This window comes from Hetaerina americana, unplaced genomic scaffold (assembly GCF_022747635.1).
Source record: "Hetaerina americana unplaced genomic scaffold, ioHetAmer1.1.p SCAF_2, whole genome shotgun sequence".
Taxonomy (NCBI): Eukaryota; Metazoa; Arthropoda; class Insecta; order Odonata; family Calopterygidae; genus Hetaerina; species Hetaerina americana.
In genome coordinates this window covers 45,891,301-45,963,389 of record NW_027286763.1, presented here as the reverse complement: position 1 = coordinate 45,963,389, position 72,089 = coordinate 45,891,301, and the positions used below count along the sequence as shown (strand labels likewise).

The 72,089-nt window shown below is 38.5% G+C and overlaps 1 protein-coding gene across 1 annotated transcript; it reads left to right on the top strand.

Annotated features, from left to right (window-relative positions):
* The first annotated feature begins 31,045 nt into the window (after positions 1 to 31,045).
* Dr (muscle segmentation homeobox protein Drop) lies at positions 31,046 to 69,676 on the top strand. The gene is made up of 2 exons (XM_071585191.1): positions 31,046 to 31,108; positions 68,331 to 69,676. The coding sequence occupies exons 1-2, from the start codon at positions 31,069 to 31,071 to the stop codon at positions 68,957 to 68,959; spliced, it is 669 nt and encodes a 222-aa protein (XP_071441292.1). The 5' UTR covers positions 31,046 to 31,068; the 3' UTR covers positions 68,960 to 69,676.
* The last annotated feature ends 2,413 nt before the right edge of the window (positions 69,677 to 72,089 follow it).

Genomic DNA, 72,089 nt, shown 5'->3' with positions numbered 1-72,089 from the left:
GTAGATTAGTGTCTAATCTAGACAGGATGCTGTAATTAATGGTTGTTTTCTATTCACCGTTCCCACCTTTATTTACTGTTTTCTCCCCTCCCTTCTTTCCGATTTACTTCTCATAAGGGGCAGAAATGAACAATTTGTCCGAGGGAATGAACAGATTAGATCGGGGACGGGTAAAAACTTCATCGTTACACTTGAAGCAGAAACCGGACAACTAAAACCTTACTGCATAACCACTTCGAAAGACTTCAGCAGAAACTATTGATGGATAGTTTAAACTAATAATTGAAAATATAAAATCATTGAACGTCACAACAGTTGAAGGATTCTACATTCTCGGGTTTCACCGCGTCGTTGTTTGAAGCTGACAACAGTTTCGCCGAAGTTGCATTCGGCGAAACTATTGTCAGCTTCAAACAACGACGCGGTGAAACCCGAGCATGCAGAATCCTTCAAACCACCGCCGCGAAAACCCACGCAGCCATATACGTAACAACAGTTATAAAATGTATTAGGCCAGCTCTTTGGCGTCTCCACATTGCTATTGGGTCTTACCACCTACTTTTCTTCTCCTCTGTCGATAACTTCTCCATGTTAATACAATAAGTAATTACGGGCTTCCATAAAACTGTTTTCCTAGATGAGGTAAATCAAAATCGGTACTGGAATTTTTTTCAAAAGTAATATCCGCAATCACGAGTTGTCTAATCTCGCTGTCTTTGGACAATTTAAAATTTTGGTTTATTTAAAATTTTTAAACTCTCTGGAATCGATGTTCCTGGGCCGTAATACTATTTAGCACTTTCCTGTCACCGATGTCTAAGTGCAATCTCCTGTGAAATACTGGGTGATTGCTTGCAATCAACCTATTGCAACCAGCGCCTGCTCCATAGTTGCCTAGACGTGTATTCATCGTAGGAAAAAGAAAATGATGATTATAGTACATGTTTGACGGAAATATTGTCGTATTGTCATAAAAATATCACAATAGATGTTCACGGTGTGATTAGCAATGGCCTAGCGTTGCAAGATTACTTCGGATGGTAGGCGGTTGATGGAAGAGTTGAATGATAAGTCATTAGTATTTTACCTATTAATATTAATCACTGATATAGAAAGTGGCTAACGATTTTACTGCAACTTATTCAACTTGATGGATAATTAACTATTTAATAAATAATTAACTTGATCAACTAGTTAAAGGTAGTTAGTGCTAGAAAGTTATAATTTTTTAACTATAATTAAACCAACGGCTCAAAGAATAACGAGAAATGCAAGGCAAACGACACCAATCATTCATGGCGGATGATTTTTCAAAAGGATATTCCTGCATTTTGTGCGTGTGAGGGGAAGGTCCAATTCTAATAACAATAAAAACATTCCATTGCCATTCAAAACAGCCGCCGCGGAAGAGTAATCGTAATATATACAAAAGCTACATCCATGGAACGTGAGTTTTCACTAGGCCTGTTACGCATAAATATACCATTCGCGCTGTTCCCTTTCAGTGTAGGTAAATTCAAAAAAGCCTAATTTCCAGTTAATTCAAGGGGACGTATTCCCGAGGAAATGTACTCCCTAAACTTTCCTCATGTTGCCCTGGCCTTGAATAAATCATTCTCCTCTATCACGATTGCACAGGGTACTAAACAAGCAAAACTTTCTCTGAGAATGAGGTTCTTGGCCAAATTGCTGAGAAATATTTTATTTAAAAAAAAAATCATCTAGTTTCAGAGAATTCTCTGCGCAGGTTCGAAAAATATAATGTATACTTAAGGACAAAAAAATAATCAGAATGAAAATAAATGCAATAGTATTTCCCCCACCAATACGTTCATCGAGAGATTCTTTCACTTTAAACATTAATGATTTTCTTACCTATAGGCCCACAAACCTCTTTTCTGGATGCTCATAAATTTCGCCATCCTTTTCTCTTTAAGTGACCGACTCACGACCCAGTAATATAGGTACTCCAACCCCTGGCAATTTTATCTCTCCCCCCCACCACATCCCTTACACCACCACGCGATGTTAGTTGTTAGTCTTTCAATCCTTTACATCAACTTAATAATAAACTAGGTATGTACCATAAATCTCAGCGCGCCACATTCTAAAGTAGAAAAATTTCCCATTTCTCCCCCTTACGCCATCTCACTTCCTGAAACCCATGTTCCCGCTTCTTTTCTCTTTACTCATACCCCCTTCCAATTTTCCTAAAGCTCCTTTGAGGCGTGTTACCACTTACCCTCAAGTGTAAACCTTTCGAAGACTGGCCTTCGGCCAACCACAACCAAATCCTCCTCTCCTTTACGCCCCCCCATCCCACATCCTTCCACCCTTCATCTCTTACCCCACTCCCTATCCATCTCACTTCCCAGTCTTTCTCACTCCTTTCATCCCTTCCTCTTCCCTGTTTCCCTCCCTCCTCACGCTCCTTGTTTCTCCACCATCTCCCTTGAAAATTCATTGCCCACCGCCGCTAATTTTTCTCGTGAACTCGTATTATAACGACCGCAATCACTTTTATATCGAATGAACAGCTTTATGATCTCTTCCCAAGGTTGGGAGGGACTCATTTAATTTTATTACTTTAATAATCTTCTTTGCGCGAAAGTCGCAAAAATTAGATACACATGGGAGATATTGATGTGGCGACTGGCCGCGAAGGATTATTTTGTCTCAATCTGCGTTGCGGAGGGAAGAATGGGCGTCGCACAAAGAAAAGCCACGATAAGTCCCGAGAGAGGAAAATGAATTCCAAATTCCTAGCTAGATTTTGGTTTTTAATCTCATTCAGTGATGCTTGGCAAATGATAAAACCATATAGGTAGCTACACATAATTATTTGATTACGAAAAGAAGGATTATTATATTTCATCCTAAATTTATCAGCCGTTGATAGGCTTTAGAGCTTACAAATTAATGCATATGTTTACCTATTTCCTGGTGGATATATTATAAAATATAATGGAAACAAATTTAAAGATAATAAATTTAAGAATTCGACCAAAATTTATTAGGTGTTGTGAAAATTATTTTACAAATATTATTTTATGCTTTAACAAAGTGTGGTCCACGATTGTTCTTTAAATAACGAGATAAGTTCCCGTTTAAAGTATTTGTTAACGTTTAAAACCCCGTTTACTAGAATCCCTACATTGATAACACAAAAATATGGGCGCACAATGAACCAAAATCAGCTTCTAATGGAATGTGCGTGTTTTTATCATTCAGCGAAATTAATAGATACAATCATTCCTGAAGAACTCATTTCCTTTCCCTTACATAAAATCATGAACAATAATTCGACTCAAAGCAACAAACAACGAAGAGAACTGGCAAATTAAATTTCAATTAAAATTTTTATCACAAACATTGTCCATAATATCCATGAAAGCTATAATTGCCGGCAATATCTCCCCAAAGGATATCATCCACAGTTTACTGATCGTTAAAAACTAATTTTAAAACATTTTAGCCGACTTTTAACAGCGCAGTTGATGGATAATAAAAACTCTTTACAATGGCGCCGATTAAATATTGAAATTGGAGCAGAACCTAAACGGCGGACGGGACGCTGGGCTGAGATTCGCACTAAAAAGTAACAGTGCCATTCGGGGAACCATAAACACAGGAGTAATACGCTCCTCGTTTTAAACGTATCATCACTCCCCAAATGAAACAAAGAAATTGCCTATTCGGCGCAAAAACCGTTCTCGGAATTAGTTCACATTTCCTCGGAAAATTAGAAATAGCGAAGGAGGGCAAGACAATAATTACGGCGAGGAGAGATTGGAGACTGAGACTGCAGCAGGGGAAACGGGAGTTGACGCAGCGTAATGGCCGGGAGCGAGGAAATGGGAGGATGGCCTGGGGAAGGGAAATAGAAGAGGGGGGGGGCAGCTGAGTGGAATGGGGGTGGATGCTCTTATGCAGGAAGGGAGGGAGACGGAGTAGGGAAAGAGGCGACGAGGGACGGGGGAGGGTGGGGGAGATAGAGAGAGAGAGTTCACGGGGGGAAAAGAGATGGAGGAGAGAGATAAGAGCAGGAGTGGTCTGGAGGAGAATAATTGCGGAGCGAGAAATAAATGCAGAGGTGGGGTGAGAGAGATAGAGAGAGAGAAGGGTGGAGATGAGGGGCAGGGTTTTGCATGATGGCAGGAAGGGGAGGGAAAAGAGTGCACGATTGGATTTGAGGGGGGTGATACGTTTCCTGAGGTAGGAATAGGTTCCCTTGAGTGTGAGACCAGAAATCTTTTTTCACGGTAACTACCGTTGATGCGCCTGATTGTCGCAACCGAAGAGTCATGCGATGGAGCCGAATGGTGGGAAGGCGAAGGACAACATTATTAGTAGCTTGAAAGGAAAGGTCTCGAAATCGATCGAGTCCAGACATGGTGTGGGTGCTGTGGAAGTAGAGATACGGGTGCAGTAATAAGCCAAAAAGAAATATGGCAACTTTACAATGACGCGGAGACTAACCGACTTTCTCTTATGTTTTCTGAAGCACTCCCGATTCTATATCATTATCAATCGTCGAAGAAGTCCAACTTGAGTTTTCATTGAAAACATTTTAGATTCCCCCAAACAATCAGCGAGATATTTCATTTATACACGAAGAGTATTTCACGGAGATATTAGGCAAATAATGTTTATCGAGTAAAATTAGCGAAATATTCTCATATTAAAAATGCAAATGCAAGTAAAATAATATGCATTAAAATTTAAATAAAATAATAAGTAAATAAGTGTAAATACCAAAATAATCCAGGATATAATGCAGAAACTGTTGGTCAGATACTTCAGAAATTATTCTCTCTTTATTAGAAAATTGCTAAAATATCGAACAGATACAATTCGAGTCGTAGTTCTAGCGTAGTACTTCCTTAACATTAATCACGTGGTGATAAATTTTAAAAAGTTAATCACTACTATGACCGCTATTCAATTTTATCATTTATAAAATTATTCCTGGTACATACGATTTGTGGTAGAGTAAAATTATGCTATCAAATAATTGAAAAGTTTCATAAATACTCTTCCTGAATGTATAGTATATGCTTGAATTTGTACCAATGTCACACAGTCTATTAATAATGTATCCTAACGTAAAATGGATTCCATAGTACTCAAGTATTCAGAAGGCAGTATGATATCTTAGATAATAACAATATTCGGTTGTGTAATGACTTATTTGTTTGGTGACACACAAATTTCCTTTAAAAAATTGTAAGACGTCTAATCTTCAACTAAAATGTTACGAATAGTAGTCAGTTTAAACAAAAAATATACGCATTATTATAATTATATGCAATTCTAGAGCATGCAGTCAATGGGAGCATGGATATGCGTTGCAAGTCAATACTAGTTGAGCGAAGGAGGAGTTGAACCAACACAACTAAATTAGCTTTTTTCCAAACTAAACAAATCCAACTCTTTAAATATACCGAGATAATCAATCGGGTTTAATTGTTCGTGCCCAAATTTGCATCGCATGGTGCAACTTAGCTGAGTTTCTCATTCGTCAGCCTATGGTTTAGTTCGATATAATGACGGTTAAGCAATAAAAGAAAAACTTTTTTGTCTGCTTTCTCCTGGATCCTTCTTCTGACGTCTCAAAAGTTTAAAATAAACACGATCACAATGCAAAGAAAAGTAATGAGATAAAAAATACCGAGAACCTCTAAGATGATAATGAATCAAATATATTTCAAAAACATTTAATTTTCATCCTCTAAGATAAAATTCCCTCCATTGAGCAACGCGACGTTAGAGACTGGAAAGAATACGTAAATACATGTATATTCACATCGAATGGGAGTAGTTTTATGTTCCTAAAACCTTTTACTCCACCGTGGATTTGATCCTATGCATAATAAAGAACATGCAAGTGGTTGCGGAAGACAGTATATATATGGATTAATGAAATATAAACAGAGGGCGGAAGACCATGGCAGTGGGCAACCAGGTTTGCATAGAAAGATGAAGATTGGGAGCCAACGGAAGTGAGCGAAGGATGGATTCAGCTAAGGAACAAGGGATGGCGTTATGAAATGAGGGAACGCTTTTTCGGAAAGGCTAAAGTAAAACGGAAAAAAATATATTTTGCATTTGGAAAGGATGATTAAGAACAGCGAGACTGAGAGCACCGAGCTCCAAGCTGAACGTTTAAATACCGTGTAGAGATTGATAAGGATGACCATAGGTAAATTGGATATTTGTCAAAATACTGAACATTTAGATACCAATACCAGCCCCGCTGCGTTGCACGTCCTTTCCATTCTCTAATGCCAATGTTATTTACCCTTTATGATATCCCACAATCATGCTTATTTTATCCGTCATAACCCTTCATGGTAGCATCATTAAATTCCATTCATGGATTATTTCCTTCCTAATATAACAGTTACTCCCGCTTAGTTCCTGATTTCTAATATGTGAAAATAAAATCAACTTAAATATATTTACAACTTCATTAATTGGTGAATTGGTATTCTCCGATTAAGGTAGGTTTTGGATAAACACTCGTGAATGCTGCTAGTATTCTTATACAGGTACACACCCTGTATCCTGTACAGTATACACCCTGACACCCCTAACTAAGTTAAACCGTACGGCAATTCCGCATACTTTCTACCTCCCTTCTTTCGATCCTATGCCTATACTTTTTCTCCCACTACCCCCTCTTTCTAATGTTCTCCCGTCTACACGACTTTATGATACGAATAAATCCATTGCATGACGTACGTTTATTTTGCGGCGTAAAAATAATATTTTTTCATCGGTAAGAACAAGGAACTACTCTAAAAAGAATGCTATTAAAGAAGTAAGAAAGATTTTATTGCCCGAAATCAGTCTCAGAAGGGTTTATGGAAAAGTAGAAATTCACTTACATACAGATGAGCCAATTGATTGAACTTGCAATTCGTGCATTTATGTTCAAATCTTTGTTCGACTATAGGTTCAAATCCATTACAGGACATTTGATGAGAAAGATGCGACACAATATGCATCTCGTAACTATTACAGTTAAAAAATTCTTAATATTAATTAAACATCCCTCCCTTTTTTTGCTCGAGCGCTATTTGAGTAGAGAGAAAAAAAGACGCCTTTATACCTTTGAACGTAAGATTGATTTGAGGTTAAATTAGGAGGAAAAGGGATAGGAGACGATGGAAGTAAAGATTGGGTATTGCCCGGGAGTATAAGGTCGAGGGAAGAGGTCTAGAGGGTAAAAGGAGCGGAATGCTGGGAAGAGTATGGGTGAAAAACAGGGAAGGGATGGAAAAGGAAGGAATTTGGAAGAGGCTGGGGTAGTAGAGCTAACGTGGGCGGGTTAGGTTAAGAGATAAGCCATGTTTTATGGAAACCAGTAACGGGAGGGGTAGGCTAGGAGACGGGTGAAGAAGGTAGCAGAGACGCTTTGGTGGTGTTGGAAATAGGAGTTGATTAAGGGAAAATTCTTGGTTAGCGGGACGAGTAAAGCGGTATGAAGACAATTTGCATAATGGTGATATTAAAATGACAAATTGCAAAGATCGTGTTTGGCGACGCCTAGTTACCACAAATTGATTAAGAATGAAAGGAATATTCGTAATCGGTGTCAGTAATCAAGTCATTATTCTCTGCTCCAAGGTATACTCGTATAAAAGTAAATAAAAACGCAAAACATTGTGATGATAAATAATATTATAAACAATCAGAAAAATACAAAAACTCTGGCACAGGAAATTTGAATCACTCAATCATCAAAATCCTAATTCAAGATTAAATTGTTCTCCCCTAAAAATTCCATCTATTTAGGAAATAAAATAATATTAATTAAACCAGTTTGAATTAACTGCTTTTAATTCATACGATTTTATTTAGAGGATGACAAATTGTTCGGAAACATGCAGTTGAAGTTTAAAAGAATGTTCATAGAACGTACTTATTATTTAAAAGAGTTTAAGTTAATAAATGGATGTATATAAGAGTAAGAATTAATGAGATTTATCACTACTTATAATTCAGATCCGCATAAATGTATATCCATAGATTCTTCTGTACAGTTAAATAAATCCAAATCCAGGAACTAAAGGACGGTATACGGAAATGGTAATATTTAAATTAATTTCAATCAAGGATTATTTTGAACCTAACATAGGTCCTATATTTAAAAATTTAAATTTAGGACCTATATTAAATTTAAATTAAATTTAACCTAAATTTAAAATCCCTCTTTATTATATGATTAACGAGCTTGAAATCACATATCATGCAAACGTCTGTATATATATTTGAACAAATGTGATAGTTGTAGTCAATAACTAACTTTTGCCAGAAAGTCAAAAATATACCCAAAACGGAGTAATAATGGTACCACAAATATGTAAATCACCAAGAGCTGTCAGTAATGCGATCTGACGTTAAGTTGCATAGAGTAAACCAGTACATATGATAATCAGGTTGCAATTGACTAAGTAATATAAATACCATTAGACATTGATATCATTATTTATCATGAGTTATTGCAACAACAAAGTATTTCATGCAACTAGAAAAGATTTACAAACATTTGAAGGCAGATACAGAGAAGAGCCAAGATATTTCAGAGACTGATAATGTATTGGCCGATTTAGAACTGCGTCATGATAATTTTAACCTATATAATAATAAATCAATATTATGCCATAATATTCATTTAGTTTCTGTGCATACTTTGAATATTTAGCATATTAAATCACAACTAAAAAGAGAATTCAGTCCCTATATGTCCCTAATTAACACCTAAAAAACATCATGATTTAAACAGTGGCAATCTATACGACGTGAACATAATATAATCAACAAAGCTAAAAATACATTTTCATTGGAGAACGCAGTTTTTTGTGAAAATTGGAAATCAGAAGCCAAAATCCTCCATAAATGAAGAGCAACTGGGTAGTTATGCGATACAAGTTATTATGGATGAATCAATTTAGTGCGATAAGTTCGGCATTAAATTTTTATCCTCCGGCACATAAGAATTCTGAGGCGTGAATCCGCGATATAAAGCAGCAGTTATATGAAACATTGCGCACTCTCCAATCAGAACACATACTCTCACGCCGCTGATATTAGAAAAATTTGGAAACTGTGAAACAGCGCATTCCCGCATCTCCCTTTCGGCGACTTCCCTCCTCCTCTGCATTTACCACGACTTGTTTTCCCCAGAGCCCAGGCCACTGCTCAACTGTGTATTCACTCCTCGCCCACCCCCGATGAGGAACTTTACCCCTCCCCCCTTCAGGCCACTCCCACATCGGAGACCAAACGGCCGCCCCCGTACCCCTGATGATGATTCGATGAAATTAATGAGGCTATAAAAGAGAACCATAAAGGCGGCGGGAAAGAGGAAATTATTTTTTTCTCCCTCCACCCTCTCCCGCCGCCCCGCTCTCGTATAAAGCAAAGATAAAAATGGGAATAAGCGAGCGTTTATGGAAGGACTTGCGCGCGCGGACGAGGGTTTTGGTGGGGGGGAAGCAGGGGAGTTGAGGGGGAGAGTGCAGAGAGAACGTTAGGATTTCAGAGGGATGCAGAGCGGGAGGGGGGGAGGTGAGGGAAGGGCGGAGATCTGCTTGGAAGGGGGCAATGGGAGTGAAGGAGAGGAGAACGGGGGTAGACAGGGAGCGGTGAGGATAAGGGTGTGGGGAAGGTGGAGGTTGGTTAGGAAGTGGGAAGAGGAAGACAAGAGGGTGCCGCGGGTTTTAGTTCCTCGTGGACCGAAAAGTGCGTTTCATTGCGTGGAAAAAAGAACGCGGAATGGATTCATCGCTGTGTGAAACGGACGCTTTTGCGAGGCGATAATGAACTCAGGAGAGGGAACTAGGGGGGGGGGAAGGGAGGGAAGAGCCTCCTCTTGGAGGGGGAAGAGGGAAGAGGGAAAGGGGATTGGAAAAAAAGGGTGCACTTTTGCTCGAAAACAAAAAAAAGATATACTTCAGATGTGAAATCTATGAAAACTAACCGAAATAAAAAAAATACGATTCGGGGTTTTTTTTCCGATTTAATAACAAGTGATCCCACTGTGCGAATGAAAAATGAAATCTGAATACTGTGAGGTCCGTCCCATATTGCTTAAAATGATTCCTTCTCTTTTTTTTTGGAATTCATCGTTGATATGGGTGATTTCCCCACATCACACAGTTCCCATAGGGAGTTGATAGAAATGAATGTTTTCAACTACTTCCATGCAATTCGAAATGAAAATATTGAATTTAGGATTTACAGAGCGTTTCGCAATTAATATACGTGAAAACTCTCGTTTAGGAGTGATACGCGCAAATTGTCTTTGCAAATTAATCCTTGATGGCAGAGCCAATTTCTTAATGCAGACATTCGTATGATGAATTTAGTTTTATTTTTTAATAAAAAATATAATATTTTATTATATATATAGAAATGCATATATATAAATATATATAAATATAAATATATATACATATATATATAATATATATAAATATATATATACGAGGGTCATCCGGAAAGTAGTACCCGTCCGTGAAATAAAGACACAAAAGTAAATATTAACAAACATAAAAAATTTTATTTGAAAGAGGATACTTTAAACTACTTATCAACATAATCTCCAAGCAAATTAAGGCATTTGTCATAACGTGTGACAAGTTTCTGTATTCCTGCTGCATAGTCCTTCGCCGCCAGCTCATTGAGATACGCGAGGGACCCATCTTGCACAAATTTTTGCATAATGCAGATGGTGTTTAACAATTTCATGAACAATTGTTCGAGAAACATTGGGAAAATGCTCACAGATGTCATCAATTGTGACGCGCCGATCGTTCCTCACGAATTCGTCAACTGAGCTCACCAGTTGGTCTGTAATGACATACGGTCTCTCCGAACGCTCATCGTCGTGTGTGTTCCCCCTCCCCATGTTGAAGTTGCGACACCACCGCCGAACAGACGACTCGTCCATTACATTGTCTCCATACACCTCCTTTAATTGGCGATGAATATCACATGGGCGAACGTTTCTTGCATTGAGGAATTTAATCACTGCCCTCACTTCACAACTGGCGGCGTTCTCAATTTTTTTAAACATTGTAAACAATCACAGAAACAACACAGGCAATGCTAGCGTCACGCAACTTGGCTCAGAGAAGGCAGACAAGCCACTGAAGCTATCTGACCTCGTCCAGCGGCTACTCGCGTCGTCAGCACTTCATGCGGCACGAACGGGTACTACTTTCCGGATGACCCTCGTATGTATATATATATATATTTATAATAATAATAATAAATATATATATATCTATAACACTTTTTGAAAGTCTCACGGACGTGAATAATAATGTGTAACACTTAGCACTAGTGGACACAGACAAAAACGCAGAAACACACAAAAAATAGTGAGTCTCTTTTTTGTGTTTTTCTGTTATGTGTTAAGTGTTATCATTATATATATATATATATATTATATATATATATATATATATATATATATATATATATATATATATATATATATATATATATATATATATACTAAATATACACACACACATTCAGAACTACTTAAAATACTGTGTTTAAAACTTTAATTAATTATTACCTAAAATTATTACAAATACACTATAACTGTTAAAAATCATATTTCGGTGATAAGAACATGAGTTCAAAATATTGACAATGGATATGGTAAACGAAATAATATTTTACATTGTGTTGGACAGTTGCTTGTCATAAAGTAACCACTTTCTTCTGAAGAAAGAGAATAAGTATTTATGGGTATACATTATGCGTTTGCACAGTTGTAATTTACTTTTAAATATAATTTTTAGAATAAACTTCTCCTGAGGTAGATACTATTTACTCAAGAAACAAGTCATTAAAGGCAAACTATATGAAGTCGAAGGACCGAAAAAACGGAAATTAAAAACCAATAAGAAGGCGTTTTGACATTTTCCACGATAAAGGAACACAAAATTAAAGAGAAAAAACATAAAAACGTAGATATCTCGCATTTCCCTCTCCCGGGAGTCAAACTTTAAAACCTATTAAATGAGAGAAGGGAGCGAAGAAAAACACTGATAAAGCCGTCAAGGGAGTGGTGTGTTTGTCGATGCCTTTCGCATTTTTCCCCGAAATTTTCGAATCACAATTATAATAAGCCACGGCGAGAGGGGAAAAAATGAAGACCATTCCCGTCGGTCGTTTCTCCTTCCTGTTTGGTATCTGGAAACCCCTAACGACCCTGGCGAAGGAACGAGTTGAGGGAGGGGAGGGAGTAATTACGAGGGTATGTAGAGTTGATGTAGGAATGGGTGAGGGAAAGAGAGAAAGGGTCGTAGAAGAGTGGGCTTGGGAAGGCGGTTGCAAACAGTGTCGGGTTCAATGAAGTCCGCTTCGAGTCGTAAATGTTTTTTCAATTTTATATCGCGACGATCAACAAGCTCGCTTGATGTGCCGTCAAAGCTACGTCCGTGGGTACAACTTCCAATCATCGATCCTCCTGCTCCTCCCTCCTCACCCAACCCAGCATCCCTCCTCGCTCGCTCCCACCCCTTGCACATTGTACCTCACTTGTCAATTCCCCATTTCCCTGCCCGCTATTCCCCACTATTTTTGTTCGACTGTTATTGTCCTGCGCACAAAGTACCATTTCCTTTTATTTTCCACTCTTTCCATCTATCAAGTTCTCGGAATTCACTTGGGGTCATTGTTTCATGCGTGGAAAAATTCTTAGATCTTGTTCGTATTCATTTGGTTTCCAAATTCAATGCACTATACCTCTCCGGCGAACGCTTCGAAGTCACTTCGTGCCACAATAAATATTCGTTATTAAATGGGGCTTAGGTCAGTCTCTACTAACAATCGTTCAACTCTATTACCAATAGTTTGTCCAATACTTCCAAATGATGCAAAAAATTGTTTATTAAAAATTATCGCGGCAAAAAATTTGCCAACACCTATTTAGGGGAACCATTGTGTGTATTCATTTCTCCATATCCTTGATCAATTACCGAAAACTGCATCTCCAATTCTTTCGTTCCCATCAAGTTTCTCTCTCAACTAATTCTCAAATATTCCTGCCACCTTCGCATATGATTCCAACCAACCTCCCCTCCCTATCCATATTAATACTTCTAACTATCTCTTTCTATTTTAATGAGAACCTCCTCACCAGGCCAATGCCGCGGTAGAAGAATTCGTTCGACTGTATCATGTTTATAAAGAGAGGCGTCTTTTCCCGGCAGATAGAAGTTGGAAGTGGATGTGGAAATTATTTTCTCATTTCTTTCGAACGAGTATTAAGGACCGCTGCTTTTTTTCCTCGTATTCTGGTATTTTTTCATCTTGCAGGACGGTTGGAAGCTACAGCTCTTATAACTCGGCGCATAACAAAACGTCTCCTTTTCCCCGCCCACTCCCAGGAGCCTTTCCTCACACCCACCCCACGAGCCAATTTCCCATATGGCATTGATTGCGACGGAGAGACCTACAGCCGAGATATCTCCCAGGGCTGCGGTTGAAGTGGGCCGGACTGAATCTCCCCTGATACGAAGGTGCCAAAATTACGATCGACTTTTTCAGGAAATGAATGAAGAGCCATAATCTTGGCTAACGCCCCCTCGTAACTCCACCCTTTCTCCCTTCTCCCTGCTTCCTTTCCTGTTAATGTCATTTCCATTTCACGTACCACCCCCTTCTCGTACCATCACCTTCGTTCGCAGGCAACGAAATATTTTGTGGAGTAAACACAAGTTGATACCTGACTTTTGTCATCTAATATACTTAATCGGAATTACTGAGATAAAAATCACTAACCTCAAATTAAACAGAAGTATGTGTGTCATGCATTCGGTGTCATGATTTAGAATGAAATCAAACGTCAATTTCCATATTAAATAAATTTTTTCCTTGTGATAAATCTAAGTTGTACCTTAAATAAGGAAATTCAAATAATATTGCCTATATTTTCACGTCCATCCTAATGCCTAATTGGTTATAACTGCGAAGTGCCTTCCGATTCTCTCAAGTATGTTTCATGCATCTAATCAAGAGTTCAACGGAGTGATATTGATCGTTTAAATCTAAATTAGATTCAAAAGGAGGTATATGAAGCTGAATAGCCTTATAGGCGAAGAAAATGTACTGCACTAATACTGAAATACTGTGCTTGTTCTAAAATATTAAATATTTTCTTATAAAAAATGACCAGTCTATTCTTTACTCAATATTAATTGATAATATTGAATTCATGCGTGGGCATATTTTTTTCATTTCAAATTAATCTTTTAGAATAGTGTCCCATGGCATGAAGAATTTTATCAGGCAGAGTACAAGTCAATTTAAGACATTTATTTAGATGACTATTAAATCCCTCGAAAGAAGACCGAGCAGTTGAGATCCAGAGAATGAAGGCATTTAGCAAAAGAGAAAATTATACGAGAAAGAGTAGGTGTGTACACCCATATTTGACTGAAATGGAACAAAAGATAAAGAGTTCTAGGAATTCTAGAAGAACAATAACCATATTAATGTCAGTGGGGTCTTCCGGTCACCGAAAATTATGGATTTTTTTTACATTTGAATACATAAGAAATGTGACCAATACAAATGTCAGTATTCTACCGTCACCAATGATGAGACACTTAATGATCCTTTGGCTCAATTTTGATGTTGCAATATTGACATTAACTTGCGAGCGTTATTTTAAATGATTTCTGTTAGTTTTACTGAATAAATTAAGCTCAATTTTGCCCGTGCACTGCTATGCTTACTAGGATTTGCGCATCAATATACTCATATTTGATATGGTATCGGGCACTATATGGACTTATAGAGCATTTTACATGCCATTGTGAAGTGAAGTAAATCTGGCACGTTAGTGATGACAGCAAAAATTTGAATAAACATTCTTAACTTTGAAGAAATTACATAATCATGTAACAAATCAATCCTTTAAAAGTGAAACCTTTGCCATGATAACACGATAAATTGTAAATAAGTCGTAGTTATTGAATCACATCTTCAATTATTTCATTTTTTACTCAAAATCTTATCTATTCTCATCAATTTCTCAAAATATTTTTTAACGAATCGTTTGCTTCGCGGAATCATTAATTTCTTGTCAAATAATAAATTAAACTACGTGTATCTTATTAGAAGTCCGTTTTAAATGTTAACAATTCTTTCTCTTTACACAACAACCGCCGCCAAACTTTCGCTCACAGCTCTTCTCTGATGTCTATCATAATTTTAGTAACACCCGTATTCCACGGAAATCAATTCAATATTCTTTTTTATCGTCTCTTTCACTGCCTATCTCTCAGCATCAACAAAGAATAACATGCTTTCAGGCTTACAGTGGGCATAAAAAATAGGTGCTTGCCAACAAAAATATTTTTCCATTGTTTGGTGACACCAATGAGTATTTGCTTTTTCGGCCAGGGTCCTGCTATGCCAAGAAACTTATTCTAAGTCGTGCAAGCTGGAGCAAGAATAGAGTAAGCTTCGCTATTTACTGCAGAGAATTTCATTTTAGACTGGCATTATAGGCCAGTATGTTATCTAACAGCACAAAAACAATATTAATGTATGGATAAATAAATAAAATTAAATATATGTACATAGGTATCTAAATATATATAGAATAACCATAAATACATTTATCAACCCGAGGGTCAGTTTGAAAGGTGATAGTATTTTCAGTTGGCAGAGTTCACCCAGCACTAAGCCCAATGGCCTGTGCCATTCGGAGTGTATGTGTTTATACTATATATATACGAATACTCGTATATATACACACACGTGTATATATATATATATATATATATATATATATATATATATATATATATACGTATATATATGTTTATCATATTGATGCCTGAGATATTATCGAGAGCAGTTTTAATATAAAGTTGCAGTGAATTAACTTAACTATTTTAAATGAATTTATATACTTGAGTCAGCTCTTTACGAGAAAACGCCACGTGCATATATATATATATATATATATATATATATATATATATTTATATATATTTATATAGTATAAACACATACACTTCGTACAGCACAGCCCATAGGGCTTAGTGTTGGTCGGTTAGAAAGGTAATAGTATCTTCAGATGGCAGGGTGCACCCAACACTAAGCCCAATGGCCTGTGCTATTTGGAGTGTGTGTGTGTGTATATATAATATATATAGTATATACACACATTTAACTCTTGCTAGATCATTTGCCTGCTATTAACATCCCTTATTCGATATACATGCGTCTAAGTTGGATTAGTCCTATAGCAATTTAACCAAATAAATTCATTAATGTATTTACTTCTAATTTCGACAAAATTTCATCCAAACATTAAACAATTAAATTTACCGGGTAACTAGAATTTTTACGTCCCTTCCTCTGAAAGTTATTATTAAGTATCTATAAGTAACTAGGTAATTAAAGACAGAACATATCTGTGGTCCTACTATGACCTTACTGATATAGTACACCTTGTCGTTCAGGGTATAAAAGAACTGAAGGGATGCAATCAGAAGTATAGATAGCAAATTCAGTGCGGCGTGCTTTGAAAAACAACGTAGGAATTCTCTTAATAGGATGTTACCGACCTCACTGCCGAATGGAGGGAGGGATCCAAATAAAAACTCTTATCTAGCACTAACAAATCAAACTGGATGGGATTAGTTTTTTATCTTTCTAGCAGATACAGAGCGGTTCGAAAAATGTAAAAGGGGTATGGGCAACTGGGTAGGGGATGCAGGGGGAACCAACTGGGTGGAACCGAGGTTACGCACTGCGGGAAGGGGGGAGGGGGCGTTTGAGGGGTGCGACGGAGGGGAGAGGACGGTTGAGGGAGAGGGGAGGTTTCCGTGTGTGAAGCGAGGAGGAGAAGGGGCGGGGGAGTTTGCAGGGGAAGAGAAATAGAAGGGACCTCGGTTGAATGGAGATGGTGACCCTGGCATCCGAGCAGATAGCGGCAGCGACACATTTGAAAAAGCTCTGGATTGATAACCGACGCCTCCTCGCGCCATATTTCTCGGCTTGAGTCCACAGACAGTCGACTTACGAGTATGGAGGTCGCTGGGGGTCGCCGGAGCCATGTTGGGTCATCTGAGGGGGGGGGTGATATCAGGAGAGAGGACGTGGGCACCAGGAAGGCAAGGAATGGGTTCGAGGCCAGCGATGCTGTGAAACTTGAGTCACACATGACAGCGATCAACAACCTGCACACTTCGTTCACATGCAAACGCTCTCTCTGAAATACTAACAATTGAAGTGGAAATTCACAAGACCATAAATGTCCTTCCGCAGTCAATCATTAGAACGATCCTGATGCTTGAGATTTTATCAAGACCTGTTCTCATATATAGTTGTAGTTAATTAACTTAAATATTTTAAATTAACCTATGTACCACATTATAATTGACTCAGCACTCTGAGAGGAAACGCCAGAGCAGGTAACATGCAGGAATGTTCATAATTTTACAACAGTATAATCGAAAATAAGAAACTATAATACTGAGAAAAAAGTACATGAGTATAATTTTCTAGAATGTATTTTCTTGGGACAATCAAATAGCCAAATAGTTTTCTCCTCTTTAAAAAATAATATTTATTAATATTTTGTCAATATAACTTACATTAGATGGCATTCAGGCTATTTCCCCTGCTTTAGGACTTTGCCCTAACAGCTTAATAACTATCAAAAACATGTGAAAATTAATCGATATTCCATATCTTTTAAAAGTTTAGTACCAATGCTAGGTAGGTAACGAATAATGCTTGCGTTATTTACCGTATATGTCAGCCGCGATGTAACAAAGCCTAGTATTATTTCCCTAACGCTCCAAGTGCCATTTTCCTGAAGGTTTGTTAACAGCCGTAACGCCAGCATTGTCGCAGGTCAAACTTCACTCAAAGAGATTTATCACAAGAACTATAAATAAAAAAATAAGCAGCAAATTGGAGACAACAGTGGTATGGTGTTACAGAAGAACGATGAAGATTGAATATAGAGATTGAATCACCAAGGAAGAAGTGTCCTGGGCTAAGAACAGCAATGGAGGGGAAAAATTACTGGGAACACTATTGATTGAAAGTGAACTTATCTATCATTCTATTAGGTAAAACAACTTTTAAAGTGTCAAATATCAAATGAAAACTGAAAGAACTACAGAGGAATACCACGAGTTGAAGATCTTAAGAGAGATACGGAAATGAACAACTGAAGATACTAGCTGGGAAAGAGAGCAGTATGGAATATCCCAGAAAAGCAATATAAACTGCTGAAAATTATTCCGTACGGGAACTCTACTTGAACCAAGTATTTCCTAATCTACAAGCGATACACTTTCTCACCGCCAAAATTGCCTTCCCAGTAGCTGATATTGGGGATGGAATAGGATTGGTGAGATCACGGGAAGTACTGTTAGTTTGGGATTCAAAGAATGTGAAACCCAGGCTGACACTCGGCGTCAAAATGACTATAAGGTAGAATTATTTAAACGCATACGAGCATATCTACGTACATTAAACGAACGATGAAGGACTGAATTTTGCGTAAATTGTACTTCAAAAGAGGTCCTGTCAACAATTTAGCTTATTATTATTATTATTGGTGGACGACCGGATAAGGCAGGCTTTGGCATAATATATACACAAATGGATGTGAAAATTCTACCTGAAATTGTACGGAGTTGGAGTCTAAGGTCTGAAACCAAGTAATTTAATACACATACAAGATGAGATAGGCATAATACACCGCAGCATTTTGATCTTCATTTAAATATACGTATTTAAAAATGTGTACCTTGGGTTTAAAACTTTATTGGTCCGCAGTTTTATCTCTCTTTAGTTAAATTAAAGTCAATTATATAGGAGCATTAGTAAAGTTGATTCGGCCAAATTAATTCATAGAAACTTCGAATGGTCAGGAATTCCTTGAATTCGGAAAATGCTCATGCTTGACGGCTGTATAGGTTAGCTTGGGTCACGAAGTCCTAAGTCGAGATACGAATGTAAATTAATTACGTAACCGCTTACACGCCGTCCTCCACGCAACTTCGTTACGACTCCGATCAAGTGCTGAAAGCGTGAGCCCGAAATCACGGCGGAGGAGACGCCATGCGCCGATCGTAATCCTCACCTACCTCTCTTTTCGGTCCCCACGAGAGGAGGACGAAGAAGCGGCGAGGAGGGGGGGATAGGGAGAGAGAGAGAAGAGATATCGGAGAGGTCGGGGATAGGGAGGGTGTGCAGTGGGGAAGGGGGGGGTCAACTCCCTAGTTACGACCGCACTCCAAAGGAAGAGGAATGAAGTGGGGATGTTATCACACTCCCGACGATTCCCCCGAGCCGCTTACGAGAGACGGCACCGAGAGGATCGTGTGGAGAGTCTTTCAGATGAAGTGGTCTCCTTCCGAACGCACGGCCCCACGAGCAGTCGAGTCGATAGGCGCATGCGCCACGGCGGCGGAGCGGCCGACTCACCTCCGCTGCGTCCGCAGGCGAAGAATCAACCTTATTCCCAGTCGGCCCCCCTCCACCCACACCCACCGTCCCCGCACCCCCGCCCTATCCCGCCTCTTCCCGCTGGCCCCCAAAGCAGACACGTTGGCTTTGCTCCCCACCGAGATTTAGGCTAATTGTAACACGCAAGAGGTTTTCTTAACTTGACGTTAATTGACGTTTTTAAGAGAGCGCAATTTATGACCCCGGCGTAACAATATATATCCCATACTACATTATCCCTCTTTTTCACTCACTCCTCCCCATTGAACTCCCCCTAGGGCCTCATCGGGCACAGCCTCACCATTCCGATCCTCGGCCCTCATTCCCCCCCCCCCTTGTCCTCATCCCCCGGGAGCCACCGGCCGGAGTGCAAAAGAGGCGAAGATTAAGAGACTGCATCGCGGTGAAAGGGCCGGTGGCGAGAGAGGGCACTGGATCGGGGAGGGATTGGGTAGTATCAGGCCGGTTGTGGGGTGAAGAGAGTGTAGGAATTGTGGGGAAGGGGTAAATGATCGGAACAGCAAGCGGTGGACAATAGGTTCGAACCGAGACTATTAAAGCTCAGGAAATCGTTCCTATTCAAAGGAACACGAGTTAATAAAACTGAACACACGCCTAATTAAAACATTTTTGATAAGTTATTATTGGTGCATAAACTTGAATTTGAAATAAAGTGATGAAGTTAATGGCCGAGCAATGTCACAGCAAAATAGGCCAATATGGTAACTGTTCATGCACAGAAACAATTACTTCCACCCTTTCAGAAATGATGGATTCATGATGTGTCTCATTAGAAACTGATGAAAATAAATTCTCTGCATCCAATAATAGGTTTAGTGGATTGCGCGAACTAATTTTACCATTAAAAGTATGAAACATCTAGTCTTCCGCCACCACTGTAGTGAAAACATTCAATGAATATGAATTATTTCTTCTCCCGTCCATCGCTCTTCGCTTGTGTAGAGATATACCTAAAGCCAGAAATAAACTTTAACTTCCACTTAAACTAATCATTAGACTTCATGATTTCAATTGTTTTATACATATGTAGTTTATAATTACACCAACCTCTACGGCATATACCTTTACTCGTATTAATCCGAAACGAAAAATATTGTTCTGAAATAATTATGGGCTTAAATCAATTATGTGAACAGTATGGACAAAATATTCTACCTCTAGGAACAATAAGTATTTTGAAGGAAATTACATGTCATGCAGTATAAAATACGAAATCAGTGTTTTGTAAGTGAACGGAAAAAGTATGGAAAAATAAAACTGCTTTTGAAATAGATGGCATTTGTATTAATTAAAATTATGAAAACACCAATACCAACCTCCTTCATAATTAACAAAAGAAATTGCCTTAGTAAGGTGTTTCATGTAAACGACCGCAGGTGTTCAATAACATTTTTCTAGCCACCTATTTGGCTCATTGACTAGGTGAAGCTTATGCACTCCTACGCTTAAATATAATTTTCATGGAATAAAATGCATGTGATGAGATAGCAAGAAGTCACTTCTATATGAAAATGGGAATACGACGCACCAGATGCATAATTAATTGAAGATTTAGAGGACGAAACGTCGTTGGTTCTCTAATCTATGACACCAATAAATTGTTACTTAGAACTTGATTGTAGAAACCAAAATATATATGGAACACTGAAAAAGATACAGGCATAAAAACGCGTCATTCGTTGATTAGTATTAATACATAATATTGAGTAAAAGAACAAAAATATTGAGAGATTTGTATAAGTTGCCCGAAAAAATTCTACGCAATAATTCTTCTCTTGTTTTCTTAACTCTCGCGCCGATAATCAACATGAAAAATATACTGCGCTGCATGGAACCACTCAATGAGGAGTGATTACGGAGACTTGTAGTACCTAAATGCCAGTCGACGACTTCACTGTTAAGTGGCCTTTATTTGCTGGAAAGCTAGATTGAGAATGAACGTGCCGGGATTTCTCGCGGGTGCAAGAAATGAGAGGCGGCTTGGATATGAGAGGACAAAATACCTACAAGGACGAAAGAGAGAATGCGAAACGTACAAGGCGATTAATATCCCAGGTTTAAGTAGTTTGAGAAGTGTAATCTCCTCATCTATCGATTGGAGAACACATCGCCGAAACAATTGAACGATAAATTGCTTTGCAGAGGCAGCCCGGTAAGGCGAAAGGGAACGCTGTGCAAAAGCAGTCGTTAGCAAGACTTGTACGACCCGTGGGCTGCTGAGATATTTCAACATCTTGGGATTTAGAAACTCTTAGCGCTACTGCAAACGATCCATAGTATCACAAAGCGCCCATTTAACAGCATCTGCTCTAGTGGAGCAAACATGAGTTTCGACAAACATTAAGGGATCTACCTTAATTTTGGCAACGAACATACAACTTATGTTCAAGTATCTCTGACATGAATGTGTACTTTATAAGAACATTTAAAATATAAGTGAAACAAAATGAGGTTATATCAAAGGTTAAAGTAATTGACCTACACGTGCTCTTAGCTAATAGTAAAAATAAAAGTCACAACCAAGTAAGTGAAAGTGATGCATGGACATAACTAAAATATTACTCTTATATTTATCACACTAAGAATATCGAGCAGCAAATATATTCAGAATTTTCATATTTCCTGTGGTATATTAACCAATGTATTTTGTTAACGCGACCATATATCCTTGTGTTCAATTTGCGCAAAATTCCACAAAAATAAGAACTATATTTTCCGCACGGCAACGGCCACTGATGACGATCCAAAAACACTCCCTGCATACACTTTTGTTTTCCTGCCATAAACCTCCCTTGCAAACCGAAGTAGGACTGTCAGTTGTTAAATGTACAGAGATTCAATCAATCACTTCACACATCACAAGAGAGTGTAGTCTTTTACGAGGTAAAACTATTTGAAGAAGCAACATGTAACGGCAGCGTCAATTTCATATTGAACGTGAATCTGATAAGATAGACGTATACCTCAGTTTTATTAGATACTGTATTAAACTTTGTGTAAGTTATTTAACTTTTTTAATACTTTACAGAAAAGAGTCGTGTGAAAAACCCACCGAGTTACATAGGTAACTTAGACAACACTATGCAATACACGATGAAAAAAGAAGAAGGTATGCAGAGCTTAAGAAGGTAAGCTTTCGATCCACTTCATGAATATTTAATGGGGAAATTTGAAAAAAGGTTATCTCCCATCAATATTCCATGGCATATTAAGTATTATATGGATCAAGGGAGCTGCCATTTTTGATACCATACCATGAGATCTTCAATTGAAGACATTTAAAAAATGTAATTCAATGAAAGCAGTCATTTTGTATTTAACGGCACATGTGTGGTTCATTTTGTTCCATTGCATCGTTTTCTATTTCCTTTACATTCCATCGAAATGTTTAGTAATTTTGAAAATCAACTACGCCGCAGTTCTGAAAAAATGTGATATTGTAATAACCACAAAGTTATTAGGTTATTGAATGATCACCACATGCATCCTGGCACCATAACTTGACCATGTTCACAAAACAACAATTGAGTTTACATTTAAGCAAATACGTTTCATTACTTGGCGAAACCAAAGACATTGAAAAGATTCCTTATCCTTAATTTTCTAGCATAATTAACATTGTAATGAGTTTAATGTTTACTCAGTCGACCTTTCGATCGAATGTAGATTCTAAGGACATAATTCTCCAAATAATTTATTTAAATTTTAACTCTTATGCCATAGAATATATATATATATATATATATATATATATATATATATATATATATATATATATATCGTTTTTGAAAATGTAATATGACAATATGTAAAATTTCACTTGGGACCAAAAGAGGATTCTATGGATGATGATTAGAAGATGGAATAACAGGGCAAACGAATATTTGGGAGAAATCATGTGGAGATTAGAATGGTGAATGGAATACGAGAAGCGGTCGCAGAGTTAGAAAAATTAATTGCAAGAAATGATAGGCTAAAAGCCGTGTCCCAAACCATAGTTTTCAACACTGCATTTGGTTTGATAGGTGAGGGTAGAGGTTACATAGCCCAACGGCGAGTGAAATTAACAAAGGGTAGAAGAGCCAGCCCCATTCTCCGTGCCGCCGAAAAATCATACAGCTTCTTTGATGTTGAGGATACTCAAAGGCGTCCACGGGAATCAAGTCATGTCCCTCTGGTTAGTAGACCAACTCTACCAACTGGAAAAACATGTTCCCCTATGTGTCTTAATGAACTTAGTGTATTTCAGAGTGTAGTCGATTAGATAAAGCTCAGCTAGAAGGACCTTTAGTTTGGTCCTGGGGTGGGAATTGATTAAGATAGAATTTGCAGATGATTAGATTTGAATTAATCAGACAGTCGATAATCTCCGGCCAATGTTGAGGCGAATGAAAGCATAATTCATTATGCATAGAGTAAATGATAAATTAGAATAAACGAGAGCAATGAGGTATTAACGAAGATAAGCCAAGGGAAGGAAAGATGAGCTAAAAATTAAAGTGGAAATGTTTACAGATTTGGTAGGTATTTTGGCGGAAAATGAGAGTATGAGTAAACAAACAAAGATGAAAAACTTCGAAGACGAAAGACACTCTAACAAAGAAAGGAATTATGACAAGTACGTTTAATGCGGACGTAAGGAGTGTGTGTTAATAAGTTGAGAGAGTAACGCTGTATGCTTTGAAAAATGTTTGTAAAGCAGCAGGATTGAATTAGGAACATCAGGGACTGTTGATAATTTAACTTCAAAAGGGTTGAAAACCTAGAATGATAAATTTATCCATGGGTCTTTTATGAAGATTATTCAAAATCTAAATCAATGAAAAAGAACTTCCACTCAATATAAAACTAATTAATACTTTTAATTAATTGAAACATCTGTTTAACATAGCATTAGCATTCTATTTAAAAGCTCAGAGTGTTTTTTATTGCCATGCATACATGACTATCATTTTTTAACCATTATTACTGAGATTCCAAAGCTACTTTTGACTTCCATTGGCCAAAAAAAACTGAGGAACCGTTTAAAGAACAGTTACACGAGAAAAAAACCATGTAAAGAACAGCTACACGTACACTAGAATGTGTTCACTTAAACTGCTCTCTTTGCCATCCAGAATGGATGAACTGTAGTGCGAATAAACATAGTCGAAAAATGCGAAATATTACGATAAGACTGAGCTATAATCTTACCGAATGTATATCTGGAGAGTCAGCCTACTGATTGGCCATTAAAATTTTTTTTCAGTTCTGTAATAGGAGCCACGGACATGATAATAATATATATAGTGATATAATTGATAGTTACAATTACATTCAGTAGTGCAAATGTACAGTAACACATCTGTGTGATTTTCGACCACGCCTTAAAGCTTTAATTAAATCCGAGGTGTTAGAATCAAGTCTTGCCCCACGCTCATACAGTGATTGTCGGAGTATGGTGTACACTTAGACTGTTAACATCATATCCATGTTTCGCCATGAATTTAAAATACCTTTAACTGTTTTTTGCAATGCTACGTAATTTTCTATAGTTGCAATTATTTTCATTTCATATAAAAACTATACATTAGTGATTCTTTACGATTTTAACATTGAGACCGATATAACACCGTCATATTTAAATGGAGTATTATATCAACCGAAGTAGTTAATCTGCTCTATCCAATCATTACAATCGAAAAAATAAGGAAGATTTGTCGTTTTAAAAATAAATCCACACATCAAATATGAAAGTTCTCGATAAGCAGAGACAATAGACTACTCATAGTCTAGTCACAAACGATTCAATATCCGGTTCAGAATGGAAATGAAATAAAAATGAAAGTTTGACTAGCCATAAAGGAATTTGTGTATAATTAAACCAATTCAATGACCGAAATCGTAATATTAACAATGATCATTATTACTAACCTATGGTGTTTAAAGACACTTCCAATGCACAGCATGCTTTAAATCTTTAAAAGCGTAATACTTGTATGAAAATACCAGATCAATAGAAATTCTTACTTAATATCCATTGGAATTCGGTGAATGAAAGAATCTGTACTTGTTAAGAATAGCATTGAAACCAATAGAATGTGCAAGTGTAAGTTAGTTGCTAGTTTATGTATTGGCATGTCTGTAAGTCAAAATGGTTTTTTCATGAATATACCTGTAAATATACCTTCGGGTGTAAATTGGCATGAATTTGTTAGTTTTGCATGTGGTTTTATTCTTTTTTACGGGTGGTGACCTAACAGCCCCCACCACACGCCATTGCGGCGGGTTGTGGGGAATTTTGTTGATATAGATGAACGGATTCCAAAAATATATTCGCAGGGTAATAAATGATACCATGGTAACAAAGAAAATGGAGTATGCAAACGATTTACGTTAAAACAATAACTTTCAACGGAATCTATTAAAATTAATATCGTATTGGCAATAATTTTTCTAAGTCTCGCTACAGTATTCAATTTTTTTGAACAATTTTTTAAACGACGACAAATAAGAAAAATGCCATTTTAGTCATTTGAAAAACCAGTTCATTTTCCAATAATCCTGATAGAAATTTCTGAAGAAAAATACATGAAAAAACAAGCAATATTGAAAGTGAAATATTAGTCTTTTATGCCTAAAATGTCATTACCCATGATCTCAAGATACCATTACGGTAAATATAATCAAAACTGATTAAGGAAACACAATTTTACATGCTAATTTCAACTAATATCCTCTAGCTTTTCGTGCCTACCATTTCATACTCGCACTAGTAACAGAATTATGCAGCGTTGCACTGTTGAAAAAATATTTCTTTTTTTTTATTTTTTAATAATTTATTTTTCTAAACTTACGTATTTGGACTGTATATTTATTATTTTAATTCCTTAAAATTTTGGAAACCTCTCCAAATAAAATTACAGGACATACATAATCCATAATAAGATAACAATTTGAAAACCTGTCCGCTTGTTCGCTCAACTGTTACGCTGACACTAATGGACTAAATGAGTTTCTTAGTTCCTACTGATGTACATGAGCACTTTCCTCAAAATAAAAAACTATTTATTATCAATCCATGCTTTGAAGTCGAACCCAGAAACGAATACATTTGTCAATGGCGCTCAAGAGGAAAAATAAACATTTTTGCGCAGAGCAATGTTATTTCACTCATTAAAATGTGAAATAATATATAAATAAGCCATTATAATATAAGGACCTGTGCCAAAAAAGTATCTTGACAGCATTTTGGGAACAATTTTTCAAGCATGGATTATTTACAATCTTCATTCGCTTTCGGAAGGTTGGTCTCCACGGATGCATACTATATTTGTCATAGAGTAAATGCCATAGTCGTAATGGATCAGGAATGACGGGTTGGAACCTAATCCTTATCGTTGTGAAGTAATGGATAAAGGAAATACTGACTATTAAATTAACGTAATTCCACATTTAGCGATAAACCTAAGTTTTATGGCGAAAGTATACATGTTAAGAAAGGACACACACCTTTGCAGACATTCGCAGGCAGACAATTTCAATTTTAATAATATCATTAGTTTTCTCCCTTAGAGATTTGAATTATTCAAAATAATAGCTTAAGGAAAACTTAGCTTTTAGTGACACTAAATAATTATTACATGATTGCAGAGTCGTATGTCTATGGGTTAGTGAGATATTATTTTATTCAGTAAGTGTTATTTCAAGTTCAGGTATTTGTTTACTCAACATAAGCAATATTTCTAGCGCGCCCCATCACAAAACTATGGTCTTATGGTCGATGGTGATACTTGAGAGATAGAACTAGCAGTTACTGATGCTGTGTCTTTTCGTAATGAAAAGGAAACGGGATTCCTTGCCGTTTGAGTAAGTTTTTAATCGCTTCACACAAGATGATGCATGCACAGGTATATTTGTGGATCATATATTTTTCAAAATCCTGATTATGCTGCATAAGAGAGAGCGTATCTTACGCACGGTTTTTAAGAACCTCAAAATTTTCTCAATTACACTGGAAATTTTATAACAATTTCATGAGAAACCAATTTGGAATCTTAACATATTTTTTGCCAAATATTGGCCTTTACACACGATGACCTAAGGAGTTTGCTCTCTTCTTACAGCAAATTTTCATGTTGCAGATACAAAAATGTTTTCTATAAACTGTAACGTTAAATGATATATCAAGAAACGAAAACGACTTAAAGAAGTTTATCTTTGATGAAATGTAGGTTTTCTTTTTTCTTTCAAAATATTCGTTAAAAATTAAATATTTCCTGATTTTGGCCACTTAAACTCTAGAGGTATATTTTTATGTTCGAAGGGAATGGAAATGCGTTTTTTTACATCAGAGGGACATACACAAAATCAAATATGAAAATAGAGGGAAACCTTACCTAAAGAATAATTCAGATTTAAGAAACCAAGAGTTGAAACAAGTCTAATAATTGAGCATTCAGAAATTCGTTCAAAATATTTCAGCCCACCATTAAATGATTATTGAAATTCAAGTTGACCGGAAGTAATAGTGAATGCAATTAGCGCCGTAACTTGCACGCAGTATACAAGGCTATGTTGCTATTGATTCCGAAGTGGTGATAGCTGATTCAGTGCCAGGAAATAGACAGATGTTTATACTCAACAAACTGCTGACAGCACTCCAAAAAAATAGATGTTATTCATTTAAAAAACAGTGTTCAAGATTGAGAATAATGATAATTTTATTGATCGAATGGTTTCTATATCTCGATTCGCCCAGTGCTTCAGCACACATTTTAAAGATTTTCTTGGTAGCAGTGACATTACAAATTTTACTTGAAAATATTATTAACATTTCCGTGGGGAAATAACTATATGATTCTGTAAGAAATAGAGCGCATTTTATTTATAAGTTTCATGAATTTATTTCGATGAAATGTATTAATAATCACCTTTAAACATTATATCAAAGTGCAATCTTATACTTACTAAGTTTATGTATGATAACCTTGACCAACCTACACATGAAATGACGACATTTGAGCCGATAAAAACTCCAGGTTCAAATAATTCTCTTATGCAATAAAGCTCAAAGGTGATTTATTGCCATTTTTGGCTCATTCTTTTTAACAGACACTAAAATTTAAAAATACTTAAGCAACTATTTCCACACATTTAGACAATCATTACACTGAGGGTAATATAGGTAAATAATAGCGCTTTAGAATATTTACAGTCATTGCGAATGAGCACTGACTTTTTTTTAAGACGGCTTTATGACTAATAAAAGAATCTATTGCGCGATCCCAAATTTAAACCCTAACATAAGAGTGGAAGATCGGGAGAAGTTTTTTTTATATATCCAAACAACTTCTGCCATGAAATTAGTAACATGGAACACAATCCAATGCAACAGCTATGTATATCATAAATCAATAATATGTTCCATTTGGAAAAATTATCATTTCATCATTCCCAATATTTTTATGACAGTAGAAATGTATACTGAACGTCAAAAAAAGCGTTCGCTTAGAATAAAATATTTCTCTCCGTGGCTAACCAGAGGGCATCAAACGAAATTTTTCGATGCCATTACTACCCACGCGTTCTAGATTTAGGAGGATAAAGAGAGAGATGGGAATTAGCCTTCATCCTATGTTTTGGTTCAGCCGGAAAGGTTTATTCTCTCTGAATCGCTTCCACTTAACGGAGCCTTTTTGGAGACAGTCCAACCAACGGCTTCTTTAAAAAGAACCTCCCTCAGAAGAGGAAATGAGATGGTTTTGACTTCCATTCTCTCGTCTTCCATTTCTCTCGCAATTACACTGCTCTTTCTGTTATCGCATTCCTCTCCCTCCACCTCTTACTGTCCAATCCACCCCCACCCCCTCGCTTCCGTGGGGGTGAAAACAAGAGGAGCTCGTGACCAAAAGTAAACAGCGGACGGTGTTAGGGAACGAACGGTGATGCTGAGCGGCTGAAGGAGAGGGGAGCGTGTCCAACATCCGAAGGCTGCCCAGCGTTCCTTCACGCCACGAAGATTTTCATTCGGGTCGCTTATTTCACCGTCGTCCCCTGGCTGTCGCTGGCCCACTGCTGCTCCTTTGCTACAGCGAAGCACACGGGAAGGAGTGGGACCCCTCGTACGAGTGCTGCGATGGCCACGCCTCCATTGGGTGGGACCAAGGATTTACGACACGGACAAGCGTCCCCCTACGTCACGAGTCGTGTGCCCACGCCATTGGCGGATAAGTTCTTCCTCCCTCCCGCAGCCATCTACCCCACCCCCCTCTTCATTCGTTTCCCACCCCGAGTCTGCCTTCCCCCTCCGCCGTACCATTTTCAAGTTTCTCCCTTCCTGCCTCACTCCCTCGTTGGATAGGGGAAGTGAGGGGGGTTCGATTCTGCCCCTCCTACAGGGGTCTCGGTGAAGCAAAGCCGAGGAGGTCAGTCTTGTCCCGGCGATAGGAGGGCACCGGACGAAAGCGTGCGGGCTACGTCCTCTCTCCATAGAACAGTTTTTTTTATCGACCACGAACTATTTGGAACGAATTGGCAGAACTTATTTCAATATTTCACGTGTCATCTTCAAGTTGAAGTCGGGGAAGACATTAAAATTTTTCCTAACTCCCCCGATCCGCTCTGTTGTGAGTTCATGTTAACCGACCTCGAGGAGGAGGAGAACATCGGAACGGTATTTTTCTCTCGAGGGTGGGAGTTTTGGCGCTTTAACGCCATCAAATGCTGGCACCCGTGATGACTGTCGTAGCGCACCACGGGAGCAGCAGCGCCCGGCACCCGCCCCCCCCAGCGGATCTCAACGTGGCCCACATCAAGATGGACGCGTCCCCGGACGACGACCGAAAGGGAGCGGAGACCGGACCGAGGCACCCGCCGGAACCGCCGTCCGCCTCCTCGGCACCGAAGGGAGTGGTCGCTCCTCGCCCCACCGCTCACATCTCCTTCAGTGTCGCCGCCCTCCTGGCAGACACGAGGCACGCGTCCCCGCGGAGGCCACCCCCGCCAAGCCACCAACACTTCTGGAGCGCCCCCCCGAGGCCGCCGTCGGTAGGGCCACCATCCCCTGGGGGCCTCTCCTCCGGGGACGCCTCCACATCCACCCCGCCGCCAGCACCCCAGGGGCACCACCATCACCAAACTCCGTCCCCCAGCCCATCGGAGAGCGACGTCAGCGTCCTGGGCACCCCCGAAAGGGCTTGCAGTCCATCTTCCCCGCCCCCGAGCCTCCAGTCCCCTTTCGGGCACGCGAGGATCTCCGGGGGGAGCAGCTGTAGCGTGGGGGGCGGCAGCAGCATAGGGAGTCCCTCGGGGTCACCGCCGCCCTTGCACCCGCTGAGACTGTCGGACGACGGTCAGTCTCCGGCCCAGAGGGGGGCCATCATGGGACACCACGTGACGCCGGTGCGGCCCACCCCGTTCTCCTTGGCGGCGGCGGCAGCGGCGGCGGCGGCCGCGGCCGCTGCGTACGGCGGGAACGGCGGGGCTGGCGGCGGCGGAGGCTGGGCGTCTCTCGGCCACTATGCGGGTTTCCATCCCGGCGGAGCTGGCGCGATGGCGGGCGGTTTCGGGTCGGCACTCGGGGGATCGACTGGTGGGTCACAGTTCATTTGTACGCTCTTTTCTTACTCAGCTCCTAATTTAGACTGCCCACGATTTTGTCCCCTCTTAAATGTTCCGGTTTAACGATATGAGATATTATACTGACAAATCTCGGAAAACTGTTTCCATTAACCAATCAATCATTGACTGATTCATTCACTATCCCATAATTACTATGTAGGATTAGTTGTTAATTAAAAAATAAACCATAAATTTAAATGTGTGTAAAATTTCGTCTATTTTTGATCATATATATTTTTTAGTGTTCAGAAACTATTGCATGTAGGTCTCATTTATCTTGGTTAAAGTCACCGTGAATTGTAATTATCCACATTAACCTACACTGGCAGGAATAGAAAGACCAGCACATGTTGCTGTATGCGTGATGTTAATCTGGAGTATTTCTAGATCCGAGCACAAAATGTACGCTGGAATAAATATAAATCTTGAAAACAAGTAGAAAGTATTATAACGCAATGTAAGCTATGAATGACTGCATAAATAACCAATTTCGAGACATTTTTTTACAAAATATTGTACCTTGAATGTGCCAGTTTTGACGTATTGAAATGTGACTGCCCATCAGGTCGTATTTATGAAATCTCAATTTTTATGATTATTGGAAAAAATCTATTAATTTCCTTGTGAATCACCATATAAACCCACACAGTTCTTTTAGAGCTAATAGTTATGTATTTCTACTGTGCAGTACAGTACTACAATATTAATATTGTATAGTGGAATCACTCCTTTGCTTGATTGAGAAGAATACAGGTTCCATTTTCTACACGAATCTGCTGGACTTATGTATCAATTTTTGGCAGCTGGATTACATTATAACACGATTGCGACGACGAACTTGCACACGATGCAACTTTTCCAAAAGTAACAACTTTTGAATGTAACTTGGGATTTAAAACTATCAACATGAATTACTGGCATGATTTAGGGTGAAACGATTGGTGAAAGAGCGGATCTATACTTTCACCATGATATGATATCCATAACTTATCTGAACCATCACCTTCCATTTAGTAAATCATTGATCGGATATTAAATAAGCTGAGTAACAATTATTTAAACTGAAAATTCACGGCGCGTAAAGGGAGGTAACCACATTATTCATGTACCTAATAAGTTAAATGTCTCTTACAATTTTACGTACTCTTTGTAGACTAATTCATTAAACGAATCCTGTACAAAGAATTGTATGAATTTACTTTGATATTAGAGAAGTTAGAAATATACATACGAGACACGTACGATATAGTATGATCCACTCATAATAGCATATTTTGTACAGTACTTAACATCATGGTTTCATGTAGTTTTGATGCTGGAAAATATCTAACCGAATATAGATTATCATCTTTATACTTCTTGTACTTCCGACTGTTTTTAGGTGAAAATAATTCAAACCAATTAATAGATAAATTAAAAAAATACAATGACGAATGATTACCATTGCTGATATAAGAAGTTTATTCCTGATGTAATTCATTGGTTACTTTTAAATAATTCTTTCTATTATAAATGAGTAGTTATATTTTAATCTACGCAATTTGATCACCTAACGAATTTAATAATGTATCACATTAGAAGCACTTAAACCCGTTCAACTTCGGGTAAAATACCAGAAAATATTTAAATTTCGTTTCATTGACATTATGAATGCATATAAAATTGTCAAATTCTTCTCGTCTCATTTCAGTTACTCGTGAATTTAATAGTCATTAGATAAATCCATTTCCTTTTCGTTTTTTCACATATCGCTTCTATTCTTGATTAGGTTCCTCTTACTCCCAATAGTAAGAACAAAGCTTTTATTTAAATATTATGTCAGTGAAATCAAATAGTATAGATGTTTCATCTAAGTACTATGCTTAAATTAATGAAACATTATTTTTAGAGTGTTTCTGGCAACCTACGGTTTTTATTACTCACTGGAAAATTTTATTACAACACCAATTCAGAGACAAAATTAACTGTGAAGTAACAAATTGCATATTCAGGAATTTTATTAAATTCCCGGTATCAATTTAAATCATACTGAGCTACATAATATTTAATTAACAACTATAAATCAGCTCCTTCTACAAAACTTTACTTGTCACTACTTAATTTTATTCATTTAAACACAGTACTGGTAAGTACTCCTACAAAGGACTCCGTCTAATATCTAAGTTGTGTCTCAATATTCTCATGTCACTCAATCGTTTCCCATTAGCCACTGAGTACTTCTAACACAGCAATGAATCGCGGAAAATGGGCAATGAATATATTAATAGTCCTGCTACGACATGCTTACACTATGCCAAGTCCTTAGGCTCTTATGCAATAGCATTCATTGAAACAATTGTCTCTACGCTTCCATTGCAAAATCGATTTCTCTTTTGTAAGATTGGAGGCTAATTGTCGTGCAAAATAGAACGCACCCTTCAGCTAATTACGAACCGGACACTGTCACGAGTCTGAGACGGAGTCAGTTAAGACCGCTGGAAGGGAGACGTGCCGCCATCTAATGCCAACATAATTAGGCATCGATCGAAGGGTGACGTTTAAAAAGAAATTTACCCTGGGCGTCGGCCACCAGATGGTGCCAGGTGAGAAAGACATCCCGGGAGAGGAAAGGGGAGGGGGAGAGAGGGGGGGATGAGGGAGGGAATGGGGGAGTAAGGAAGAAGATATGGGAAGGCATTACTTAAACGGATCAATAGGTATGAGAGAGCAGTGATTGAAACCTTATTCTCATAGGTCTTCCCGAGAAATCCTCCAAGTCTTCGCCCTAACTTGAGGACGGTTTCAGTTACCAACCCTTAAGCGAAAAAGATTTAGTGAAATCGCCGCCGTCTTGAAAATGACGGAGAAGTAGCGAAAGTCTCCTCTTGAAGCGCACCACCTCTCACTACACTCCCCCGCCCCAATCACCCTTCAAAACAGCTCACCTCCTCCCGTAACTCGCCGTCGCAACGCCCGCATTCCTACCCCTCTTCTTTCGCCCTAGCCCACCCACCCACACCAACTCAAAAGCGGTGGTATCGCCCTCACCCCATGCGGCCAACCCAATCCGATCACCGCCTCTCTCACTCCCTCTTTAGCACTTCCTTCATTGGCAGCTGGATCGTAACGCAATAATAAATCTAGTGGTGTCAATGACGATGGTCCCAAACAAAAGGATGCTAATTCATTCCAATCGCGTGATCACCTAAGGGGCTGTGATTGATTGATCGATCGGGTTGGACCGATCGCCTTAGGGGGTAGAGATCGCTTTAAATACCTTGGAAGACGAAGGGGTTCAAATACGTCGAAGCATGGGGTAAGGGTCGTCGACCAAATTAAAATGAAACCTAATCTCTGTGTCTACGGACATCATCACCCGTGATAATGCTGGGATATTTACACATAAATTATGCTTTGATGCTTATTTATGAAAATATTTCATGTATATTTTGACAAATAATAAGATTTTGCAAACCTTTGCTAGGAATTTGAAAATCTGGCGATGTGAAGATGGAAATAGTATTATGCACGTTTTATAGATTAATTTCAAATACCATAATTAATTTGACTAGTAACTTGTTTACCAGTTGCTCAGTGCTGTGTCAGACCACCTTTCCGCAACCGTAAAACGATTGAAGCCGATTAGGTGTGACTGGCGAATAGGCGCAATATAGACACATCTATAGAGGCAGCTTGGGAGGAAAATTCTCGTAAGGAGCCTAACCTAAGTTGAAATTTAAGTCTTCTTCTTTTAAAGCTTCTTGTCGAGGATTGCGCAGGTGGACATTTAATAGGATTTCGAGTGGAGGCCAATGAGAAGCTGATATATCGTATATGGATGGCTAAACGGGAAAATGGTGAACTAAACTCTTGACATCCAATCACATATTATTTTTATTTCCAACTTTCTGTCGTCACTACTGTGAGCATAAATATAAGTGTTGATAGTAATTTAGGGTAAAAAGTTTAGGATTTCGTGAAAACTTGTTTTTATTTATACTTCAAGTCAATTCAATCCCATGTTTGTGTGTTCGATGAAATTACCGAGATTGCTGGAACCTCAATTGTGCAGAATTTTCAGAAGTTAGGAGTACAAGTGCTCTTTAAGCGTACATTTCACGAAATGCTCATACTTCTTTGTTCTTAGAAACATAAACTTCTGGTTTTATTTAAATAGGTTTAAATTAAAAAGAGTTTAGAGAAGATAATAATTATTTATAAGTCTAACATATATAAGCTCATTTACGTATATTTTACATCTAACCGCTCACTTATCTCTGAAAAATAGGTCTGATGCCATTATGTACATAAAAATGTTTTCAAACTGTATTATAATGTTAGCAAAATAAGTATTTATTTGAATTTTTCGAACTAGGAGCATACATTATAATCCATGGAGTGGAAATAACAATAGCTTACGGGCTGTGGAATAACTCCAAAATTAGTTTAAATTTTCACGGTAAATATATGGCAGTTTTTTTCAATATTTTTGCATCTCAAACTGGTGAGATGATAATAATTTTAACTGTAGAGGAAAATGCGACGCTACCTCAACGAGTTCATATTGCTCATGATACGATTGAAATAGAGACGTGTTGCCATTTAAACGTTAGGTTTCACACATTAGTACTAATAAAAGAATAATAAATACAATTTGACCGTAAGATTACTTTTCAAAGTACACCCGTTTACTTTTATGGGATTAAAAGTCAATGACTATTATTATCACATGTCTGCACCCCCATTAACATTTGAGTGAATATGCTGTGGTATTTGCGGTTACGCAGCTTCCGACCCTCTGGCTTGCTAATTTAACTGTGATATCGGAACGAGTTTCGGAAGGAAGCTCCACACTTCCTTCAAACCGAGAATTTTCACAAATTAAATCAACGTCCTTTTTTCCTCCAATTCTCTGGCCAATCATGAACAACCTTCCTTCCCGGTAGTGGCCTTTTCCGACCGGCCCCGTAATGTAGTTGAGCGGAATCGGTGAAATAAAACACATACTTATCACGATCAAAATGACTAAATTATTAGCTCGGCGTAATGAGTCACCAGCTGATAACCCCAGAGTCCACGAATATATATATATATATTTATATCTGTTTCTGTATATATGAGTATATATATATATATATATATATATATATATATATATATATACTATATATGCTTTATAGTTATATAAATATATGCTTATACTTATATATATATATGCTTTATACTATATATAGTATATATGCTTTCGTAGACGTAACACGGAAGTGCCGAATAGTACAATACACAGTAACACACATCAAGAAAATACGTGTGAGTGTTCTTTTTTTGTGTTTCTATATTATGAACAAAAACGTGTGGACAGTTTTAAGTGAAAAATGAATTAATGAAAGATAGGGTTCTGGGAAACAAATTCTTAAGCAAGATGTTTGTGAATATACAATTTGTTCAACTAATAACACTCCCGAAGATTGTTTTATCTTTACTTGTTCAACATATTGCTCATACACCTGAAAAATAGATATTAACATTGTATGCACTCAAGAGAATATGAATAGTTCGAGTGAAAGCTCGTCCAGGCAATAATTAAGGTCATATTACAGCCATTCTTAAACTACCAAGTTTCATTTGGTTTAACCGACGAGTTTCGACTATAGCTCGTAATTTAACTGTGATAACCAAAGCGTGATATTATTACGTCGTTATTAAACCATTATTTATGCTATTGAAACGAAAATAAAGTTATTCCACGCGCCTCTTTTACTGAAATAATCTGTATTTTGATAAAAACCAATTTCAACAGATTGGTGACATTCCCCTTTATAATGTCTTCCCTTTCTTGAGAATAGCCCTAAGGTTTTTCAAGAAATTCCAAGCAATTATCCGAAACCTGACAAGCATCGTTAGGGTATACAAGTTAAGAGACCCCTGGATTTTCTTTAAAATGAAATAGAATTACCATCTCCGAAGACCATTATGTGCAACTTTTCTCTCTCAGGTTCGTGTTTGCAATCCAGTTAGCAACAGCTGGAGTAGAAGTTTGTGACGACACCAAGTGGGGCTCATGGGTGTACTCAAGGATGGTGAGGTGAAGAATTTAAGGGTTTTTTTGAAGAACCACGCTTCTTGAGCTTGGTATAACTAGCATACTAAATTCTGTGAATTCATGACAGAGAAATATACAAGTATCAATTTGTTCTGAAATTTTGTTAGCCAAAAGTACTCCTTTGACCTAAAGTACACTCAAATTCTGATCTATGAATTGTAGGACTCGAAATCAAAGAAAATCGAATCATTGTTTTTATCCAGGAAGGGGATGATCATAAATAATCGAAGATATAGCAGAGAATTGCTTTATACTGTCAGTTTTAATAAAGATATTCACAAAAAAATGAAAAAGTGAAATTTAACAAAACCATAACTCAATGTGCTCATAATGTTATAGTAGGAGAATACGATTGAATGGTATCAATTTACGCAGATGATTTTGTCTGAAGAAAAATACTTTAGAAGTTACCAGGAAAATGCGGACTAAACTATTTAGATGATGTGAGACTAAAATAAATGGTTAAAAAGTAATATTTATTGAACTTCGCTTATTCCTTGAAGACACAAAAGGGAAAAAATAATTTCGTTGAAACATGATTCAAGCGAAAGTACCAACACATTAATTATGATATATCATTTTCACAACTTAAAATTAACTGAAACAAATGAGGAAGATATCTCGAAGAATCATTCGGTGCGGTCGTTTATTGAAAACGAATTTAATGCAGTGCACGTGTACAACACATGTATGTGTTTGGAGCAGTTCCTGCAAATATAAATATCTCTATACCAACATGGGCATGCACATATTTATATCTTGATAGATCTACTATGCTCGTTGTTATCTATCTACTTATTCCCAGTAGCTATGCGGGATGTGTAAAACCTAAACAAAAAATTCAAGTAGATCTTGATAAACAATGCTCTCCCGAAATTACATTTTTATCTGTTATAAAAATGGTAACACGCAGTATGTTATATAAGAAACCGAAAATTCTTTATTTTGGTTATGCAAACACGATTTTGATCTCAATATAGATCAGTAATAAAATAAACATGTACATAGGTTATCTTTTAGGTAACCTGGATTGTAGGAATATTTCAATAAAATAAAAGTTCCCCCGGCCCTTATGAGATATTTGCAAACTTTTCTTATCAATAAAATCAAATTTCTGTTGCATATCTGCACTGATAAATGAACTTCATGTCAAGGGAGCAATCAAAATCAAATTTACTCATTACATTTTTTGCGGAAAACATTTTTCATGCGAAGTGCCATATCTATGCGCTAAAATATAGAAACGTCCCAATTTGAATCTCAAACGATGCTACTGGAGTCGTCAATTTCACGTCACCGGTGGACAGGAGTTGTGCTGATCGTGGTCAGATTCTGTAAAAGAAAACTTCCCCAATCGGGAATTTGTCGAAAATTTTTAACTCACTCAGACATTTCACCTACAGCCACAGCGGATGAAAAAAATCCCAACTGACGTGAAGCTACGATAAAAGGAGCCGATACAAGAGGGAAGGATGTGCGAACATGAGGATCTAAAAAAGTCGAAGGGAGGACGTGAAAACATCCCGCTCCTTCCAAAGGGCACGTAAGACGCGTCTTTAGTGCGTGATCGTCCGCGCGGACGCGAGAATCGGGCGATGGCCGGGGCACGCCCTCTCTTCGCCGTCCCTCATCCACAGGGTCCACACCCTCCTCTCCCACACCCAACCTCCCCGCCGCCCCACGGCGCAATTACGATCGGCTCCGCTCCTACCATACGGCACCACGAGAGATGAGATTGGCCGGGACGGAGGGAGGGGGAAGGAGTTGAACGGGAGTAAGAGGATAATGGGTGTGGGCCGGGTCCAGCACAGCCGCCGCCCCGTCGGCCGCGCGACAATGGGCACCGAATGGCGGGTAACGAGTCTGCCGTTCCGGAGATACGGGGCTGGATCGGGAAAAAAGGGATGCCGGACTGCTGAAGGGTGGCTCCGTCCGGAGAGATGAGGTCTCCGATAAAAAACCCTCCTCCGTCTTTCCTTGCGTCTTTCGCCTGCTTCCGCCTCCCACCGCGAGGGACCGGAATGACCCATCATGACAATGAGGGGGCAGAGGTGAAAATGGGGGGGGGGAAGGAGGGCGTTGCATTATTGGTTCTTTAGGATTGGGGCATTGAGTGAGAACAAGGATTGCCGAAAGAATAGATTGTGAATTGAGAATTCATTATTGAGATGAAGATGGATCAGCTTGAGGAACGACTTTGATTCTCCAAAACTAATTATTGGCTATTTCTATAATTCAAGATGATATATTTGAGCGCTTTTCTCAGAATAAGTCAATAATTTAAAGTACACTGACCTCAGTTTCGGAAAGCATTATAGATTGTATGGAATCGCTGTTTTTGTTATTATTTTTATGATTAATGAAGTATGACAGGTTAAATTGAAGAATATTGATGCTCTATGGAAAATTTCAACTGCCTTGAATACGATCGATTAAAAATGTGCACTATATTGCGGGTCTCGCAGTTTTCGGTTGATATTACTAGGCACGACATCTAAAAATGAGATAATCACAAATTGGAAAATGTACCGTAAGCTATTCTATTATATCGATACTTGAGGCCAAATCAGTAATTTACATGTGATAATTAATATTTTAACATGATTAAATTGAAAAAATATGTCTTTCCTCCTTTTTGTGGTACTTTAATTTTTAAAAACCATAAGTTTTTCATAAGGATATTTCCACGAGGTACCACCTTCTAAAACATTAATATTCGCAGCGCGAGAACAACTGGAGTTAAAAATATCATCAGGGAATACCACTCCAATTTTTACCTTTCCGCAATAAGTTTTTGCATAAACTATTTCTCAACACATTATTAATCAAACTGATCCTATAACAATGCAAATGGAATTATTTTCTCTTTTATGTTTTGCTAACGGTATGATCCAAAATAAAATATTTGCCTACCTCATTACAAGAAATTTGCTGAATAGGAAATACTGTCTATTGGAATAGGCACTCTAAGGACATCACCCAAACTCAATAGAATTAGTAGTATTTAAAAAAAACGCAACTTCGAGTATGTGGCATCATGATCCTTGCTCCTCAAATCTATAAGTCCTATAAGTTTTCTCATATGGGGCATACTTTTTGAAACTAATGCCGCAGCAACTGGTATAGCCTTACATTATGCTGTATGAAAGTTTCACAAGGACTTGCTTGAAAGAGTGGACTGTGAGCTGAAAGAACTACACCAAATCACATTAATGATATTTTTCTGAATGCTGAAAACCCATTAATATGCAGAATGGAACAGCGGTCATTTATTTAGGAGTACTATTAATTTAGCTAAGTTTTCACTACCGCACAAATTATGAGTACTAAGTATTAAGAAAGAATAAAAAACAGAATTTCATGTTCCTACCTAAATAGGCGAAGATAGAAAAAACTAGATGGTATATTATTTCGAAAACCCGTTCTCCCATGTAAGTTTCATTGTGCTACCTGAACTTTTGCAGATAAAAATTGCCTCAAGGTATGACAGGGCTCTCGCAAATTTTCTTATGGTTGAAGACTAAAATAGAAATGCTCCTTGTTATACGACTACGAATGCGTCCATATCGCTGTCACTTCTGAGTCGCATTCGGTGCCGTTGCGAACTCTACGATTGGGTCGATTAACAATCCCATTATAATGTCGGAGTAACTCATCTTGCGGCGCTTAATTTCGGAAGCAATGCGAAGTATCCACTAAATTCTCTCACTCTATGACTTCTACACGTGTTGGAATTGATTTTGTAAGGCTAAGTCTTTGAAACGTCATTTGGCATCTTAGTAAGGGAGCATCTCCAAAACCCCGTAAGCATCCCAAGCGGGCTGAAAGACTTCCAAGGTGGAGGCACGCTAAGCGAACTCTTGCGTGAGGAGCAATTTGTTCAAATAAAAAGAACAATAATTGCTGGTGCTGAGTGGCTTACTTGCTGGGACAACAAACGGATGGATGGATAGAGGATGCCAAACGTACATTCCGATAAATTAAACGCTGGCTATTTTCGAGCAGTCTCGTAACGTCTAGTAAAGAGAGAAATGAGTGTTGGACGCGTGTGCAACACTATGCCGTAAGCAATGGCTTGGAAGTGCAATAGAGATTTAACATTGGGACAATACACCCAAAGTAACATCGCGGCTCAATCTCATTCCGTAAGTGTAAAAATTTCCCTTCTTTAAAGAAAGGGATATAATATAATGTCCGCATATTCCAACAGCATCATTTTTCCATGCTAATTGTTCATGTTTGATTCAAATTCCGTATATTTAAGCCTTATGAATTAAAAACGCCAAACCTTTCACCCTGTATTAAAGTAGTCTAGAACGCCTTTATTTAAAAAACTAATAATGCATATAAAAATCGCATCCAGTAAAAATAATTCGAGCTTGTGATTAAAATATTTCCGTCTCGTAAACTTGATTATATAGAGTACTTGGCCTAGTAGTTGCGTTATTCCTCAAATGACAGAGTAGTAGTAGTATTATTTAGGAGAGGCGACCGACAGCTGAGGTCATTTGCGTCATAGGGGATGGACAGGAAAGGATGAAGGGTGGAGAGAAACCCGGCGTCGGCATTAGCCTACTCTTTACGAAAGGCGCCCAGGGGTCCGCAGCTTAATGTCCCATCCGACGGACGGCGTACTCACTCAAAGTACCCTCCACAAAGCACCTCAAGCAGGGATCGAGATACCTCTGAAATATATTCAACACTGCCGGGATTTGAACCCGGGCCCTCTGGGTGGGAAGCCAGTACGGTAGCCCCCGCTCAAATGACGGAGGGTTACCTACATTACATCAAATACAAAATCAAACTTGAAATAAAAAAAACAACTTGCATTAACAATTTGGAATTCTTCAATTTTCATGGTCTCTTCACATAAATGCAGCATTAACCCTTATTGGTGTCGTGAGTCTACGAAACTAGAAAAATTTTCAAAATATTCATCCTGTTTATTTTTATCCACAAAGAAGCAGGTACTAATACCTTTAAATAATAATCTTTGTATTTTCATGAGGCAAATAATATCAGTTCGGACGTTATTCTGCCTGAAAAAAACAAATTATTTTTTCTAGCATCAAGACGCTTTTAATTTGTTTAGAAACAGACACTCATTTTTATCAGCCCTACAATGGCAATCACATTACCCTTGTTACCCTATTTTGAGGGAGAAGTTCAACGTCCCTCTTTATTTTATTGCAACCATTGATTTACTATTAAGCTCTCGCATGAGGAAGTTCTCCCCATAGATATATCATTCTTCTACTTAATTTAAGTTCATTAGCTTGTGGCCCAACGGGATAAGGGGTAGATAGAGAATGATTTGATGACCTTTTATCTGATCTGTAAATTAATATGTAAAATGGTAAGTTAGTGTCTGAAATGACTTAGAACCTTGATGAATAAAGCTGGACCCACTCGCTTGTGAAATAATCATTAAATGTTCCAATAAAAATTCATCTCAAATTATGATTCATCCATTCGTATATTTTATCCTGACAGCCACCGCTAGAGTGTTGGTCACGTGAGAAAAACTCTGCGGTTAGCACTGGCTTGAAATTGTAACAACGATTTAGAATTCGGACAATACACCCACGGAAACATTGCAGCTAAATGTCTAAAAATGTCATCATAATTCAAGTATTATCCTTTAAGGCATTCACCCACATATTTCCCTTTTCTTAGAAAATTTCCCCACCCACAGAATCTGAAACCAGTAAATTCTCATGAGATTCATGCCTCAAACATCCATGTATAGATATATACCATCAGCCATAAGACCCATGTTTGGGAATCAAAACTCGATTTGGCTACGGAGGATGTTTTCGAACAGTGGCTCTGTATTCCCTCGCACGGATGCCTCGGACTTGGAAAACAAGGCGGAGCAAAGCCCGTTGCGATTTAGGGAGCTCCCAATTCAACAGGAGCCGGGAGCAGAGGCGTAAGGTAGCCGAAGTAGGGTGGGCTGGAGGTGAGCGGGCGGGGGAAATGGGAAAGTGAGGTAGGTGCCCACACAGCATAAAGCCCCCTTCAGGAAACCCTTCCTCCCCCCGGCCCCCAGCCCAGTATCGGGAGGGAGCATGGGAAAAAATACGTTCGGCAGACGAGATAGGCAGCAGCTGGCAGCTGATGTTTTAGCGGGACCGATTTTCAGGATTGTGTTCATAGTTGAGGGGAGGAGATGTGGGAGATTTCGGCGGGGTTTATGGACGTGTTTGTGTGCTTGCGTGAGTGTGCGTGAAAGATGATGGTGATCACCCTGGAATGAGTTGGACCACCTTTCCCAAGGATTCATGCATGGAGGAAAGAAAGATGAGTCATGCGAGTAATCGCCTCAATTACCCCGGGGAGGGACGGCTGTTGCTCCAATGTCGTTACCATGAAATGGGAGGTTAGGGAGAAGGCGACCTGGGGTGCACGGATTCTGATGTCCATTGTTTCGATGGGTGAAAGCCAGTCGGGCGATAGCGAACATTGGAACACTCAGGGGTTCATTTCTTTGCTGTGGTGATTAATATTTCAGCATGCTTATTTTTTTTTACTCAAAACGCTAGACGTTTTTATAAGAAAATATTCATAAAAAAACTCTGCATTTACCAGGTGAAGGGTTAATTTTTTTGATGTGGAAACTCATCACTCGGAAGAACCAACATGAATGATGACGCGCAGGAAATAGTTGAGAAAAGTCATATAATGGTCAAAATAAGCCAAAATCTATTATTGTGTTAGGCAGCTATTTTAAATAGAAAATTTAGTATCTTCAAAATTTGGTAATCGGCCCTATATGCAAATCCGGTCGGTCTAGTAAGTAGGTGTGAAAAAAACGAAACAATTGATCCTTTCTTTGCTCTACGATTAAATTCGGTAATATTTTGGACATTATTTGCATTTTTTTCCTTTATCAATAAAAAAAAATTATTATTATTACTTGAATGTATTAATTTTTAGTAATTGAGGAACTGTAAATCGCCTAACCACTTTGTTCTGAATAGAACGCTGCCGTAATTGGGCTTAAGACAATACATTGGTAAGATGCAACAGCCGCTCATAAGCAAATGATATCCCAGAAATCTCAAAATATTTGTTAAGTAAGGCTGAAAATATCTTTGGCAAAAAACATTAAATCGCCGATTCTCATAATAAATTCACCGAATATACATCAATTTTCCATTTTTGACTTTTAACATTACCTCGGCAGCAATGAAAATTCACTGAGATTTATTTTCTGTTTTTAATGCATCATGTCGATTCTATAACTTTTGTTCGCCATAACGGGTGGTTAGGTTTAAAAATTGAGCATCCAGATATCCAAATTATTTCTTTAATTACATAGTCTGATGAATGAATTTTTTCTAAGAAAAAATAGATGTTTTTTTGACGGAATATTTTTCGAAGAAATGAGATAAAACACATACCTAATTTATTACCCCTTCTTGATAAATAAATTCATGAAGCGTCTTCTAGAATTATTGAAAACTTTTTTTAATTGCTCCTAATATTGAATTAGATAATATACAATAGTTATTCTACGAGCCGTAGAGCATTTGCATTTCCACATGGATTATGCCAGATTTGGTCTCTTAAACATACCTGGGATTTCAACGTTTGAAAGTTGTTTGTTTGAATACTATTTCTTAAACAAATACAAATTTCTTTATTCAATAAGGTACGTTTTATAAAAATAATGAGATAATTGACCTGCATATGGTCAATAGAAAATAACAAGCTAGACTAAATACTTAATTTATATACTAATTAATATTCCTAGAAAAATATGTTCAAGAATAAAGTTTGTTTATCTTAAAATAGTAAAATAGCCAATCGAAAATTAAGGTGCTGTATAATTTCAAAAACGGAATGATTTCCCTAATGATGTGTATTTCATGCCTAAATACATTCCTGTTTATGCCAAAGGACCATAAAATATGGTTTGCACTTCTGTGCATAAATTTCCTTTGTATTGGAAAATTCATAGCCATGTAAAATTAATTCATCGCTAATACTATATTCTCCTACAGTAATTAACGCAAATGTGTCCCACTAATGGTTTGAGCATACGCCAAGTCCTTCCCTCGCCGTTGAAATTTGAATAAGGGGGCGTGGAACATGGGAGCAGTCTTCTGCGCAGAATCGAATCTTATGGCAACTCCGACGGTGGCGTCGCCAGCTTCTCCTCCATCCTCTCCTCCTCTAAACACCCTTCCCAAACACTCTATACAGTGCCTAACCAGCCTTATGCGTCCATTTTGCTCGGCAATTACGCGTAATTAGCCACCGATGTAGCGCCGTTTCAGATCCCTCCCGCGCGGAAGGGGTGTAGAACCTACCTAATGAGTTCGTGCGACAATGCAAGACACTATGAGAACGTTAAAGCCGCAAAACCCGTACGTGGGGAGAATCCGCTAGCATGATCTACAGGGAGGAGGAGGAGACGGAGATTAAGGGGAATCTTGAAGAAAAACCGGTTCAATAACATATAGTGTAGTCATCAATGTATCACCGTTTTTAAAAGTCATTCCTCGTCCTACATAAGCTACTTCTCCGAACGGTTCTTCCCCAGGAAACAAATAACAAGGCGAAAGGCGGAGCATTCATCCTGTTGACGCTTTCGTTTAATATAATATTTTCTCGAACTAAAGGCCTCTCACGTTTTTTTCAACCAAGTTGAGCATTCGTTTACCAAATGATTTTTTTTCATGATCCAATTAAAAAGTAAAAATTCTGTAATTGGCGGTAATATTCTATTGTTAGCTTAATGCTTCACAATTTAGTATACAGAAGGATCGCAATTTGATATCCTCGAAAGAAATGATATCCGAAAATGACCATCTTTCCACAGAACACGTTATTATGACCGAATTGGGACGAATGAGTCAGGACGAATTATATCCTGATTGTAACCACAAGAGACGAAAAATGAATACGAATCATGAAGATGATTGTTACTGCGGAGAATATTTCTCCAACTTTCAGCATTTGGAAATTTAGAAATGCATCATGAACTCCACGTCACCTCTACGGCGGCACTACGACTAAAATGCCGCACGTTCTGAATTAATAGACTACTGTGACTGCCGCTGTACGAATTTTAAAGTATCCTTTGCCCAAGTATATCCTGGTCGAATTTGGCCTATTATTTTGTAAAATAATTTTCTGGAATTACTCATTTGCGGAAATATTTCTAAAAGAGAAGATCGGTTCCTGTAATAAATAGGGAACACCTGACATCAGAAGTGTATTTTAATACTGACCTAATAAGTTCCGTTCAATATTTATCATCGAAGGATTTTTTGTCATGCGGTCGGAAACTGTAACTCGATCTCTCGGGAAAAGGGGCTAACAGCTGTTCTGGTAAAAGAACGTCAAGGAGAAGAACGAAGGCATTTCTTGATTGATCAACTTCTTAATCTAGTTAATGTGGTATTACACAAGGAGTTTATCTTGTGTTGAAGAGGTAATTGCCTTTGATTACCAGAATTAACGGCTATGACGCACATAATTAGGTTTATTTATGCATATTCCCGTCAAGTGTCAGAACGCCTAATCAGAAAAATCAAAGCCGGTGTCGGGAGGAAAACATTCGAAACTGCGCCATTCCGACGCCATTATTGCTTCTAATTGTCTCGTTCACATTCAGAAACTCACAAGTCGGAATAAATACCGACTTAGAGCCTCATTCTGGCATCCGAAGAGGGAAAATTAGCAAGTCGCATGGAACTAAAACTTTGTTTTGGAACGTAAGTGAAAATGGGTGCAGTGCTTACATACGATAATTGTTCGATACTGTAAATCGGAGACATAGATTGTTTTCTATAAACTCTGCCTTACGACACTTGAGACAAATCACACATACTATCCAAAGACTCTCTTGTGTCGGGGAAATAAAGTGTGGAATGAAAACTGCTGTAGTTTCATAGCTTTGGTCGAAACCTAATTTCTCGACCTTCAATTGCATCGGAATGAGCGTTTAAGTTCATTATTATAATTTTGCTTTAAAATATTTCATTTTTGCGTAGGTAATTTTTTATCATTTTACCTGTAGGTAGTTTAATCAGTCATTATCTACTAATTGCACACACAAACACTTAGCGTGTAATCACTAGGGAAGTCTTTCAACCAATTCGTCAATTTTTTAATCTTTTTTTATTGCTGCACTTGAGAGAAAGAAACAAAAAATACACTGCAATATTAATCGAGATTTCAACGAACAAATTAAAAATCATTCGAAAATTTTGGCGTACCCTCAGTGATATAAATGAACTTGAAATAATGATTTTCGTAGATTTTACCATGCACTATCCTTCGGTCATCACATTCGTGTCTGGAGGGAAAGATATGAATAATATTTTCTTGACGCAGTCCCCTTAGAAAACCGTGAGATAATGAACCTTCACGAAATTACTGACCGGCATATAACGCGATTACCCTGCATGCCGAAACCGGTATATTCATAGTGGAAAACGACCTCTCAGGAAAATCGAAGGGGAGTGGGAGGTATATAAACGTGGCTATTCAAGTCTTTAAGCCAACCAATCAGTGCTAATTATACCCGACGCTTTAGCTTAGCATTCCTTGTTTCGCAGATACGCCTGAACGTGACACCAAGTAAAGGGAAACACTTCTCTCTTTCAATTCTCCATCGTAGAACCCATGTTTCTTTTTATTTACCCCTTCCCTCCCCGCTCTGTCCCACCCGGTGACTCTGCGTGCCGGATGCAAAGACTCGATTGTGTGCCCCATGAAGGGTTTATCGCCCAAGTTCTCTGTTTTCCCATTTCGCCATGGAATGGGACGAGCGTACTGGGCGACGCACGAGCAGTAATTAATATAGGTACCTATCCGGGCCGTGTGTGTACGTTGAGTGAATGGTCTCAAGTGATGGCAGTCATTAGCGCCGGCGGCTGTGCGGACTCGCCTCCTTGGGCAGGCACAGTTGCCACGCAACCGTGAAGGTGTCTGGAGTGAGGGGAGGGACTCGGCTTGAGGAGAACGAAGGGTGACGATGGCGTTGAGTAAGGAGTGGTCGGCGTTTTAGAGGTTAAATGCAGAGTCTTGCACGGTTGTGTACGCAATGGTGACAGACGTTGCCTACCTCGAGCTAAGTGACCTGGAGTTGGCTCCTTCCGCAGTAAAAACGATCTTCTTGGGGTTGGAGAAAAATCTTCGATGATATCGTCCTAGTATTCGGTGCAAGTGAAAATTAGCTCCAATGAGGAAAATATATTTTAAAAGTGATGCAGGTATGTCATACCTAATCCACTTTTTAACAAGCATAAAGAATAAAATCATGTTAGCTATGGAGAAAACACTGAAAAGGAAATAGGATTGCAATAAAAATAAAACCTCAACCTCAGTTATTGAAGTCGAAAATAATTTTAGAAATTTCCGTTATAGCAAAGTTCAAAAGTACTAAAAACTAATAGATACAAATTATTTGGATGCATTAGTAAAGAAAAGCCTTTATAGTGAAACAAAGGTCCATTTAATCCATTCAAGCCAAGCATCCATTTAATGATTTCTATTTAGTGCAAGGCATTGTATTTATTTAATTAGTTTTCCCCTGCTAATAATACATGATGTTGAATACGTAGAGTATAAATTGTAGGCCGTGAACTCGGAAAATTCGTTTTTTCTAAGGAAATGAGATTTTTTCGATTTATTTTAAATTTACTTGTAAGTATGTAGCAGAAATTGTCCCTACATTGTCATTATGAGTACACACACACACACACACACACATATATATATATATATATATATATATAATTTTATGATCATCAATATTGATTTATCTACTTATAATTTTAATCAGATAAATTTAGAATTAATTCGTTTTCTTTTCTATATTCTCATAATATTCCGCATTCAGAATTAGAATTACGCCTCCTCAGCTCAGGAACAATGCACCAACGTACTAGGAAAAAATACGGATCGTCAGAACGTGTATCTCTCCATCATTTATTAACTTGTTTTTTCCAAGGAAATGGAAGAAAAATGAAAACAGCTAAGCATGACCAGCACCAGCAGTTTCTAGTTTGACGACATCGCTACGGCAAGGCAGTCATTGAAGGATATGGTATCCTATTGAAGATTCAGCTCATGAGTGCAAATATTCGATAGCTTATTGTAACACCGAGGGATCATAATCATACTTTTGATAATACTTTGTAAGCTTATTTGATATCAGCTTCAAATTTCATTTCTTTAAATTTGATTCGGATATATTTAAAGATATTCATTCCATCCTCTGAGGGTATATTAGAAATTTCAATGCCAGATAGTATAAGAAGCAACGCATTTATTTAGCCAAAAACACAATGGTCCATGGCTACGAAAATTTAGAAATTATATTTAGAAATCAGTATGTGTTATAATAAATGTGTAATAATCAGTATAATCATTTTTGTTTAAGGTATGGTGATGAGTGATTCCTCCGCCATCATTGGTCAAGTGACGCTATGAAAGAGGAGACGTTTGTGCCATGTCCTCATACGAAATAAATAGTAATCACTGATGACGACCATTATGGTCGTTGTTGATAAATTATCCATTCAGACATTACATAAAGTTATTAATTAAAGTACACAATTTTAGTCCTCAGAACCGTGATGCAGCATCGGATAAAATGTTTAAACACTTTGATCTAGAGAGAACAAGTTGGTTCACTTTTCAGTTTTAAAAAATTACCACCCATTCGATAATGTGTCAATACCTGTGGACTTTCAATTTAACAAATTCTGTACTTAAATTTCCTTTTCTGTTAATCCTTCAGTCATGATATGTCCTTTTGCCTGAAAATTTAAATTTCTTCTAAATTTTAATTTTTAACTGATATACAATAATGTACTCGTACTGTAAAATATTTCCACTTTCATCCATTCACATAATTTTATGCTCTAATAGTGTGGTAAAATTTTGAGGCAAAATTTTGCAAGAAATTTGTTAAACCTACATAAATACTGTGGATATATAATGTCAGTGCCAAAAATAGTTTTATTGAGAAGTAACTCATGCATGACATATTTGGTCAACTAGTGAGTAAAAATGAACATTTGAAAAAAAACGCTGGGTTGACTTCGTAGGCGATTAGTCGGTAACCTCTGAAAATATCATAATCAACCCGGTATGGAGCATTTTTATCTGGAAACATGACGATGTTGATGGCGAACGTATGCAGGGAAAATGGACTGTAATTAAAACTTGCGAATGAGAGACCTCGGATTCGAAAGAGACATTCGAATAGAGAGTTTGAACGTTTAGGGATAGGCATAGAGCGTAATGCTACTCTTCAGGCTCCAAGTGAGCCCTAGAATCTCCCTTCCCACTATACTTCCGTTTCCTTATATTTTACCTACGATACCCTATTCACTAAGGGAATTTCGCAAATATTTTGATCCTCATATAATATTTTAAACCGAAATTCAAAATGTCTAGTTAAAGGCAAAACAACCACACCACTCAATCGGAATTCCTATTCAATGAATAAATTGAAGGCTGGAATGATGAATGCGTAACGGCACTGGTTTTTCTAGTCTATCATTTTTCCCTCAATTGTGCTAGTCAATACGATATTTATAAATGCCTAGTTAGATACCTGAATCGAAGGATTTCATAGAGTGAAAGAACCACTGTCTCATGAATGACTCCCGTTTTAGCATCCGTTAATTGAACATGCGGCATTCTGAACTTCTTTCAAGGTATTTTATGCCTTTGCTAACCAATTTTTGCATTTAGATTTGGCGTTTTGAGTTTACTATTCTTTGTAAAATCAATTATTTGTCTCTTGGTTTTCTCAATTGAGGAACAGCAAAGCTATTATAAAACGCTATATGATTCATGCAAAGAACATTTTAGCAAATTAACGTAAAAAACCATTCTTTATTTGATTGATTCGTAGTAATAATGATATTATACCCTAAACTTACATAATATTCCATTCAAGAGACGCTTAATTCACGCCACAAGTTTCTTCAGAGATGACAACAGTGGTACAAGTGTTCAACTCAGTAACTAATGATTTTCAATTCCTTTCCACATAGTCTGTGGCGTTTTGTGCTCGAAATAAAGAAGAATAAATGAGTGACAGAGGTAATAAGTTAGACCCAGTCGTTAGTGATTCGAGCCCGGTCATTCCTCCACTCTTCAACACCAAGTACCCGAAGCTGCAGATACGCTGTCGTCGCCGCCGCTAGAATCATTAATATTACTCTTTTTGACGTTTAGCTTATGTTATGCCCGTCGTGCGTAGTTCCTCACCTCAGCAATGGTTAATTTTTTACGCCTGTCTCAATGGTATTCTGAGATGGGGAACGAGGATAGGTTCCGAGCAAACAACACGAATGTTTGAGTTCTTAATGGATTGATGGACTATTAGAAAAAGGTAGTTCACGGAAATAGATAATGTCTTTTTTTTATATTTCGGATACAGTCCGACACATGCTCATTGGTTTAGTCCTGTCCTTCCTTTTTACATAGTGAAGGCCCTTTGAAGCGGATCGACTCTAAATCAGTGTCACTCATTCTGTCACAATAAGGACAAAATCGTGAATTACTCCCAAATGAAATGATTTTCTTCTTAACGAAAGGCGGAACTTAATTTTCTGAATATCACTTGTGTGCAGGAATGTTTTTGCTTCGGATTCTTTTGAGCTCCGCGTCCGCTAAACGAATTCCTCTTTTAGTGCGAAGGAGATCTTAGCGCTTCCATGTGTCGCCAGCTTTCACAAAACACGGGGGGGGGGGGGAGTTTGAGACGCTCAACCAGTTTGTTGTCGCGGGGTTGTTAAGTCTTTAGAAAATTCCCTGACGCCATCAAAGAGCCTATTTGTGAAATTTAGAAGTGGCTTTCGAGGGCGAGGCAGAAACTTCCCAAGAAAGGCTTCCTTTCTTCTAAGCGTTACACTTCGTAATATGCTAAAGTTGTAATCTGTCTCACACACGAACGTGTTTAAGTGACATTACGTATTTTTAGAGGAAAAACCATGGGCTGGGAATAATCCTTATTCGTTTTTTTTCTGATTTGATGTGATTTCAGCCATTTTCAAATATTCTAAGATTCTAATTACCAAACTAGTAATGAGACATAAGAACGCTAGGCAGTGTAATAGTTTTATATATATATATATATATGTATATATATATATATATATATATATATATATATATATATATATATATATATCTCATTAGACTTTATATTATGAAATATTATGAAGGATTTCATGTTTTCCCGGCGTATGGTATTCAAGAAGTTCTCTCGGGTTTCCCACCGGGTCAAGTTGTAGTGCACCCTGAAGACGATGGCAGAGTCAGCCTTCGAAACGTCGGTGCACTACAACTTGACCCGGTGGGAAACCCGAGAGAACTTCTTGAATGAAATATTATATTTTCTGCTGAAAGAGAACGTGTTTTATGTTTTTTTATTTTTTTTATAATTAGCTGTGTGTTTAGTAATTGTTACACAACCTTTGAAAGAATCAGGTATAGAATAAATAATGTACCTTTTTCATTCGTTATAGTGAAATGGCATATTCGGACTACCATACACGCTACTTTAACTGTACTTTAACCTAATTCTATGATGAAACTCAATTTTTTCTTAAAATTAACTTTAAAATCTAATGTGCGTTTTCCTTGCGTATTACGTTACGTTAGAGTCATAAATCAGTGTTTGGTACTTTCAGTCGGATAAGCGATGGGATGTGCACAAATAATCCTACTCGTATCATATCAATGAAGTTTTTGAGGATAATTTGATATTGATGATTGTAGAACTTTGAATATGACAGAAAAAAACAACGTACCCATAACTTTGGGTTGATATTTTTGCGATAATTTCAGGATAAGTCAGTCTGTAAAATACTAATTACGATGACAATAGCGAATGAGGCAATAAAAAAATGCCCCAAATTTACTTGAATTAATAGCCCATATACACAACACATACATACCCACTACTACTATTTACTGATTTGAAAAGGAAAAATAAACAGCATAGTCAGCTGATTTCGTGATGAACAATTATTTCATTTACAAAAGTGGCAAATTAACCCCAAAAAAGTTCCACCAGCAAGAAAATTAATGCTAGGCGAATGAAAATATCACATCTAAAGTGTATTAAAAACCGTTAACATAAATGTTTTATGAGGCCGAGGTTTCAGTATGTTCCATCGGTCAAGCGATTCCGATGGAAATGCGTCACAAAGCGGGCGTGATGGAATGCATAAGGAATCAGAAGATCGACGGCCATCAGTTCTCAACTTTTCCCTTGTTCTTTAAATTTCAACTTTAAAACGATACCAAATCTGGCCCACGGATTGTCCAACGTCCGCTTGTCGAGTCACGATAGCCTTATTGAGCCCGTGCCGAGAATTTCACGATTCCGTCTGCCTATCCTCCAATCACCAGCGGGAGATGGCCTACATTTTCCCAGAGGTAGGTATTCAAAACCGTAAGAAGACCGTGATGTAACCATCAAGGAAGCATGCGCAGTGATATGGGAAAAAACATAAGACCAATGGATAGATTTCGTACAATTGTCAAGTTAAATATAATTAAGACGATCATAACCTTCGTAATACTATAAATAAATCAGAAGTGCCAGATCTAAATCAATGAGTGACAATTATCCTCTCTCCTTTTACCTCAAAATGTCTTAGGATTCAGATATTATGAAATTAATTAAGAATGAAGGAATGAAAATAACTATATTGCTTGTCTTGATTTTATATCGCTGGCCTGTTGTTTTACTTTATTAGTATTTACGGGCGCATTTGTGGTGCTATCCGGCTTCTATCGACATTTACATAGCTGTGAGACCTAGCACTCTGGGTAAATGTAGCAGTAGTTCACGGAGAGATGAGTGAGGGAAGCGGTACGAAGGCCGAGAGGGGTCGGGAAAGAATGAGGGAATCGGATGACTCGAAAGAGGACGCGACAGATGACGAGGGGAGATAGGGGAAGGCAGACGAAGAAGGAGGGGAGGTAAACAGTGATGAAAATTCTGATGGGATGAAAAAAGCGAGAGGCAGGGTGCCTGAGGAGAGGGGGGAGGAACGAAAAAGGGGAGAATGGAGGAGTAGGTGGCAGAAAGGAAGCCATCCAAGCTCGCCAAGTAGAAGGGGCGTCGGGAAGAAAGGGGGGAGATCCTGAGGGGGGGAGAGAGTTAAGGGGTTGGAAAGAACGGAAGGAGTCGGATAAGAAATCGGAGTGGAGCAAGGAGGTACGAGGACACAAGAAGAACAAGGCAGTTTAAATCACCGCTCCCATTTTTCCGACACGTTTATTGTTGCAATGCTAGAAAAACTGGGATCTAGATACGGAACTGAGAGCATATACAGATATGCATATACATATACACATATACTATTTCCACTACGTCGGCTCCATTACTCGTTGGTTTAAGTTGAAAATTACCTAATTTTTTCAACTGCCTCACAGAATGCGTTTGACTATTTGACCAACTGATGACGCCAATGAAAAAGTATTAATGACAAAATTTGCATTTTCTGAACAAGAAATCCACAAAGGATACTAACTGGAGCTTCTCCGTAAAGTTCCCATATAATTAGGCGCCTGGTCTAATAATTTTAAAAGGCAATGCTGTCGCATTCATCATTTTACAAATTCATGATAAGATACGAGTGAAAAGCGTATGTATCTTGGCCACATAAAATCAGCGGTTGCAGTGAACCACATGTCTGTATGTCACTATATCGTGCTCAGTTTCAGCACAAATAAGATTTCTGAACTTCCGAAAACTAAACAAAATTAACCACAATTAGGGTGCAATATAATAATATATGAATATCTTGATCTGGTCCAGGTCCTCGAGATTAGTACGGAAGATATTTTAGAAAACATAAAGCAAATCATACGAAGTTTGTTTTGTAACTTATGTTAGATATTCAAAAAAGCATGCAACAAACTAATTAGTAGTACTATTTCTTACAATAGACGTAACTAAAAGAATTAACTATGTATTTTGAAATGGTCATGCAAATATTTAATGAATGAGAACATACTTACAGCTAGCAAGAACGATGTTAATACTTTAACTAAACAGATGATGAATGTAGACAGTCGGGGGAGGTTTGGGCTGAAGGATTGCTCCTCTGTCCCTCCTAATCCTGATCCTCTTATCTTCCGTGAGCGAAATCTGTGGCGAGTAAGGGTGCAAAATAATTACATTTCAATTCATGTCAATCAAACCATATCAGAGTTTACTCATAGAGTGAGCATAATTGAATATTTGATAACCAAGCAATGTGGATAAAAGTTATTAAATCCCATCGCCTGTCTATTAAAGGGTTATCTAAGAGGTTAAATAAAGTGAAGGAGAGAGTTACTGAGGAAACTACCCACAAAATATTTTGTTGAAAAATAGCAGAGATAGTGACGCGATACTGAACATACTCGTGATAATATGGCTATATATTTTAGGAGCTGCGGGAAAAAGTGGCAATAGGAGGGGACGAAGGACTGTAGAAGGGTTTAGAGGATGGAAAAAAGAACGATATATATATAACAACACAAGTTAGAAAGGAGTGGGGGCAGAGGAGGAGGAAGGGGAAGTGATGGAGAGGGGTAGGTTGCCGGAGAGGGAGGGCAGAACGCGGGAATGAGGCACACTTAACCTTACTGCACGGACGTTTTGCTTCGCCTGGCAGTCACCGTTTAGGGATCGACTTCTCCAAGGAGGAGGGGTGGGGTGGAGGAAGGGAGCGATGGGGGAGTTGGGGGTGAGTGATGGAGAGGGGCGATCTGTAAAAGGGGAAGGCGGCGGGGATTTGGGGGCGAGGGGGGGCGGGAGTTGAAGGTGGGCGGTTTGCTTAAGCGGGGAAGGGGAGAGAGGGAGTAAAGGGTAAAGAGTTTGTGGCCGCTGGTTGGGAAGGGGGGAACGCGTGGAAGAGAGAAAGAGTGGTGAGCTCATTAATCCTCGCGTTCAGGAATAGGAAGGCATGTTATGCGGATGGGGAAGAATGAGGGTAAGAGGATGGGGAGGATTGAGAGTGTGGTGGAGGGTGATATGGACTCGGTATTGGGCGAATGGTTGAAAAAGGGGGGAAATGGAGAGGGAATTTGGAGGGTGAAAGAGTGGCGGGGGAGGGAGGAGCATTGATGTTGCCGGCATAAGGAGACGGGTGAGGGGTGCGTAAAAATCAACGGGAGGGAGAGAGGTTGATGCGATGTGAAGCAACTGGTGATAGAAAATTGAGAGATTGGAAAAAAGTATCCCAGTAATGAAAAGGACCGCGCAAAATGATACTCGTAATTTGTTTACAATTAGGGAGCCAAATGAAAAGTTGTGGGAAAAATATCAGATTTATCATTTACCGTTTGTAAGTATCGGATTCCTTAGACTTCGTTGCCTGGAATGTAATGACAAGACTACGACGGTTATGTCAACTGTCAATGCTTAGGTTCGGTTCACACCGAGATGATAAATTGATGGGCTCCAGTCGCTGAATTCCAGAAATAGAATATATTTTCATTCTAAACGCAAATAGAGAATAAATATATTAAAAATACGAAATTGGAATGCAAAAGATAATTCAGTAAGGGTTTTCTTCGAAAAAAATGCAATGGCTCCATTATCTAGGGGTCCATTTCGCTCGGCCAGGACAAATTAATGATTTTGTACTACGTGCTCTCTAAAATTTTAAATGGAGAGGATAACTGTGTTTTGACTATGTGCGACAATACACCAAAGATTGGTTTCTTAAAGCTACATATTAGTTTACTTGTCATGCGCAATAGCACCCAGCTGACGATAATAAACGGTGTAGTCTTCTTTTAAAATTTAAGACCAAATGAACATAGTCAGCACATGATTTGAATTTTTTATATTGTGTATAGGACTGCTTTTATAGAGTTTATAAATTTAATGGTTGAGCCAATTGATTAAAGAATTTACTCCAGGTAATAAGGTACTCCTTATATAGTGCATATAATAGGTAAATCGTGGTAGTGCCGGGAATATAACCGAGCTTAGTTCAAGCGTACAACCTTGGACATTTTAGAAGTGCCTAGCGAATAGCTCTCTGTCTCCTATTCTATTAAATATCATTCCAAAAACATTTGAGACCCCAAACATGCCAGCCAGGCATCATTATTTTACATATTTTGGCCAGCATATATTTAAAACATGAAAAGCAATCATCATTTAGTACATATATACCAAACTAAAATACGCCATTATTCAAACTTTCAGTACTATCTACCTCTGTTATTCAAACCTAAAATAATTACTATAAAGCGTAGTACTACAGGTGTACTAGCCTTAGTAGGTCCGTATATCTTTATTATTACAAAAGAGAGGATTGCGGGCATGCTCAAATTATCCGGATACCTTTAAGCCGAATCATTATCACAGAATTACGAGAGCAACATTTTAAAGCAGTATTAGGCGTTTTTCTTTGGCTATCTGGGCGATTGTGTCGGCTATGTGATTTAAAACTACTGCCTACATGATTTATCACCCAACTGCAGGTGAATCTGAATGAGAAAAAAGTCGCTGGAAAGAATGGATAAAAAGATTCGGAGAAAACTACCCTTATTGTGAGCAAGCACAAATCAAGGGATTAGCTAGAAAAAGAATAGTGGCACGTGTCATGCGGCTTCAAGTGAATGTGACCACGTTTGGGACTTGAGCTGTGTTGTGGCCTACTCCTAACGTCAATGATGCTTTCTAATTGACCGTGAATATGCTTAGGCGTTACTACGCACAGGGCACATGGACTTAGACGGCGGCAAATGAAAGGGATTCCTTGTGAGACATGAAAGTCTTTTCGGATTTGGATGAGTGTGAAGGGGACGACTTTCTGTTTTTCTCAAATAGCCAACGCTAATTTTTCATAATTCAGCTCCTCTGCACCTCTGAACGGTGATAAGATTTCCTACTTATAGGGGTTGTTATGAAAGCACAAACTGTTCTCCTCATGTTTATATGACTCCATAGATTTGAGGTCGTAGGAAATTCAAATTTTAAAAACTAAGGCTTTGAAAATGATAACGAAATTCATTTTGATCTGCAATAATAGGAAGTATTAAATTAGAAACAAGGAAAAATATACTTTGCCACCAATCACAGGTAAATCCTATGACTACCGTTGCAATACGATTACAGAATATCATGCCCCCTATTCTACTGTAACTGACATTTTACTCCCACATAGGCAGTTTTCAAGTGCTTCCATTCGAAAGTTTTATTCATTCATTTCAGTTGGAAGGCTGGTTAAATTCTAGAATAATATAATATAAATATTATGTATATTACAGATGGTACATGAAATTTTCAACGCACTCGTGCTGTTATTGCTAGCTGTGTGAATGCTATTGAATATGAATTTTTCAGCAACACAGTCGCAAATTCAAGGAACAGGTAGAATGTAATGTTACGGAGAGATACACTAAATTATTGCACACAAATTAGAGATATTACGAGTATATTTCAGATTTCAGAGAAATAAATTTTGAAAAAGTATTAAAATATCTGGTTTCGAAGGCAAAAATAATTAATAATCGTAACGGTCGGTTCGTTTTTCATTTCATTGAATTTTATTAATTCCAATGAATGCCCATGGTGTAGAGAGCGACCTTTCAATGAAGTTCATATTATATTTTCAATAGAAAAGTATTTCTCCAGAGCGACCACCAACCAATTGTAACCAAAGTATATCTATTGAATAGCAAATACATAATGAAATGTTAATTACTTTATTTTGTTGAATTATCATTTCAGCTTAGTTTTTTACTCATTTCCAAAGTCATCCTCATAAAATATCAATTTCACGGCAGTCATTGCTCGGATGTTGGTATCCAGCCACCGTAAAATACTTAAAAGTTTTTTTTCAAAACGGGAGTATCTCTTGAATGCATTCATCTCTTAAATCTATACAAACCTCCCCCAGGTTCTCCTAACGCCATTTCTTCCACTCTTTATCACGTTTGATGCGTCTTTTTTCCAATTATATATCGCTTGCTCCAATTACCTCCCCGAGCTTGCCGCGTGAGCAGTTTCCCCGAGGAAATTTTCCAAGCGATCAATTAGGTATACCATAAGAAATGAATTCGCAAGGGAGATTGCGTTCTAACAAATCGACCGGGTAATATGTATTTCGATCGAAAAAATTACTTTCCTAAGGGATCGTGTGGCGGCGTCGATAATTTTAACAGTGCGCGGCCGCTTTATTAAATTCAGAGAGTATTATTCATTTCCAGCATTTTTCTTATTTTTTTCCTTAATTTCCCTCCCTCCCATTTTCCATCCTTCCCCATTTCGTGAATCCCAACGACTTCTTCCAATTGCCATTCCCCAGTTTCCGCATCAATTGCTTCTTCACTTAACATGTCTTAACCACTTTTCATCGGCCCTTTTTTTCACGTTCCACAGTGATTATGTAAGGCGCTTGCTTTGAGGACAAAAACAGCTCTGTCTGGCTCTTAGAAGCATTGGAGGGGGTTTACCAGACGCTCTAGGAAGATGGGACAGCGTGCGGGAAGGAGGTGCTTCTTCGGATGAGGGGAGATAGGCAAGGAAAAGAGTGTAAAGGGTATGGGAGGGAGAGATGTAGACGGAGTAACGATATAGTGATGAAGCCGTGGGAGGTGGGAGAGCTTTTATGCCATCGAATAATCAAGAAGGTCTCTCGGATGGACTGCTTTTTTGAAAACGAGAAGAAATATGAGAGAGGAGTGTCTGGGTCCGGAAAAAAAATAAGGGAAGGCCTAATGCAAATGAGGAGGGCGGATATCATGTAGAAGTGAGCGCGCAAGTTTTTTTCTTTGCTCCGTCTCCTTCTCTCGCAAACCTTATTAATCAAATTCCTAATGAGATCCTTTTATCCCATTCGTCGGAGCAGCCTTCCTTATAATTAAATAAAGGAATTTTTCAGACGTTGACTGCATAATGTTCTTATATTCGATATACAGTTTTTTTATCTCGTTATGGTCTCATTCAATAAATAAATGCTAATTTTTTATAGAGTAATTGTGATTTCATGTATTCAATCGAGGTGCATTCCGTGTGAGGAGTTTTTGATCGGTCATAAACTGCGAAGCATGAGCAAATGGCATTAATTGACATACTTTTAACGGATAATTATTTCGGATTGAAAATAATTTTTCTACTAAATTTTCTGGAAGGAGTTAAAAATTGATAATTCTATTACAAAACGAGAAACTTGATTGCCTGGCATCGCTTTTATGAAACAACTTTCTCGCTTATTTAGAATAACCCATCAAAGATGCTGGAGCTAGATTTTCACGCTTAAGTGGTTGATACAAAGGTGATAGCTATTTATTAAGTCTAATTACTGGCACTTTGAACCAGTTCGTTGAATCACAAAATAGTTCAATTCATTATGTTGTGAAAAATTGGAGACATGTATCATTCTCCTTCAACCTATGCTTTCCGATTAAATTTTCCGATTTGCATTATTTATGCATACATATTACATACATATACCACTAAACACTCTCCATTAATGTACCAATAAAACCACACATCATGCCATGCTATACATCAATTTTGATATTTACAATATACTTTCCCATAATCATACCAGGACACCAAACATAAAATCTCTTCAAGGGCTTGGACATCACTATATTATCTGTGGAATGATTATCTTAGGTAAAAATAACATATTCCTGGCTACTCCCTTCTCACCTCTCTCCATTCCCTCCCGAGGCAAGGCATTCATTAAATACCCCTGGTATCATTTAGGCCTTCTACGTTCTTTAAAGGTGGTAAATCCATTCTCTTAAAGGGGCAGCGGGAGTGGGAAAAGAGAGCGAGGGGGTGGGGTGAACTCAGGGAAGAGCATAATTGAGATGTATATCCAGGATTACTCGATTGGATGGGAATTTGCTGAGAAAGCGGGAGGTCAAGATTTGTCCCGATGGGAGAAAACCCTTCCATTAGGAATGGGATTGGGAGGGGGAGCAGTTAACCTGTTGGCGCGGTGCGGGATGTCGTGCCAAGGACGGTTATAAGGAGATACACGCAATAAGAGCGGGAGCATTTGGAGGAGGATGTGTGTGGGGAGGGGGGCGGAGGTGGGGAAAGCAGACACGGCGGAGCACCGAGATGAGGTATTGGGAGATGTTTTTGCGGGCGCCTATATCGGGAAATTATTGCGGCAGAAACCAGCGGCGATGGTCGATCTGAAGTGGAGCTCACGTTTGCCGTAATTTATACAACTGCTTTCCACCGAGTTCGGAAGGAAGGAATGGATACGGGGAGGAGTGGGGATAGAAGGCGGGTGGGTGGGGAGCGTCAGGGGATGTAACGAAGGATGACAGGAGCGATTCGGGAAAGGGTTGCGAGGAATTGCGAGGTCTGTGAGCGTCTCTGCTCTATCTATTAATGAAAAAAATAATGAAGACGGTACTTCGCTAGCTCGGAAGTTGACTTGAGTCTCAAGATATTTTTAACGCGTTTAAAGAATACTGGTTAATTCATCCAAATACTTACTGTTCTTTGATGCTCAATTTTATTTTCGCCAGAGTATTTCGTAGTAACGATAAAGCTCAAGACAATAATCATAAGAGTACCAAAGGCAAAAATATGAGAGACCTGAGGGAAAAATGAATGAAAATCAAAGTTTTAACTCTTTTTTTTTGTAATAGTTCATTTACGATCAAGTTTAAAATTCAGTAAGAATTTGTGAAAAATTTAAAATCATAAAAAATACTCTTGTGTGCTAGCGAATTCAAATGAGTGGAATGCATAATTTCAATTTCTATGTAAATCTATACGAGTTTCAATAGTTGTTGAAAATTGATTTTATCTTTTGATGAGAGATTTTTCCATAGCGGAGCTCTAACAAGGTTTTTTCAATGCGCGTCTTTTATGATAATATAAATATGTTGAAGAAAATTTACATTAAGCACATTATTTTGTTTTTCTAACAACCTACCATTGTTTTTTTTTAAGCGCATAGAGTTAATTACAAAATGACTGTATTCATCCCCCAGAGGATGCTATCCACCGCTCATAAATATTAATGTAGATGGCATAAACAGCAGTATTGATATATCAATCTATATATAATATCAATATACGTACAGCCATCAACCCGAAGGTCAGTTTGGTAGGTGATTGTAGATCTCACCAAGTGTTAAACTCAACGGAGCATGACATTCACAATCAGGGTATGGGGGCTAGTTCCTTTTCCTGTGCTGGCTACGGTTTCCCAGGAATATCTGGCACCCGAAAGATCACACTACTGAGAGTGCCCAGAGAGGTTTGCCGTGGAATAGAATCCAGGCCCCACGGTTAGTATTCCAACACTCTTCTCCTGAACTACGGAGACCCCGTTTTTGAAAATGCGACCTGTTTTGATACATTGATGATAATAGTTAGGCGTTAAAATGGTCATTTGGTATTTTCTGTCAAATTATTCTTGGAAGAAGAGGAAGTTATTAGCATGATTCCTTATGTATTCTCAAGAGCAATGCCTCCGTAATATATATATGGCATGTAGTAGGGTTTTAATGGTGGCCTATTGTAGGAATCCTGGTGTGTTTATTAACTAAAAGGTGTACAAGACAATCAAAAATGCCATTTTCCCCGAAAGTGAAGCTCAACCATCTGTATCCCCTCATTTTTTGGAGTCTAGGTAGCATGGGCGCTTTTACGCGACCTGCCATGGACGCAACAGGAAACCGCCCGCTTTAATTCTTCGGGGCAATTTGGCTTTTGACATTACACACCGGGTGACCTCTTCTTTCACCTCCGGACGCTACGTGGGAAAATTGTCGAGACACCGGCAATAATGAAGGTCGATGGATTATAATCAAAAAACTTGTCGACAGGGAAGCCAGGAAAAATCAGCCTTAAAGGAATAGGCATAAGAAACAAACATCGTGCCTCAATATATCCGTGCGTGTGTGTGTGTTTATGGGAACGCGTGTGTCTTGAACTGGTCTTTTAACGATTGCTTATATAGTGGGATCATAGAGGGGTTTGGAGAGGTCATGGGAAGGAAAGGTCTCGTTCTCCAGCCCGTGTTTGTCGATTGGGTGGGAAATATATAGAGGCGCAAGTCATTCGCGAGTTGTTAAGAAGGGTGCCTGGGGGGGAAAAAATCCATTGTCTCCGTAATGAGAATCCAGTTATGCGAAACAATTCGGAATCGATTAAATTTCCCCTCTCGGACGAACTTGAAAGGGAGTGTTGGGGGAGGTAGAAGGCCAAACAGAGACCGGAAGCAACGGCTAAGTGTGGATTCAGTTTTGGCGCTATGAGGGGAGGGGGGGCAATCATGGAGGAAGTGAGTCGGCATTTAACCACACTTCATCCATCCAACCCTGGCCCTTCAAACCCAGCAGTGTCCGCGGGGGTCCTGCCGCGGAAGGTCGCACAATGGAGGGCGAGAGGCAAGCACAATTATAATTATCCTCTACCCCGGATGTCAAGGTGACCGTCTCACCCACAAACTTACCCTCCTCCCCTATGGGTCACGGGGACAGACTATCACCCTGACCTTGTGCCTACCTCCGGAAGGACAGGAAGGAGGCCTTTAGGGACTTCCATGACCATCCCACCTCCTCCAAAAATCATATTGTATTTATGAGCCCGTGCATGTTTAAAGAATGCCGACGCAGGCAGCAAGCATGGACATCGAAAATATTTAAACATTTATGTATGCGAGGGTCACACACTATGAACTCTCTGCAGTTAAACGAGCTCAGACATCAGGGTTTATTAAACTATGAATATCATATGCACAAATATTTAAATTTTTAATTCAGTCTTAACGTTATTGATTAATGTTATGACTCGATCTCGGATATGGCATGGTGGAGGCCATTGAATTGTATGATCTCATGTGAATTTCCACATTGGTACGAGTATTGGAAGGACCCTGACAATTTCAATGGCATTCATGAAAAGTGCTTGGGCACAAATGAGCTTAATATGCAAGAGGACTTTCAATGGATCCAATAAATAACAGCATAAACGCGTCCAGGGAAATTTCAACAAATTCACTCATGCCTACTTCCAAAGTCACCGAGTAACATGGTTACTTTACGACTGCTTTACATAATGACAATTGAAAGTTAATAGTGGTTGAAACGTATATTACTGAATACAAAAATGTATTGATTGAGCAATAGGTTTTTAAACTTCCAAGTGTATTATAAATAATTCGAGTTTACTCAAATGTGCCAGCTATTTTTGCTTTAATTTGCAGTTGCTTTCCCTTGTTGTTGTTGCGTTTTATGTCAATTCTCGATATTTCCTAGTTTTTGCGACGAATTTTGAATGAGGTGAATTAAAAAATACAAAAAAATGACGCAAATTTAATAATTTTAATCTAGTAATTTAAGCGAGCAGAGGATCTTCTGTTTTACCTTTTTCAAGTCCATAAATTGCTATGAATGCATAAATAATGAAATTGACTTAATTTTTTACGAAATACTTGAAATTTCCTCACTTTGAAAATGAAATTGTCGTCATATTGTCCGGTAACTGCGGTCTGGCATTCATTTACACCTGCAGTAATCATTATTTGGATACGTGCGAGTGAAGAATCGCTTGTCACTAAGTGCTAAATAGTCTTTGAACTATCCAGTTAATCTAGTAGAGCAAACCTTATTTACGGGTTGATTTCTCAATTGAATTCACAGTCTTAAATTACTTTTGGTTCACACGACAGTAGTATACACACATATGTATGCCATATGCGGTAGAGTAGAAAGCATTTAAATCAAATAGGAATATATGTAGAACCTAATAAAGGGCAAATCCTTAGGTAAATAACTTTAAGTGATGAAAAATTATAATCTCCAAGAAAATTAAATTTCCGACGTTCTGTACATTTCTTTATAGGTGAAAATGTCTCTATCGGATGGACATCGTGAACATATTTTTTTCCCCACGCAACCAATCTTCTATTGTAAACGATGGCTCCAGAGCACAATGTGAAAATAAAAACGTCTGCAAGGTTGCTTTCCATTCTATAAAAATCGAGAATTTTCTCTTTGTGGGTGCGACAACCAAGAAGATAAGGCGTTAATGCTATCGGCCACCAAGATCTTCAGCAGTCATTATGCGTCGTCTGAAAGGCGATTCAGCTGGTTCAACATGGGCAAGGCTAACATTCGCCCGGCAAAATAAAAAGAAGTTTATCGCCCGCCTCATTTTTATTCTCTCCTCTCAAAAACCGCGATTTAGGGCAGGGTTCGGAGGAGATAGAGAAAGAAATAAAATGGAAGAAAGAAGGGGAGAGGAAGGAGCAAAGCAGAGGTTGTCCGAAATATCTGTTTCCGTCGAATAAACTACAGCCGGCGATTTCCGGTGTGGGTACTGGTGGGTGCTCCGAGAGGGAAGACGGGTGTGGGCAGGCAGGTCGTCTGGACATGTCGACGAGGTTTTTGGAGGAGCCGCTTGATAATTTAAAAGGATCCGCTTTGCGTGAGCGTGTCTATTTGTGTGGGAGAGAGGATGTTTGGGACCTGGTTGGGGAGTTAGGTCCTCTATTGTCCAGAGTCCATCGCCACCCTTGAGGGAAGAAGAGGACATCTAATTGCTAAGCTCTGTGTGCACGTTTATGTGACTCAAACCCATTCCTCCTCCTCCTCCTTACATAAGGCTCCCACTTCGCTCGCCTCACCCGCCCTCGGCTGCTCTTTCCCGCCCCCTCCCTCCCCACTTCCACCCCCTTGCCAATGTCCAGGTGTGCAGGGCGTGTGGGCCAGTGTCGGAACCCACGCCACCACGACCCGGCCACCGATAGCTGCCGTGGCCGCTGCAGTCGCCCATCTCGGCACATGGGCCAGCTGCGTCGACCGCATAGCACTTCGCTCCCACCTAATTAGCCTGACCAGTGGATACAACACCTTAATAGTTCTGAATACTGGTTTATCTATCGGACATGAACGTCAACGATGAACTCAAAGCAGTTGTTTCTCTATTTCTCGTGATAATCCTCGTCTTGTAGCAACAACAGAAACAAAGGACATCCGTCTATTTGATAGAATTGTTATAAAAAACTAAGTAATATGATCAATTAAGGTCATGCGAACTAATCTGTAAAGTAAGGTAATTATTATCAGCAGGGATTGAAAATATTACTACTTAGACAATGGTTTACTTTGGATAAATACATATTAATATACTTTAAATTGGCCAAAAAAAGAACCGAATAAAGTAACTGATTTGCTAGTTTATGGTACACTCAAAATGAAATAGTCTCGTATATACATCATAGCATTGAAATAATAATGAGAAATTAAATTTTATTCCGTTGGAGGGCAGCAATAATAATTATGACTAAATAGAACATGATAATAGTTTAAAAATATTTTGTAAACGAAATTCACAATAAGTTGGAAATGGCATGCATGCCATTTTACTTTGGGGTTAAGAATACAACCTTCTGATTCAGCTCATTTAATGGGTAGTCATCCATGAATTTGACCTATTCAACTAATAATACGACACCCCATAATCTTATGTATTTCTATTGGTTTTAAATCAAGTTCTTCAAGCAAATATTTCTTGTTCGTGTATCTCCAGCAATTGCAGTTATGATCTGAACCCATATTTCGGTTCTCAGGCAGCAGTAATTTTGACACTTAATGCTGACATATTTTATGAGAAATAATTAGAATGCAATGTATGTTGTGTAATTTTGAAAGAAAGTGTGTTCAACTCACAATGCAATTAAACTCCTCAAAGATTCCTGTTAACGCAGCTTTGAACTACAACGTGTTGGCTAGATGTGATACCTGCATTTCATACTTTTTTAGCACAACATCATAGTTCTCAAGGTGCCAGTAAACTCAGAAACTTGGAGTTATATTCTTGATTGTTAGCGAAATGATTTATCATATTATTTGTTCACAATATTGGATAACTCTTTGAAGCAATTATGGGAGCGGCGATATGTGTCTAGCTATCAAACGAGTTTTGCAACTATGGTGCAGAATGGAAGAGACCTTTCTTTCATGTTTAGCCAAAAAAATTTACCTTGAAATTTACTTCCGATAATGTATGAAACTGCGCAATCATTTATCGTTTAGACGCTTTACCTTAAGATTGATGACATTAATCACCGTGGTGGAGACTTTGAAGGCTCGCAGTGGAGTGCTCCAACTATCACCTATCAATATCACGAAATATTCAAGAGCAAATTGAATGGAGAGTATTAGCATATAAATAAGTGTTATTTAAATATGTGTGATGCTCTTACCCGAGAATTGCATCCGTCTTAATTTTATTACGACTGAGTTTTGCAAAAGAATAAGAATAAAGATGGATAAAAATAAAGGAAAATATCAAGCACCACTCCTAGTTACACTAACGAATGCTTGTCAATGTTATACTTGGGTATACACCCTGATTTATATCAAATGGTATAAAAGTTGGGAGGAGTTAGAAACATTGAAACCACTTGAGCAAAGTTTAAGTATACGCAATTGGATTGAGTAAACAAATTATTTCAAAATTATACTTTTACTGTTAAATTACAAAGATTTTTCTAACAGGTACTCATTCCAGCCGTGAATTTTCTCAGTGTAGTTCCTATATATCATATGCAAATCTCTGGGAGAATTCGACCTTTAGAATTTTATCAGTATAGATTAATTTTCTAGTTATAAGAGAGGATTTGAATTGCAACAACTGGACAATTATTTCATAGATATGACCTGTGGCTCTCATTTCTACCTACAGTTTCAAACAATGTGTCGGCGCACTCCTGCTATTAATTTTACATTCAGGATACGTTATTAAATGACTTTTAAACATATCAAAAACGATGGAAACATTTTAAATCAAGCATCCCCAAGACAATTAAATACTTTCGCCTGTTACTGAATTTAAATCATGCAAATACAGTTTGCCATTAATGAAACTGAACGGGAAAAATATCAATAAGCGATTAAATATGAGATAGAAGATTATGAATTTTGCCAAGAAATTTTGAATAATGAGTTACAATAAGTAAAAAACTCTATGGTAACTGCTTGAGGTTCAAATAGCAGGCACATAATATATGCTATTTACATTACAATTTTGTTGTATTTGCATTTTATGTATTTTTAATGTTACGAATGCAAAATAATTTTCAACGGCATTTTACATTTCTTTTATCCTCCTACGCAGATCCGAATGACCCACCGAAGATCAAATGCAACCTCAGGAAGCACAAACCCAACCGGAAGCCGCGAACCCCCTTCACCACGCAGCAACTTCTATCGCTGGAGAAGAAGTTCCGTGAGAAGCAATACCTGTCGATAGCCGAGAGAGCCGAGTTCTCATCATCGCTTCACTTAACGGAGACGCAGGTCAAAATATGGTTCCAGAATCGGAGGGCAAAGGCGAAGAGGCTTCAGGAGGCTGAGCTGGAGAAGTTGAAAATGGCGGCCCGACCCCTATACCCGCATCACCATCCTCACCACCACCACCACCCACCCTTCGGGCTATTACCGCATCACCCCCACCACCCATCCCACCCACACCACCACCTATTGGCGCCGCACCCTCTCGTACAGATGCAGAGGCACCACCAGCACCACGCCCCGCACCCGTCTCAACTACCATCGCCCCTCGGACCGTTCCCGGGAATCTGCCACCAGCCGCCTCCTCCCCCGTCGCACCCCCAGCAGGCCCATGGGCCGACGCCATCGGCGACAAATCCCCAACCTCCACACGCTGCCTCACCGGCCACCTCCCCGTCACTCAGCGCCCCGTCTCCAATCCCATCTCCGACCGGCTCCACCGGGATGTCGTAGCGGGTCGCGGATGAATTCCAAGACGGAGCCCGCGACTGACCTAAGACGTCGCGGGAACCATGAAATGGCCGTTCCACCTCTCAATAAGCTTCTCTTTGTGCCGGAGCGTTGCGTGGTTTCTATCTCTAAAAACTGAGTGAATCCAATGCATCGAGTGGAATTGATATTCCGAATTGTGTGAGTAAACGGACTCTGAAAAGATTCACGTTTGCGAATGGCTCTTGTGGACATTGGAGGAATATATACCTCTTAAAACACTGACAATTTGTTGGGCTCAGTCATTTCATAGTGTTGCGCTGCCTACGCTAGAGGTACACAGGGGAGTGCAGCAAAAATCTAGTAAGAGACATGGATCCAATGGATCCTCCAATTCTGTGAGCTAAATATCATGTTCGCCTTTCTCATTTCAGAGATGAGATGGCATGGAAAGAAACATTGAACAGACTAACCTCCATGAGTTTGAATGCTTTGAATACCTTAGTTGTAGCCAAGGACAAAACTTTAATTAAATATATGCTCAACTCATTCATACATTCTGGAGTGATATCGTTATGAGAGACATGCAGACATTTCATCATGTAAATACAAAAACGTGTAAATGAACTTTGTAAAGTATATGATATCATGATTAATTATTATAACTATTATTATTATTATTTTATGTATTCATATTTCCGTTGAAGTGAATGTGTTTAGAGAATTTGAAGGGATGAGAGATGATAGATAAGATACGGAATAAACTCCTTATCACACTATTTACCTTATTATTATTTTACAAGGAATATGTTACTTCTTACCATAATATTGATCTCAATCAGCGCCAAATAATATTCGGCTATGTAGCCTAAAAATAAATGGAAATTTTTGCTTACACGTGAGGATATATATTAAGGTCTTTATTTAAAATAAGAAACTTAATTCCTACCACAGCGCATTTCATCTATTCTAGGTCCACTGAAATTATTTTTTGTTAGCTAATTATTATCACTTGTATAGGTCAAAATTTCTTTAAAAACTGAATCAGAATATTAAATTTATGATTCAAGTTTTGCTACCTTGAAGCAATGAGTAAAGAAATAATGCGCCGATCTCAAAAAAGGTTTAATTAGACCAACAAGAAATACTTCAGGAGGGTAATTCTGATTTAGTTTACTTTTAACTGCGTTAGAGAAATCCGAGGGCATTTGAATTTTAGAAAGTAAAGTTAGTCTAAGGTAATGGGAGTAATAATTTTTTAAGCATAGGGAAAGGCAAGGACAGCGGTGACCATATGGAAAGTATATTGTATTTTTTATGAAACCAGCATTTACATTTTATTTGGATAAAATCGTCTTTTCATTTATATTTCTGGGATCTGTTGGGGGAATACGGGGAAAAAATACAGGTTTCAAAATCTTTCATTCCAAAGGTGTTTGTCATTGCAGTAAATATGATTTATTCAAGTATGGTACTACTGTAATACAGCATCCTTAATTGAAGACATACCTATTGCTATAATTCAAGCACATAACCTAGTTCATTAGTTATTTCGAACCCAAAAGGAGAGTATTATCCCCTTCAATTTATTTTCATGAATGTAAGTATTTGTTAATATTTTGCACACTTGAATTATATAATAATACTCATTCAATATTAGAAATCATTTCTATAATAACAAGGGGTGTGCGCCAGTGTTTGGTATGATGTTATGTGCCAGGTACTTAAACTCAATCGCAATGGTATGCTTATATGATGACACAAAATTAGGAATATGATCGCACAGGCTTGGGAAATTTGAATACATGCACGCAAGACATTCGCATCAAATAAGTTATTTTATTTAAAAGGATTTATTGTTTCACAATGAATTTGGCTCCTCGCCAGGCACTACCCTCGCCAGGCACTATCGGGGGTTGATAGTAAAATACTTAATTCAGCGGATTCTGGTGGTCATTGCTCAGGACTACTGATGGTATTTTGCCTTTATACGCTTAATTACATTTATTTCAACCTGAAAATTACAGTTCAAAATAAAATGCATATTTAAAATTCACAAAAGAAACGAGTGACTCAATTACAAACTAATTTTGAATTAAATTGAATTTGGTATAGTTTCTTTACGAGTTCATTTATTCTAAAACCATCGGACGAAATCCACCGGGTGATACAAATCCTGTCGAGTCACTAGATTATGATAATCGTGTATTAAGTGAGGCTCTGTCGTGAAGATCCGCGTTAACAGGTATCAAGGCGCTGGAATTATTTCACAAAGCTCTAAATATAATATCTCTCCCTGGTCTTGGCTTATGCTTAAGACTCCATCGCCGTTAACTACGGACGCTTCATAAAGGGCTCGGCGCCAGGGGGCTCACTAGTGTGCGTAGAAGTGCAAAAACAAATCCTGACGCACTAGTCGGGGGTCACTTCTGAGAATCACGGCGACTTTCCGTTTATGGACCCGTCCGCAGTACACTTCTCAGTGAGGGAACGCGGTTAGTTCGCTGGTTAGTATCTCAGCGGTCCTTCCTCCCAGATGATTTCCCCTCGAGGCCACCGTGCGGGGAACTTATGAAGGATTGATTAAAAGTATTGCGTCCATCCATAAACTCAGCGCATTGGAAATGTGGGGGCATTGTAATTTTTATATTTTTCACTCGCCTTTCATTTCCAGAAGGGGATAAAGAAACTCAGCTTTGGCGGCAAATCCCCTCGGCACACGCTAAGATCAATGGAGGGGAGGTGAGGTGGACGAGGTGTGGAGCGGCCGGGCGATGCTGGTGGGAGGTGGAAAGAATGAATGGTAGGGTGAGGCCGGCGATGGAGGGTGGGGACGGAACCACGGGGAATGGTGGGGCATGGCCGTAATTGGAGCTGTCAGTTCGGTAATGAAAAATTCGCAAATGAAACGCCGGGGATGGGAGTAGACTGAGGGAGCACTTTTCTATCTCGATTTCTTTCCCCGCACTCTCCTCCTACCTATATGACTTAGCGGCGGACATATATACCACTTGAGATTTATGGCGGCTTTACAGCCTTCCTCCCTCCTCATCCCTCCTTTCCTATTGCCTCCCTTCCCACCCCCGTCCCCCTTGACACCCTCGGGTGAAGAGGCCGTTGACGGCCGTCTGCCTCTCACCGCTGGAGGCGCGGC

Coding starts and splice junctions, on each gene's coding strand:
- Dr (XM_071585191.1), top strand. CDS start 31,069: ATGGCGGGCGGTTTCGGGTCGGCACTCGGGGGATCGACTG. Junction 31,109..68,330: donor GGCACTCGGGGGATCGACTG/GTGGGTCACAGT, acceptor CCTCCTACGCAG/ATCCGAATGACCCACCGAAG.